This window comes from Diabrotica virgifera, chromosome 5 (assembly GCF_917563875.1).
Source record: "Diabrotica virgifera virgifera chromosome 5, PGI_DIABVI_V3a".
Classification (NCBI taxonomy): Eukaryota; Metazoa; Arthropoda; class Insecta; order Coleoptera; family Chrysomelidae; genus Diabrotica; species Diabrotica virgifera.
In genome coordinates, this window is record NC_065447.1 from 56498701 (window position 1) to 56570789 (window position 72089).

Genomic DNA, 72089 nt, shown 5'->3' on the forward strand with positions numbered 1-72089 from the left:
GATAGATAGATAGATAGATAGATAGATAGATAGATAGATAGATAGATAGATAGATAGATAGATAGATAGATAGATAGATAGATAGATAGATAGATAGATAGATAGATAGATAGATAGATAGATAGATAGATAGATAGATAGATAGATAGATAGATAGATAGATAGATAGATAGATAGATAGATAGATAGATAGATAGATAGATAGATAGATAGATAGATAGATAGATAGATAGATAGATAGATAGATAGATAGATAGATAGATAGATAGATAGATAGATAGATAGATAGATAGATAGATAGATAGATAGATAGATAGATAGATAGATAGATAGATAGATAGATAGATAGATAGATAGATAGATAGATAGATAGATAGATAGATAGATAGATAGATAGATAGATAGATAGATAGATAGATAGATAGATAGATAGATAGATAGATAGATAGATAGATAGATAGATAGATAGATAGATAGATAGATAGATAGATAGATAGATAGATAGATAGATAGATAGATAGATAGATAGATAGATAGATAGATAGATAGATAGATAGATAGATAGATAGATAGATAGATAGATAGATAGATAGATAGATAGATAGATAGATAGATAGATAGATAGATAGATAGATAGATAGATAGATAGATAGATAGATAGATAGATAGATAGATAGATAGATAGATAGATAGATAGATAGATAGATAGATAGATAGATAGATAGATAGATAGATAGATAGATAGATAGATAGATAGATAGATAGATAGATAGATAGATAGATAGATAGATAGATAGATAGATAGATAGATAGATAGATAGATAGATAGATAGATAGATAGATAGATAGATAGATAGATAGATAGATAGATAGATAGATAGATAGATAGATAGATAGATAGATAGATAGATAGATAGATAGATAGATAGATAGATAGATAGATAGATAGATAGATAGATAGATAGATAGATAGATAGATAGATAGATAGATAGATAGATAGATAGATAGATAGATAGATAGATAGATAGATAGATAGATAGATAGATAGATAGATAGATAGATAGATAGATAGATAGATAGATAGATAGATAGATAGATAGATAGATAGATAGATAGATAGATAGATAGATAGATAGATAGATAGATAGATAGATAGATAGATAGATAGATAGATAGATAGATAGATAGATAGATAGATAGATAGATAGATAGATAGATAGATAGATAGATAGATAGATAGATAGATAGATAGATAGATAGATAGATAGATAGATAGATAGATAGATAGATAGATAGATAGATAGATAGATAGATAGATAGATAGATAGATAGATAGATAGATAGATAGATAGATAGATAGATAGATAGATAGATAGATAGATAGATAGATAGATAGATAGATAGATAGATAGATAGATAGATAGATAGATAGATAGATAGATAGATAGATAGATAGATAGATAGATAGATAGATAGATAGATAGATAGATAGATAGATAGATAGATAGATAGATAGATAGATAGATAGATAGATAGATAGATAGATAGATAGATAGATAGATAGATAGATAGATAGATAGATAGATAGATAGATAGATAGATAGATAGATAGATAGATAGATAGATAGATAGATAGATAGATAGATAGATAGATAGATAGATAGATAGATAGATAGATAGATAGATAGATAGATAGATAGATAGATAGATAGATAGATAGATAGATAGATAGATAGATAGATAGATAGATAGATAGATAGATAGATAGATAGATAGATAGATAGATAGATAGATAGATAGATAGATAGATAGATAGATAGATAGATAGATAGATAGATAGATAGATAGATAGATAGATAGATAGATAGATAGATAGATAGATAGATGGATAGGGCATTTGGCTGTTGGTGGTCCTATTACGTCCTTATACCTTATTTTCGGATCAAAATTTGACCGATAAAATCTTAAATCGTTTAGCAAAAAGGAAAAATATTTAAATTTTTGTCAAATAAATATTGCAGTGTCATACTTTTAGATAATGTTGATTTTAGATTTATACTATTTTATGTTCATAGCACAAATTTGTTCCACATATATTTTTATTGATATTTGTTAATTAACATATACATGCAGAGGGGGACGTTATTACTGATTGAAAATAAATTAGGAGTATGTTTTTAATGAGATAATTTTTATATTGTTTTATAAATCAAAATAATTTCATAATTGGAAAAAATGTTATTGTTTAATAGGCACATACGAGTATATTATCCTATTTACAATAATTCCTAATAAAATATCTCGGCAGGTTATGACTTTGTTTGCTACAGTTGACAATCAGGTTAATTTTCCTAGTTAAATTATTATTTTTATATATAATGTAAATATAATAGGCGAGCCTTCTACAGCTGTCACCGCTTCTCGCATCCTAATTTCCAGCGTTTTCTGTCGAAGCAATCTTCAGTTTTTAGGTCTCTGGCGGTCATTGCATCTTCGACATCTTCTCTCCAGGATCGTCTTGGTCTACCATGTTTTTTTTCTAGTGGGTGGAGCAAATTTTTTAAATTTTTTCGGCCACCTATTTTCAGCCATTCTCTGAAGGTGTCTATACCAGTTGAGTTTTTTGGCTTCGACTGTGTCTATTATAGCTAGATCAATTTCCATTTCTCTCCTAATATCTTCGTTTCTCGCCCTATCAAGTCTAGTTATCCGGTAACATCGTATCCAATAGTTCATTTCCATGGCCTTAGTTTTTAATTAGTTTCTTTGGTTTATTTCCCAGTTCGGTGCTGTACAAGTTTTATACACTTATTATACTTTAAAAATGTATACCATTTTTATTCAGTTGCAATGCGAAGGCAAAACAATCTTACTTTTCAATTAGAATACGGAGTGCAGTCCAGTCCCTTGAATCGCGATTTTCCGCTCTTATTGGAGCCTTCATCGGAAGGAACGTAGGCACTGCTCTCCGTATTCTAGGCGTATTACTCCGTAGAGTAACTAGGTGCATTTTTCCGTTGGAACTTTACCAGCTGCAGACGGGGGATGTGAATTGCATAGTGTAGAATTCCTTCCCTCTCGTCTTCACTGCAGCATTCATTTGACTTGCAAATTGTAGAAGTCTTGGAGGTGTCACCAGAAAAGTGTACCAATAAGTTTTCAATTTAAAAATCTTTTAGTAATATTTTTAATATTTTCAATATTAATAATTTACTATTAGGATTGAAAACTACTTCGTCTTATTATTCTTTCTATTATTGCTTTATACATTCTTCTTTTATTTAATTCTGTTAGTTTATTATTCCACAATAATCCGTGTAGCTGTCTGTCATTTTCTTCTTCTATATCTGTGATCTCTTCTTCAATTTTATTTTTTATTATTTTTCCGTAGAGTCTTGAGAGTGAGCTTATGACACTGAGCCCAATATAGTTTGAACAATTTTTTCTATCTCCTTTTTTATATATGTTGCTAATATGTGGTTTTGTCCACTCCGATCGTAAGTCATGACCTTTATAGAATAAGGTGAAAACATACGCCAGTAATTCTCGTATTACTTGTGGGATGTGTTTTAGTATGGGTATAAGTATAGTATATAAGTATTTAATATATAAGTAAATAATCTTTTTTGAATGCAAAAACAGGGTACCTAACTAAATAAAATAGAAAATGCTAGAATTAACGCGTATAGCTGTAGCCCGCTCAATCCTAACCCAAAGACTCAGACCCTGATCATACGAAAGCTTTTCTTTCTTACATTAAATGTGTTACTGACAAAATCGACAAAATTTGTTAGAAGACAACAATATGACCAAAAATGGTAACATTGCTCCTATAGTGATCCTTTCCCAGGTTAACATACTCCTTTTCTAACTTGGCGACACTGTACTGAAGATGTGCTAATAATTAGTCCAAAATACGTATATACGCCCTCCATCATTTTACATATTCCCTTTCATATTCACATTCACTTTGCGAGTCTTTGTCAATAATGTTCCTTACAATGTATTTAGAAAACTGATAAACTGCGAAGTAAGAGAACTTTTGAAACGAAGGACATAGTCATTTCTTTTAACGCACAGAAACTCAGATGGATGAGGCATATAGAAAGGAAAAATCCAGAAGTAGTTATCAAGAAAATCACCAAATGAAGACGAGTATCAGGTAGACCACGAGGAAGAGCGAAAACGAGATGAAAGAACCAGATAATCGCGGACCTTAAGAAGATGGGTGCTAGAGAATGGACAACCGTAAGCAAAAACAGGAACGAATGAGAAAATATTGTAGAAGACGTTAAGTCACACGACAAGTTGTAAAACCAAAATGTTAACGAGGACTGATTTCCCGCGACAAGTGAATCGGAAGAGCCCAAAGAGGGTGGCAATCACTCCGCTAGGAGTTTAGATACCATGATGGTATATTATAACGTTCTTTACCTCATTGACCATCTAATATGTACCGATTTGTATAACAATAAGTAACAATTTGATTGTTTTAGATTATTTAAGGCAGAAGTCGTTACTAATTTTGTGATTATGCCAAAGCTTTTGATTGTGTAAATCACGACATTTTGATAAACAAAACTAGATATCTATGGAATTCGAGGTACCTATTTCTTCGAACTGGTTTTAATATTACTTGGATAATAGGAAACAACTGGTTATAGCAAATGATACAGACTCTAGTCTCAAAAATATTGTATGTGGGGTACCACAAGGTTCAGTATTGGGTCCTTTACTTTTCCTTATCTTTATTAATGACATCGCTAGCTTAAAAATCGAGGGAAAGTTTTTCTTTTTGCTGATGATACCAGTATCACTTGGAGTAACTCAAATATCGCAACTCTTCATGCTACTATGACTTCTGATCTACTCACAATAAAATCCTGGTCTGATTCAAATTTACTCTCTTTTAACGTAGATAAAACAGTAGCACTATCCTATAAAGGAGATCTTCAACTCTTACCTCTTCATAACAGCCAGATCAGTATAGTTGATTCTGTAAAGTTTCTTGGTATTTTTTAGATAGCAACCTTAAATGGTTCCTTCATATTGATTTGTTAAGCAAAAAACTGTCGTCAGCTTGCTTTGCAACAAGATCTGTTTCGAAGAAAATGAATTTAGCCTTTTCCAAAATAACATATTTTTCTTTGTTCGAGTCCCATCTTCGATATGGTCTCCCTTTTTGGGGTTCTGGTACGGCTGCCAAATCCGATGTTATTTTTAAATTACAAAAAAGAGCAATAAGATATCTGTTTGGCCTCAGAAGAACAACACATTGCAGATACTACTTCAAAGATGACATAATTCTAACACTACCTTCTTTATATATTATAGAAACTGTTTGCTTAATTCGTAAACATCTACATGTCTTTCTAGCAAGTCCTAGACATGACTGTTCCACCAGAAATTCTACCTTTGGCATCTATTTACCGATCCCGTCCAGTGAGTTAGTAAAGGAATCTATATTACATTCTGCAAAAAAACTTTACAACCATCTTCCTCTACAGCTTAAATCTGCAACATCTTTCCCCAAGTTCCGTAAAATGACTAAAGCCTATTTATCTGAAAGACCATATTATTCAATAGCAGAGTTTCTTAACCAATAACTAAGAAAGTGCAGTATTCTTATTTATACGTAGAATCTTAATCTATATTTAAGTGTCATATGCAGCAGCTTAACGTATCTTATTGTAACAAAATAATTATTGACCGACTCTCGTATACCAGCTCCCGTCTCCGCACAGACAGAACATTCGCATTGCAACTGAATAAAAATGGTAAACATTTTTATTTTATAGTCGTATTACTCCGTAGAGTAACTAGGTGCATTTTTCCGTTGGAACTTTACCAGCTGCAGACGGAGGATGTGAATTGCATAGTGTAGAATTCCTTCCCTCTCGTCTTCACTGCAGCATCCATTTGACTTGCAAATTATAGAAGTCTTGGAGGTGTCACCAGGAAAGTGTACCAATAAGTTTTCAATTTAAAAATCTTTTAGTAATATTTTTGATATTTTAAATATTAATAATTTACTATTAGGATTGAAAACTACTTCGTATTTCAATGCCAGATGGCGCTAGCCACCTACTATCATCACTTTAGTTGCAATGGGTGGGAAATACTCTCGATACGAATCAGTTAAAATATGGAGAACAGTGCCTACGTTCTTTCCGATGAAGGCTCCAATAAGAGCCGAAAATCGCGATTCAAGGGACTGGACTGCACTCCGTATTCTAATTGAAAAGTAAGATTGTTTTGCCTTCGCATTGCAACTGAATAAAAATGGTAAACATTTTTATTTTAACATTATCGATGTTTCGAGATACGCCGATGCAGCGCCGATAAGGACGTGCAAGTGGTCGGGTCTCATGGACATAGCTAGAGATATACAGAACGTTCCGGAATGACGGCTAGAGTACATAAATTGGGACGGGCTTTGTAAATAGTTTAGTTGATAATATAAATTCGATCTGTAACTTGTATAAATAAATGTATAAACGAACCGAGAGTATTATTTTAACAGTAATAACAGTAATCACGCTACATTATTAAATTTCTTAAGGTAGATTATGCAATTTACAATTTTTTTTAAATATTGCAATAGATTGTTACTGTTTTTTGTTTCTCTTTATATATTTTTCTCTTTATTTATATCATTTTAGGTAATTATATTTGTTATTTTTAATTGTTCTTATTTATGACTCTTGTAAGCTTTGTCTATAAAATTGTTAAATGTTTCATGACAATTAAGTATATTTCTATCCTATTCTATTCTAATTTGCCCTTCAAAGTACCTTTTCTCTAGGGACAACGACAACGGTAAATTATTTTAATTCATTCAACGAAAACATACAATTTAATGTTGCAATGAAGAAATACAATAGTCTACCATTTATAGATACGAAAGTAATCCGCAAATCTAATAATCACATTATACTTAAATAGTATCAAAATCTTTTTATGAAAAATGTTAATAAATTGTACTTACTCTTCATTTATCAATTTCGTAAATTTGTAAGGTTCCTTTATAAGTTGCCATAACGAATCATTCGCTTCTTTAAAGTCAAACCTAAAGACATTACAATAGTTTATTAGTCATAAAAATACAAACCAAATTTGTGTTTCAAAAAAATATCCAGACAGAAAGAGTCGTTTAAATATATAAGAAAAAGGCTATTTGCCACCAGTGATGCCTTTGGTAAACAATAACGACATCACAGACAAAAAAGTAACGATTCCTTTAGTTTCAAGCAACCCTTAGTGATAGTGGTTACTCATTAGTGTTAATATTGGAATTAGTCACAGGTTATTATTTGGACTGTAGCGTTGTATAAAAGAAAAAAAACCTTCTCTTGATAACTGGTCCTCATAAGACACCTAACTTTACAAATAGCTCCACCTGCCACATCCAGGGCTTCACGTACCACATCCAGGGCAACATTACAATAAACAAAATCAGAGGAAAAAACTTTAGAGCCCAAAACATCCTCAAAACCTCCTGCTCATTTTTCGGCAACCTAGTCATCACACACCCCAAATGAAAACTATAATTCTTACTATCATAATTCGTAGGTCGTCAGAATACTTCTAATACATAATGCGAAATGAATCCGTATATGCCCTACTACAAGCCATTCTGCAAGGAAAAATATTTGGAAAGTGAAGTCCAGGAAGAAGAAGAAAATCCTGGTTAATAACATCAGAGCCTGGCTCAACACAACATCTGTCATTGCAGATTTATGCACTGCTGCAGATAAGACCAAAATTTCCATGATGATCTCCAACATTCGTCCTGTATAGGTATTTTACATAAGAAGAATATCGAGAGTGAGTATTGAAATTACTCTAAAAAGTAACAGTTTCATTGTGAAAGGAAGTATCTAGGATTGTCATTAAAAAGCAACTAAAATTAGAATAAACATGCATGAAGTAGGGTTATAAGGGGATGAAATTTAAGAAGATGAGGAGTTTATCTGATTATTTCATTCATAGGAGATTCTGACCACTAGAAAGCTACAGAAATCTGAATTAAATCGATAATTTTTGATAATCTCCCGTCGTTAAGTACAGCGTGTCTACTTAAGTTGAAAACATATGGGAAACTTTTTTATTATTAATTTTACGAAAAAAAGTTATTCTTCATAAAAAGTTCTGCATGCTCTAAAACCTGAGGTTCAATCATCAGATATCAAACTTTATCAATATTATACGAGGTATGTCAAAAAATATGAATTTCATTCAAGGGTAAAGTAACTTTATTTCTCTGAATATCGAAAATTCTTATTATGAAAAGTTGTTAGGAATTAAAAACTAAGATCAAATATGCAATTACATGCTTCCAATTAAAAAAAAATTTACAAATTTTTCTCAAATTTATGAACACCCAACATCTTTTTGATTTATTTCAAATATGATAACTCTTTTATTATTCATTTTACGAAAAAAAGTTATTCTTCATAAAAAGCTCAGCATAGTCTAAAATCTAAGATACAACTATGATATATCAACTTTTATTAATTTTATACGAGGTGTGTCAAAAAATATGAATTTCGCTCAAGAGTATAGTACCATTATATTTCACAATATTTCAATTAGAAGGATGTACTTGCATATTGAAACATAGGCTTTAATTCTAAATAACTTTTTATAATAAAAATTTTCAATATTGTGAAAAATAAAGGTACTTTACTCCTGAGTAAAATTCATATTTTTTGACATACCTCGTATAAAATTAATAAAATGTGATATCTGATGGTTGAATCTTGGGTCTTAGGACATACACAACTTTTTATAAAGAATAACTTTTTTTCGTAAAAGTAATAATAAAAGAGTTATCATATGTGTAATAAATAAAAACGAAGTTAAGATCGATAAATTTGAGAATAATTTGGAAAATATTTTTTTTAATTAGAAGCATGTAATTGCATATTTAATCTTAGTTTTTAATTCCAAAAAACTTTTCATAATAAGAATTTTCGATATTGAGAGAAATAAAGGTACTTTACTCTTGAACGAAATTCACATTTTTTGACATACCTCGTATAATATTGATAAAATTTGATATCTGATGATTGAATAATACGTTCTAGAGTAAGCAGAACTTTTTATGAAGAATAACTTTTTTTGTAAAATTAATAATAAAAAAGTTTCCCATATGATTCCAACTTAAGTAGACACGCTGTATATTACATCAGATGCCCTTCGTTGCTACGAAAAAATACATTCAGTGACATAAATGACAATTAATGTTTTAAAAATTATAAAAGTGATGACTTTCAATCGTCAAATATTTATAAAAACTGTGTGTTTAATGGTACTTACATAAATAAATTACAATAAAATTTTGGTTTTGAACAGTTTTATTCATGAAATAATCGCAACAAATTGCACTCGACCTCTGAAATTAATATAGAATTTTTGCTCTCGTGACACTTTGACATAATTTCACTCGCCTTCGGCTAGAGATGGCGGTTTTTGACAAAACACCGGTTTTCGGTTATACCGGTTTATTTGCTTACGGTTTAACCTGGCGGTTATAACCGGGCAAAAAAACCGATTTTTGGAAAAACCGGTTTTCGTTTTTTTTAATCCAATAGGTTACAAAGTTACATTTACAATACACTTTAGTTTGCGATACTCCATTCGACTCAAGAACATGTATTACTTTTAACACGTTTGTATATTTGTAGAAAAGGTACATTTTAACTCATTTAACACTTCCTGTATGAGTGTATCGTTTTGAAAACGTAGCGAAATTCTTGGAGATTCGTATTCGTAATCAGTAATTCGATATTCATAGTAAGAGCATTATTTTTGGTAATCAGAAAAAGTCATTCACCCACTTTCAATGTCAAGAGTTAAGTGTGAAAAATAGATGATGTTTGCGTCTAATTCAACCAGATCACTTCTTATGTAAATATGATTACAAATACTTTTTCAAGGAAATATTATAATAAAAGTTAATAATTGTTTCTGGCTGATGTGAGATTGCACTTTCAGTTTGCTTCTGTATTTTATAAAATAAAATATAATTTGAATTATGGTTTCGTTTGGAATAATTACTTGGGAATAATAATTATGATTAGGATCCGAAATAATACCTAACCTAATCCTAATCACCGTAAAAACCTAATAACCGGTTTTTACTTTAAAAATAAAAAACCGGTTATAACCGGGACAAAAAAACAACCGGTAAAACCGGTTATTGCGAAGTAAAAAAACCGGTTTTAGGTTTAAACCGGTAGGTTTTTCCCATCCCTACCTTCGGCTGGTGAAATTAAAACTGTCAAAGTGTCACTCGGGAAAAATTCAATAATTTCAGAGCTCTTGTGCAATTACTACTGATAATTTTATTTGACTAAAAAGGAAATTTTTTAAACCTGCTATAAGACCGGCTATAATGTGTTATACTAAATACTGGACAGCTAAAAATAAAAAATAATATCAATAACATGTGGCAGAAATAAGAAGAAATGGGCAGAAATGATAAAGAAGAATAAAATTAGAAAAAAATAATATAGGTGTGGTAGCAAATGATACCAAAATAAGAGAAATTAGGTTAACATAGTTAGGTTACATTTAAAACCTAACTAATAATTATTCAATACAATCACAGTTCAGATAAAAGTTCATGATAAAGTATATAAGTCAAAAGGACACCTAAAGGTAGACATTTGGGCCAGGTATTGTTTTTATTATTTACTTTAATGTAAGAGTAGTACTTTATTCTTGTTTTCTATTTCTAATGTTTTTATCTGGAATTATCTGGATTTCAGACAATAATGATCAAACAACAGAAATATTGGCAAGGATAGAAATAGCAAGAAATGATTTTGTAAAAATGAAAACAATTTGTGACAAGAAAACAAGAGCTTTGAGATGTTACGTGTCCTCTATACTTGCAATATGGACTTGAAAGCTGGACATTGAAGCAAGAACACATAAATAAGCTACAGTCATTTGAAATATTGTATTACAGAAGGATGCATTAAATAGAATGGACACAGAAGAAAACGAACACGGAAGTATTGCGACAAATGGGTAGAGTTGCACAAGTTTGACTTGAATGTTTGAACTTGACTTGAGTTTGACTTAATTTCAAGTTAAACTCAAGTCAATCCTTCTGGCAAATAATTGAAGTCAAGTCAAACTGGTAAATGGTTACAGGTTTGAAAATTCAAACTGTTTGTCAGACTAGTTTGAAAGAGTTTGAAAATTAATTTATTTAGTAGATATAATTTTCTTCGAGATAAAAATGTTAGTAATTTTTCAGGAACGCAACTCATAAATATTGGCAATATCATTTTAAAGTCTTCTACTTTAAAATGTATAATATATGTCTGAATTGTTGATATAAATGAGTCAGATTAAATAAATTATTAGAAGAATTTTTTACTAAGCAACAACATTTTTGTTTAGTTTATTAATGTTTTGGATTTTGAAAACGACACCCTATTTGGCCGTCGAAAGTGTTTGAAATGTGGTGCCTACGTCGAATACATAGAATATCATGGATGGACAGAGTCAGAAATGAGGAAGTACTAAGAAGAGCGGGTTTACAGGATAGGGAACTTTTTAATTATGTTAAAAGTAAGAAGACTACATACTTGCGGCACATATTACGAGGATAACGATACACTTTTCAGTATCTGATACTCGACGGAAGGATAGAGGGTGAGAGAGGACTGGGACTTAAAAATATGTCATGGCTGCGTAATCGCCAATGGACAGGAATCCACAGCTATGAAATGCTTCGCAATGCTGCTAAAACCAGAATTATGTAATCCTGACTATCTAAGGTTTTACCTGACAAGACAATGTACGGTGGACGCCTACGCAAAAATGCACAGCAGAAATATGAATTTATAATTGCCAGACATTTTTGCACGTTTTATTTATCTCAAACTATTAGTTGATAATGACAGATTTAAATAAAATACAATAAATCTTATCGTCAAAATTTTCAACAAAATAAAAAATACCTGGATAAATTATTTTTGTTTTAAATTAAATAATTATAGAATACAGACAGGACAAAATGAAATTGAAGTCGTATCAAAATTTATACTTATATTTAAGAAAATGAGATATCTTTATTACTTTCTCATTTTTTCCCTTGCAGAACACACATTGCATTTTCTAAACTATTATTGTATTAACATTTCACTACCAAGAAACACGTCTTAAATCCATCTTAAAAACATGTGCAGGCAATATGCATTCGCGCATTTGTCGAAACTTGGGTAAAAATGGGTACCTGCCAGTACTAAAAGGTTCTTTGATATTTTACATTATTTGTGGCTTTATTGTTGTAACTCTAATAAAAAAATCCTACTATTCTTTAATCTATTATGAAAACGAATTGGCAGAACGATGGTCCAGAAATACCTACACTTTGGTAGTTTTATATTTGATAGATGTATAATAAAACTATTACCATTAAGAGTACAAAGTACCTGGTATTGAGTATTGATAGTTAAAGGAATCGTTACAAATAGTCAAAAATAACGAAAATTAACGTCACTGCTAAATAAATTTTATTTATACGCTTTTAAATCCATCTGGCTGGTGACTAAAACCGAATTAATGTCTGGTAGTGCACTTATTTTTGTACAATATATATAAATAATATAATATTAAAATTACAGACCTACTAAAATACTTAATTGTTTAATTAAATTTTACCATTAAATATATTTTTCATAATTCATTTTTTACTTTCTTCAGTTGAAATTTTGAACAAGTACTTAAGACATGCATAGGAGTCACCTGTTGCAAGAAAGCGGAATCTTAGCAGCATTCTTTATTTAGCAGTAATTGCTTTTTTGAAATTTGTATCATTTTTAGAAATGATACAAATTAAATAGAAAGTCCAATCAAATTCAATAAAATCTCAAAATCTTCCTTAGACATTCTACAGAAATTTGTAACTTCGCCTAAATTGTCAGTCATTAAATCACTTAACAAGGCATCACCTCCTCCATTTTTTCCCTTTTGTAACAAACTCGAAAATTACACTCTCTTCTTCCTTTTTTTTGCGGAAAGTTCTGCAATAACTATAAAACTAGCAGCGCCAACGATTATATCTTCATCTGTATCCGACATTGGTTCGCCTCAATGTAAATGGTCCTACCACAGCATAGTAAATATAAGATACACAGCATAGTAAATATAAGTATAATATATTAGATTAGTATATTTAGATTTTATTATGCTGTGTATAATTAGATTTTATTACGCTGTGGTCCTACTTTGTAGCGAACGAATAACCAAGCGAACACCTACGAATTCGTTCCTTCGTTCGTTCGTTCGTGTTCGCTTTGATTTAAATGCACTTTCAGATGTTTTAAAGAACTAGTTCCACTGTGTCATTTTTATAATGTGCACTTTACAATTTTCATTGTTTTGGAATTGCCTGCCGGAACATTAAATAAATCAGTATATTACCTACATATTTATTTTTCTTGATTTTTTTCTCTTAATTTTTGCAGTGGGGATATTTTCAAAATCGGACTCACTTTTCAGCACACCTTTCAAAATAACGTATTACAATAAACAAGCAAAGCATATGTTTTTAAATATGAATATAACCTACTAATTTGTGGAGTCTTTAGCAGAGTACAGGTTCAGATCTGTCCAAATAAGTCAAAACAAAAGGCGGTATGCTCTCAATTAGAATTAAAAATAAACACGTTGCACGATATGATATTCAAACTTCAAACTGTTTGAAGAAGTTTGATTTCAAGTCAAACCTAAAGATATCGAAATCAAGTCAAGTCAAACTTTTTTACAAAAAAAGTTTGGTTTTCAAGTCAAGTCAAGTTTGTTAAGTAAAATCAAACTAGTTCGACTTGATGCATCTCTACAAATGGGCAAGGAATAAGAAATAATAAACACAATAAAAATAAGAAAGTACAATATCTGAGGTATGTAATGAGGAGACAGCGATATGAAATAATAAGGCTGATAAGACAGGGAAAGGTAAGAGGAGGAAGGAGTAGAGGAAGAAGAAGAATGTCACGGTTGGAAAATTTAAGGGACTGGTTTAAATGCAGTTCTATAGAGCTCTTCAGAGCAGCTGTAGATAGAGTAAAACTAGTGATGATGATATCCAACCTCTGATTGGGAGACAACACTTAAAGAAGAAGAATGTACGGAAAATTTGGCAACTACACCTCTACAATTGATAAGGTTTGATGTTACAATAGGGAACTTGCATATTTTTTTTGTTACATAATAATGTTCAGTTTTGTATAAAAGTGAGATTTCCAAAATTTCACGCTTCAAAAACTCATAATAACTTAGAAGTACAAATTTAAAGTCTTCTGTATTTTAAAATAGTTCAAACGACCCGTGACGTCACATAGTTTAACTATATGGTTCCGTTTGTGGTTATATTTAAGTATATTCTTCTGCTTCTTCTTTAGTTTATTGGCCTCCACCTACTTGGGTATTTGGCCAGCTCGTCGTCGCGGAATAAAGGAAAAATATTTATATTCTAATGACATTTATCGTATGTCATTGTAATAATATATATCAGTTTGTTGAGATTGGAGTTTGATATAGTTATTGAAGGAAAGGAAAGAAGGTTTACTATGGAAAATAAAACCATTTTGTAAAAGTACAAATTTTCTATAAATAGTTCAAACGATCAAAAACACTTGTAACGTCACATAACTGCATTTTCTACTGACGTTTATAATGTCTAATTTAAAATTATATACCATTTTGTTTACTTTGTTGGTTCAGAATGTAAACATATAGCCCGATGACGTCACGACGCGTTTTGGGCTGGCTGATATAATTTGAATTTTTAATCGTCTTTAGGGGCCAAACGAAAAACAAACAAAACTTTTTTATCTTTGATACATGTTTTAAATTATGTTCTGTTGTGATTTATAACATTTTTTTCCAATTTAAAATTTTATGCAAGTTCCTTATTGTAGTAACAGTATTTCTAAAATTAATTTTGTGGGTAAAAATAGACTATATATTGGTCCGTATTTTTATGTCTTCTTCTTCCTCCTCCTCCTTCTACCTCCGATTGAGAGACGGCACTTAAGGAAAACTGTTTTACTTATTTACATTGAATATTAATTTGTAGTCCAAGCTGTGGGTGAAAATAGGTCGATTTCAGGATATAATTCAGGAATTTTTTAAACCTTTCAGGTGTTGTAAAGGACGATGCCAGGAATAACTTATACTAAAATGTAACCAAAAATTTTGTGCGGTTTTTTATTTATGACGATTTTCATGTGTTAAATTTGCAATTTTTAAAGATTTTTAATTTTGCAGCTTAGGATATTCATTTTAAAGAAAAAGTTTTAAATAAAAAATTGTAGTACATTAATAAACCTACAATTTGAGCTATTGCAAGTTTAATTTCGTTAATACGTTATTGCAAAACAGCCTGCGAAATATCCAAAATGGCCGTTTTTTGCAATTGCGTTGTTTATTGTAAAAATAACTTTTATGTATTTTTTAAGACTTTGAAATAAAGATCTTTCAATACTAAACATAAAAAAATTTTAGAGCCCGATTTGTGAACTTGTTGCTTAGATACTATAATTTGTTTATCCCAAGAGGTCAAATGTCCAAGTCTATAACTTTTTGAAAAAAAAAATCGTACAGAGTTAATCCAAGATCGACTCTCCTTCTAAAGACTTATGTTTTCGTATTCTGATGTAAATAAATGCGTATAACATTTTTCAACCTCTTATTTCGGGTTTGAAAATAAGGGGGCAAATTTCGTTATAAACATTTAGAACTGAAGCCGCTCCTATACATCCTATGAGTTTCTAACTTGCAGATTATTGTTGCTGAGGCCAAAATAAAGATCCAAAACCAAATAAAAATATTCTACGACCAACTGAAGCCGAGATAACTGTTTTTGTTTTCTTAAATCGTAGTGACTTTATTTATAACAATTAAGAAATTATTTCACAGTCATTGACTAAAGAAAGACTGAAATTATCTTAAAATAAAAATTATTTTTACCGAAAGTTACATTTAATTATTAAAAATGATTTTAAAAATGTGTGCAGATTTATTTTTCGTTTCGACTGTGATTTATTGTGTCGGTTGCCCTTAGCAACGTCTAGCAACTTATAATACATTGAATCACCGTTTTCGCTTTAAATTTTAAAGCATCGCTTGGATTGACATGAAATTTGGCAAACACATAGATAATATGTCAAAGAATAAAAATGATACTAAGCCTCTGTGTGCTTTTGTCCTAGGGGTGAGTTTCACCCCTTATAAGGGGTGAAAAAATATATGTTCAAAATAAGTTCGGAAATGGATAAAACGTCTAATTCTAAGCAACTTTTGTTCTATAGCATTTTTTCACCAAGTTAATACCTTTCGAGTTATTTTCGAGTAAATACCTTCATTTTTCAACAACAAAAAAACACGTTTTTAGGCGGTTTTTGACAAATAACTCAGAAAGTAAGTATTTTATTGAAAAAAAGAGTTTTAACAAAAATATAGCATATTAAAAATTGAAAAAAAAAATGGCGTACGCGTGAAATCTCTAGACCCAGTAGAAACAAAGTTGTAGCTAATGAAAAAGAAATTCATATTCGTCAAATTTCAAAGTGAATTATTTCAACGTGAAATAACCGAAAAATCATGCACTTTTTGGAGCAACGTCATTATAACTTTTTTAAAGTGTTTAAAAAAATATGTATATCTGTTTTAAAAAAAGTTTATAGCATCAAAAGTAAGCAAGGTACGCTGAAAATAAAGTTGATCTCTTTTTTTTGGTCAAAAACCTCAGGAAAGTCACCCCCTAATTAGCATCAAAAATGAAATTAATCAATTTTACTTCAATGTTGTTTTACTCGTGTATGTGTCGTTTATGTCTGTAAGTTTCATCGGTTCAAAGTGCTTATTTTTGAAGGGGCAGTAGTTAAAAGGACTTGAACTAGTCAATAATCACGAGTGTATGCAAATTTAGAACAGCCATATCTTAACAAATTTTTGCCTTCCCAAAAAAATCAAAAAATCCAAAATATTCATAGCAAAAACTAATTTTTTTACTCTTTGTGATTTTTGGTAACATTAATAAATTTTAAGTTATTTAGAAAAAAACATTTTTTTTTAATTAAAAATTAAAACAGATTTACTCTAAAACCATTTTTTTTAATAAACCCTTTGAACCGATGATACTTACAGATCATAATAATACAAGAGCAAAGTATGTAACTTGTGAAGCGGTAATGATTAATTTGATTTAAGATGCTAATTGGGGTTGACTTTCGAGTTTTTTGACCAAAAAAAAAGAGATCAACTTTATTTTCAAAGTAACTTGCTTACTTTTGATGCTATAACCATTTTTTTAAAACAGATATACATATTTTTTTAAATACTTTGAAAACTGATTTTTCTCCAAAAAGTGCATGATTTTTGAGTATTTCACGTTGAAATAATTCACTTTGAAATTTGAGGGATATGAACCAATATTTCATTAGCTAGAACTTTGTTTATACTGGGTCTAGAGATTTCATGCATACATCATTTTTTTCAATTTTTAATTTGCTATATTTTTGTTAAAACCCATTTTTTCAATAAAACACTAATTTTTTGAGTTATTTGTCAAAAACCGCCTAAAAACGTGTTTTTTTTTTGTTGAAAAATTAAGGTATTTACTCGAAAATAACTCGAAACTTATTAACTTGGTGAAAAAATGCTATAGAACGAAAAGTGCTTAGAATTAGACGTTTTATTCATTTCCGAACTTATTTTGAACATATATTTTCCTCACCCCCAGGACAAAAGCACACAGAGGCCCAATATCATTTTTGTTCTTTAACATGTTATCTATGTGTTTGCCAAATTTCATGTCAATCGAAGCGGTGTTTTAAAATTTAAAGCAAAAACCGTGATACAATGTATTATAAGTTGCTAGCCGTTGTTAAGGGCAACCGACACAATAAATCAGTCGTAACGAAAAATGAATCTCCATTACACTTTATAAATCATTTTTAATAATTAAATGTAATTTTCGTTTAAAATAATTTTTATTTTAAGATGATATAAGTCTTTCTTTAGTCAATGACTGTGAAATAATTTCTTAATTGTTATAAATAAAGTCACTACGATTTAAGAAAACAAAAACAATTATCTCGGCTTCAGTTGGTCGTAGAAAATTTTCATTTAGTTTTGAATCCTTATTTTGTCTTCAGCAACAATAACCTGCAAGTTAAAAACTCATAGGATCTACAGAGCGCGGCTTCAGTTCGAACTGTTTATAACGAAATTTGCCCCCTTATTTTCAAACCCGAAATAATAAGTGGAAAAATGTTATACGCATTTATTTACATCAGAATATGAAAACATAAGTCTTTAGAAGGAGAGTGGATCTTGGATTAACTCTGTACGATTTTTTTTTTCAAAAAGTTATAGCCTTAGACATTTGACCACTTGGGATAAACAAATTATAATATCTAAACAACAAGTTCACCAATCGGGCAATACAAATTTTTTTTATGCTTAGTATTGAAAGATCTTCATTTTAAAGCCTTAAAAAAATACATAAAAGTTATTTTTACACTAAATAAGGCAATTGCAAAAAACGGCCATTTTGGACATTTCGGAGGCTGTTTTGCAATTACGTATTAACGAAATTAAACTTGAAATAGCTCAAATTATAGGTTTTTTAATTTACTACAATTTCTCATTTAAAAGTTTTTCTCTAAAATGAATATCCTAAGCTGCAAAATTAAAAATCTTTAAAAATTGTAAATTTAACAAATTAAAATCGTCATAAATAAAAAACCGTACAAAATTTTTGGTTACATTTTAGTATAAGTTATTCCTGGCATCGTTCTTTACAACACCTGATAGGTTTCAAAAATTCCTGAATTATATCACGTTTTTTTACCCACAGCCTGGGGTATTGTTCTGTTATAGAAACCACTCCTACAATTATTGTGTGATTTATTTGATTTAAAATGAATTCAAGATTTTTTTTGTCATAGGGCTTTTCATCGATTGTCATTTGTTTCGAGCTACTGTCATGTGTCACATAATATTAATATATCTACGTCATACGTCTTTGGTTTGTATCAATGGTATATACCAATAACGTATAACGTAGATATATTATTAATATGTGACACATGACAGAAGCTCGAAACAAATGACTGTGAATGAAAAACCCTATATGGTAGCAATGTCAGCTTAGTCGTCTGACGTAGTAATGACGTGCAACGGTATTTATACTGTCCCAACCATATGCATGGAAACAAAGCGAATTATTATGATGATAATTGGTAAGGTGTCGAAATACAAATTAGACGTGTTAATAAAATAAGGGAGCCCAAGCAGGGATTTTTGCAGTTACTCGAGCGCGTCAGATTATCATATGGAGAGAAATCTGGTACCCTACAGATGTACCTCTTTCATATATTGACTCTTAACACAGGGAAGTTCGTTAAGGGGGGACCGAAAAAAAATCTATCATTAAAAATACTCGAAATTGTCAGATTAAGATAAGTTAAGTACATGCAAAAAGTGTATATTTCAAAAATCTGATGATTTGAGCGGGGCGTAAGGAAATGGGCGAGCCAAAAAGTTTCACAAAAGAAAAGCGAATATTTCGTGAAATGAACGTCAGATCGAAAAACTAAAAAATACGTCTTCAAAATTTTTCAAAAATCTATCGAATGGTACTAAACATGAGGGGAGCGGGGTAAATTTAAATATGTAATCAAAAATGAATAACCATTTTCAATTTCGTTGCAACACGAAACTACAGCCGCATCATTATTCCAGTTCAATCAGATAGTGCATCAAGCACCTCTACCGGTTTCGAAACATATTAGTCTCTCATCCGGAGGCACATATACTGCTCTCTCTGACCCAACTAGGACAAACCCCGGCGTGCAGTCAGGGATTTCAACGAACAAAATAGCAGGGATGCCCTGCTATTTCGTGCTCTGATTGGAGTACGAAGGGAACCATTCTCGTTGGAACTTTACCGCGCTGAGCAGATGGGACGTGAATTATAAATTGTAAAATTCCCTCATCTTTCTGTCTCAGCATCCGTTATGGCTTGCAAAGTGTAGAAGTCTCGGAGGTGTTACCAGAGAAGGTTCCCATTGTTTTCAGTCTGGTAGGATGTGGAGTAACAGTTTTTGATGTTGTTTTATGTGCTATTACATAGATTGAAAACTTAGTCTTTTAAAATTTTAAATACAAACCCCGCGATAATTCGCAAAATGAACATGAGATCGAAAAATTGCAAAATACACTTTCAAAATGTTTTTGAAAGATCTATCGAATGGATCCAAACACGACTTCCCACGGAGGTGGAGTGGGGGATTACTTTAAAATCTTAAATGGGACCACCAAATTTTTATTCTTTTTTTTTAAACTTTATTCGAGACATTTTTTCGAATTATGGATAGATAGCGTTATAATCGGAAAAAACGATTGTTGGAAATGGAAAATTAAATTACAAATGGAAAGCGCCCACTAAAATGGAAAATTTTACTTAACTTTTTTTGATTTTAGGACCTAATAATCACTACCCAATAGGTCCCCATAACGCTCGAGTGACTGCAAATTTAGCATACTTTGATCCCCTACCATAATGGTTATGCTGAACATTTAAGTTAACGATCCAAAAATAGTACATTGTTTACCGGGTAGGAAAAGCTTAACATTCCTGGACGACTGTGAAGATTGCTAAGTCGAGGCGCAAGCCGAGACTTAGCAACACAGAGTCCAGGAATGTGGCTTTTCCTACGAGGTAAACATACTATTTTTCCGCAAATCGTTTAAAATTCGACAGATATTGATTGATTTAAAAAAAACGCGATAATTTTATTCCCAAATAAATGGTGCTTTGAAATTCCTAATAAAATTACTTGGGTTACTATGGAAACGTATTGAGGTTGAATTGTCAAACTTGACGCTTATAAATTTAACACTAACAACTGTACGGAAATATCATTTCCTTACAGTAAGGAAATGACATTTCCTTACAGTAAGGAAGTCCTGACTTTTTCTTCAAGAAATTTTGACAGGAATGTCAAAATTTCCTGGCGATTTGCGGAAAAGTATATTTTTATTTTATAAATAAAACAACAAGCAAACAGACTTTACTTTATCATTTTCATAAAATGATGTCATAGGATTATACAGAATTAAAATTTTAAAGAATTTAATATAAAAAAAATTGAAGCACATATACCTAACACAAAAAAACTTACGTTGAAATTGAAATATTTCTCTCCTCGCCGAAAGACACACTTGCAAATACTGCTAGCAGCAAAAAACATTGCTCAACCAAATTCATTTTATATATTATAATAAAAAATTAATCAAATGGAATTGTTGTATTCGTATTGATTCTAGTTTATAGCGTCATAAATCATAGATTAATTTAATACCTTTAATAAATTTGAGGTGTCATATTTTTTCGGTGGGTATGTTTAATAAACTATTAAAAACATGAGTATAGACATGTAAATTAATCCCAGAGAACGGCAGTTCTCGCCAGAGGCGCACAACCCCCTACATGCGACACTATACATATAGGGTGGAAGGCACTTATGGAATAAAATTATTTCTTTCCTTGTTTAAACAATTATAAAAAATGCTGAGACCGGTCGATTTTTAAATAAAAATGTGCACTTTTTAAACATAAATCTAAATCAAGTATATTCAAATGGGAAATAAGCCAGAATTTTACCTAAAAATGATTTTATTAACGTTTCGACGCCCAAGTCGGGTGTCGTTGTCAAAATACAAAATAATACTAAATAAACAAAAATGTTGTTGCTTAGTAAAAAATTCTTCTATAATTTATTTAATCTGACTCCTTTATATCGGCAATTCAGACACGTATTATACATTTTAAAGTAGACGACTTTAAAATGATATTGCCAAAATTGATGAGTTGCGTTCCTGGGATGACTTTACTAAAAGATAGTTCATTCGATTACATGAAATCAATCCCAACTCAAGAATATCCGCCACAAAAAATCATAGCATGTGATCTGTCTTTAAAAAGACAACCAAATGCAACGGTGGCACTGAAATTCTCGTATTAGAGATTCCATAGTAAATCACGACGGAAAACCAGGAAAAACCTCGTGATACTATCCCGACATCGTAAGTATTTGGGTTTACATTTAGTTTACTCTCAAAACTAATACCAAATTCTGACTTGATATTTTAAATTTTAAATAATACTAAAATACTAAATATGTACTAACTCGATATGTTACTGATTTACTAATTGTGGTATTTTCTTTCTATTGACTTCCTCCTTTAATATGGGTAACCACATCCTACTGCATTCTACCGAGGAATTTGCGACACAATTGGTTTCATTTAGCATAATTAGAGCCGCTTCTTTGATTTTTCTCTTTTTACTATCTGCTTCTTTTAGGACTATACTTGAATCTCTCCACTGAACTCTATGTTCATTATCCCATGCGTGTTGACATATTTGAGATCTATCAAATTCTTTATTTTTTATAAAAGAATGATGTTCATTTACTCTAACGTCTAATGGTCTTGACGTTTCACCTATATAAAATTGTTCGCATTCACAAGGTATATTATAAATACAATTCTTTGTTCTTTCTTGTTCACTGTTAGGTTTAGTTTTAGATAGAATAGATCTCAAAGTGTTTGTTGTTTTGAATGTTGTTGATATGTTGAATTTATTTCCTATTGTTTTAAGTTTCTCGGATAGTCCTTTTACATATTATGGTATTGATATTTTCCTCGTATTATTTCTTGTGAATGTTGTAGGATCCCGTTCTAAGTTTATAAATAAGGAATTTTCAAAATTGGATCGAATGGAACAGAATAACTTAGAACGGGATCCTACAACATTCACAAGAAATAATACGAGGAAAATATCAATACCATATGTAAAAGGACTATCCGAGAAACTTAAAACAATAGGAAATAAATTCAACATATCAACAACATTCAAAACAACAAACACTTTGAGATCTATTCTATCTAAAACTAAACCTAACAGTGAACAAGAAAGAACAAAGAATTGTATTTATAAAATACCTTGTGAATGCGAAAAATTTTATATAGGTGAAACGTCAAGACCATTAGACGTTAGAGTAAATGAACATCAGTCTTATATAAAAAATAGAGAATTTGATAGATCTCAAATATGTCAACACGCATGGGATAATGAACATAGAGTTCAGTGAAGAGATTCAAGTATAGTCCTAAAAGAAGCAGATAGTAAAAAGAGAAAAATCAAAGAAGCGGCTCTAATTATGCTAAATGAAACCAATTGTGTCGCAAATTCCTCGGTAGAATGCAGTAGGATGTGGTTACCCATATTAAAGGAGGAAGTCAATAGAAAGAAAATACCACAATTAGTAAATCAGTAACATATCGAGTTAGTACATATTTAGTATTTTAGTATTATTTAAAATTTAAAATATCAAGTCAGAATTTGGTATTAGTTTTGAGAGTAAACTAAATGTAAACCCAAATACTTACGATGTCGGGATAGTATCACGAGGTTTTTCCTGGTTTTCCGTCGTGATTTACTATGGAATCTCTAATACGAGAATTTCAGTGCCACCGTTGCATTTGGTTGTCTTTTTAAAGACAGATCACATGCTATGATTTTTTGTGGCGGATATTCTTGAGTTGGGATTGATTTCATGTAATCGAATGAACTATCTTTTAGTAAAGTCGTCCCAGGAACGCAACTCATCAATATTGGCAATATCATTTTAAAGTCGTCTACTTTAAAATGTATAATACGTGTCTGAATTGCCGATATAAATGAGTCAGATTAAATAAATTATAGAAGAATTTTTTACTAAGCAACAACATTTTTGTTTATTTAGTATTATTTTGTATTTTGACAACGACACCCGACTTGGGCGTCGAAATGTTAATAACATCATTTTTAGGTAAAATTGTGGCTTATTTCTCATTTGAATATATTTGATTATAAAAATGCCACAAGAAAATAGCTTCAGAACAACATAAATCTAAATGTACAGGCTGATCGTTGCAAGTCTAACAGCTTTAATATATGCACAGCTGCATAAGCTTTATTTTTAATGGAACACCCTGTATATTCTTATATTTTTAAAAGCTACCCTACATAATATAGTTAGTTGATCAGGTTCTTAAGCATCTTTTAGAAATATACAGGGTGTTCCATTAAAAATAAAGCATATTATGGACTCTGCTAGACTTGCAAGGATCACCGTGTATATTTAAATTTATGTTTAAAAAGTGCACATTTTTATTTAAAATCGACGGGTCTCGGCGTTTTCCATAATTTTTTGAAACAAGGACAGAAATTATTTTATTCCATAAGTGCCATCCACACTATAATAATAATAATAATAATATCGTATGGCATTTTTGCCGGGGAGATCCTTTCGGACAGTTCCGGCGCCATTTACATCTTTAACCCTGTTTCAAGTAACTAGTGCCGATGTACACTAGCCCAGGGGGACCGATGGCTTAACGTGCTCTCCGAGGCACAGTGAGACGGCTCGTGTCATTATTGGAAATGAAAATGGATTGTCTTTAGCAGGGCTCGAATCCACGTGCACTGGCGTATGAGGCCAGCGATTATGCCGTTACTCCACGGCCGCTCGTACTTCGGCCCTTCCACACGGCCCTTCCACACTGTATGTAATATACCCGAAGTTTTCGATTCTGGCAACTTGACTGAATTAAAAAATGGGCCAAATCCCATCTTAAAGTTTAGGAACAGACCCGTCCATCCATATATCAACCATCTATTTTGGTCCAAGAGTGTGGGTTTTACGCTCCTCCCCGTTTTTGGTCTGTTTTTCGTTCTCGTCCCCAAAACTTCAAAAATTTTCGAAAATCTTAGTCCGATCTCTGTTAATAGTATTGATCATTACCTTTCCAACGAATGTCTAATTTTAAAAATCCGTTATATCATTCACAAGTTACCGAGCTCATAAATTTGACTCGATTTCTATTTAACCTTCGGATGACCAAGGGGGGTAAATTGTGACCCCAATGTATGTTTTTATTTAATAAATTCAAAAATATTTTCAATTTTTAACTCAATATTTTTTTATTTAATTTTAACCCATTAACGCCCAAGTTTTATTTTATTTAAAAATCTTTACTTTTAGGGTTAATTTGATGAAAATGTTAATAATTTAATCCAAAAAAACAAGTTTTTCGATTTCCTGTTTTTTTTAATTTATATGGTGTTACCATATGGTAACGCTGGGCGCTTAAGGAATTTATAGGATCGTTGAAACCAAAATTTTTAATTTTTTTTAAATATTTTTTTGAGAATATTTTCATCGTCTGGTGTGGTATCCTATAAAACAATTAACACAAAAACTAACGTTGCATTTTTTACACATTGTTCGCCCAGATGTTGTACATCTGCCTCCAGCACATCGCCTTCTACTGCTTGATGTAACAAATGGTCGAAGCGATCAAAACGAAGATCTGGCAAGTTCTGTCTATGTAGACTAGGTCTTCCTGTATATAAGGGACAACTTCCATATCTTGCGAGAAGAACTTGGGCCAATTCTCTCCTAAACGATAAAGGATATATTTTTTTATTTTTTTTTATATAAATGCAATGAATTATGGACTGCAACATCCAACAACCATGTTACAATTTGCCAGTACCATTTTTTACTGCAAATTGCTACTCGGTAGGTTGAAACACCTTGATCCATCCAGTCGGTACCCACCATATTTTGTTGTATTCAGCAATATAGTGAGGCCGACTTACTTGAATGTGGCCTTTCTCTTAATGAGAAAATCTTTTTACCGTGCCCAATGCTGAACCATCCCAACTCGTAGATGCTATTGTAACAACAGAGTTATCTTTCCATCGCACCAGTAACACTATCGCTTCTGCTAACAAAAATCCACGACTGAAAAAAAATAAGATTATGACTCCGTAAGCGCCCACCGCAACCATATGGTAACGGCGTACTTTGACTGTTCCTACTGAATTTCTTCTTTTTTTTTAATATGCAAATATAGTTACTAGAAGGCTATCAAAAATTGCTTACGCAAAACGGACGTCCACCTTTTTTTATGAATTTAAACCACACTGTCATAGGATTATCTCTGGACGGTTGAGAAAAGGCTAAAATACGAATCCGTTACGTTTTATAGGTGCCTGAAGTATTCCTAGAAACGATAGTTCTTAAAATATGTGGCTGACTAATTCCATGGGCATACCGCAGAATTGTTAAAAATCATGTGTTTTACGTTACCATATGATAACGCTGGGCGCTAATGGGTTAATATCATTTTAGATATCCTCATATTTTGTAATTAAATAAATTCCCTATATTTTACGGAAAAATTTTTTCTTCTGAATTTAGGGCCAAAAACGACCTCCTTGGTCTTCCATGTTCCAATTTTATATTAAGTAAATATCGTCTATTCGGTGATATTGTTTGTAAGTAACATTTCAAAAAGTTGTTTGTTAAACCTGTGGCAACGTAAATTAGTATATATTTTAAATTTCTTTAGTTCTATGTTCAGAATGATGATTCCTGTTTTGGTTCAGTTGTGATTAAAATATTATATTTTCCTAATGTTTATTTATTATTTATTGATACAATAATAATGTTAAAATTACGAATACATTATTTTATTTCTTAAAACAACTTAATTTTTTGTCGATTATCATTTTTGACTTGGGGTCATTTTTTACCCCCGTTGGTCATCCGTCTAATAAAGAAAGGTTGGTCATCGGAAGGCTAAAAAGGGGAAATGCTAATAATGTATGTGTCTGGAAAAGTTACACCGATCTGAATTTTTTTTCTATCTTTCAAGAGGGGATCACTATCCATTCATAACTGGTGTAGATTGTGACTTTTTAGGACTCATAAAAATATTGGATAGCACTGCTTTTATTTTATTTGATTTAGAGGCGGTTGTTCGAACGCTAATCAAAAATGATCATTATCAAATATTTAATTACTGTCACAACTGTCAATGTCAACTTTGATTGGATTGCTGAAAACATAATTATTGATTACAATTATGAAATTATAAATCAATTATGTTAATAATTGTTATGTTAATTGATTAACTAATCTCATAATTAAAATAAATTATGTTTCAGTAACCCAACCAAAGTTGACATTGACAGTTGTGACAGTAATTAAATATTTGATAGTGATAACTGTTGATTAGCGTTCGAACAACCGGCCCTTAGCTTTCAAATGGTTCCTAAGTGGTCGGACACACACACGGCTCACTATAGAAAAGTAAACCTTTATTCGCCTTACAATCTCATGAATTTACTGGCTCTAAAAACAAAATATCAATTTTTAATATTCTTTTAGATTTTCTCAAGTCTTGTAAATTAAATCTTTAGCTTAGGATTAGCTTTGAGTAACCTTCAATTTTTTTCCTGGTTATAATATCCCTTGCCTCCGTAGTCCACCTACTCTATGGTTACCCTAATCGATCCCTGGGTGTGAAAAGTGTTTTTCCTTTTCCTATCATTGGTCGTATTTTTGGGTTCGTCATAATTTCGGTGCGTTTTACGATTAGTTAATTTTTAGTTTAGGATATGTTGCTGGCTAAATGGCCATAGCTTTCAAGGGCTAAAAAAACCGCAAAACACTGAAAATTTTTGTTTTCAATACTTCGACAAGATTTATTATAAGTTAATATCATCACACCTGTTTCGGCAGTGACGTATTTTACTATAGTTTTCACTTTAAAACTTTAAAGGGATGGGTACGTATTTTCGGCTGCAATGCTATTCAAATGGGGATTCATTTTTTTCGAATCCTGAGAAAGATAATAAGTATTTTTGAAAAATTTAAACGCAGAATGAAAGATTACGTTATTAGCGAGGGCCGAAAGTCCCTAAGAATTTCTATAATGTTTATTTTAATAAGTTACAGGGGTGAAAACCTAAGAGAAAATTTCGTGTGATTTTTAATTTCAAATATCTCATTCAAAATAAACTTTTTATTTATTCTAAGGGACTTTCGGCCCTCGGTAATAATTTAGTCTTTCATTCTGAGTTTAAATTTTTCAAAAATATTTATTGGTTTTTTCATGATTTGAAAAAAATAAACACAATGTCCGTGATAATATTTTCCAAATCTATCTTTGTCTTACAACGCACTTAGTCGAATAGAACATTGTCAGCATATTTTGTCAGTCAGACAGTGACGATCAGTGACAATTTTAAATATTTGACATGGCATCGGGAATATGTTGAGTTGTTGATTAAATAATATTGATATATAGTGTCTTTGATAAATAATTGATTTAAGAAGTGAACTTAAGAGCACACAGTAGCGATCAACAGATAGCAGCAAACGCGGTATAAGATTGCGAAAGTTCTGCGCACTTTCAAAAGTGAGGCAACAGTGCGTCGGTAATTCGACACTGACAGTGACGTTTAGACTATCAAAGACAATAATTTTTATACACATAGGCGCGAAATGTTGCCAAGTCAGTGACGTTCGATTTCTTGTTATAAAAAAATCGATTTTTAGTAGTTCCAATGTGACACAAAATCTAGACACGGGATAAAAAAGTTTATTTGAAGAAAGTGTATTTTTTTGTCCCTCTTAATGGCGGTACAGGCTCTTTTTTTCAATATTTTATTTAGTTATAGAGTAATTTCCACATACTACTATTTTTCTGAAATTGGGCTCTGTATTGCCATTCTTTATTATATTACAAATATGTGTGCCAAATACCTCGATAAAATATTCAAAATTAGTGCCGCAATCTTATCGCTACTATTTGCTCTTAATAAAAAGTTACTTATTGAGTATTATTTGTGGAAGATCCAAGCAGAGAATTCATCAGGATAATATATTCTGTGATCCAAGTATTTTGTTGTTAAAGATGTTCAAAATTTTAAGCGTTCCTTAGTAACAATATATTATTAAAAAATCACTTTAAATGTTCCTCTTTTCTCGATTGAGTATTAGTTTTTGTTGTACATATAAATTATTACAATCTCTGAATATATAGTTAGTGAAAAAATTATCACATTTATTAACTGAATTAATAATTTGCAATTATACAAATAACGGTTATCCGAGAACATTCAAAAGCCATCTCTTTAAGTTAATTATGACAATTTCAAGTAGAATGACATTCTAGTAATGTTTACATATCCATACCAGTGTGAATTTTACTACACGTAATTTGCCGTGTAAAGACAGAAAAAGTAGGGATAGCCGTAAAATATTTGCGAGTTATGTACCGATGGCCTTAACGTCTCTAACTGAATAAGTTGAGGAGTGGTGAGCTGTTTGTCTCAAATTGATATTAAAACTTGCATCGGCCAAACTGGCAGAACGTTTGACAAACGCATAGCAGAACACAAAAGGGCTTTTCAATAATATAAAAACAGATTCTACCTACGCACTTCCACTTCACCTTCTAGATCCTAAGCATTCTTTTAATGAACAGTTTCAAATTCTTCATATTCAAAATAAGGTCTATCTGTCTTAGAATATATATGCAAATGAATAAATTAAAAAAACAGATACAAATCTGAATGAACAAGTTGAATCAAACAGCTCCCTGCTCTTCAACCTATTTAGTAAAGGACTTTAAATTGCAGACACATCACTTCACTAATTCAGTAAACTACATCACTTGAGATAGGCACTCTGCCGAAAGTGATATATTGTCATTATAGACGGAGAGGCAGCGCTGAAAAATCTCTTTGAATTTACTAAAGCTAAATTTTTCACAGTTAATTACTGTGATTGTGTAGAGAAACATACTGCGGTCGGTCAAGCGAAACGTAGAACAGGGGTTACTAAGAGGATATCAAAGTTGCTCTCCTAGGAAGGTAATTAAATCCATTTACTAAGGCTGAAAATCAGTACACACATTCTAAATTGAATATAAATAAAAGTTATTATAGTCGGTCAGCTGTATGACAGGCAGAGCCGGTAGGTCGGCCCCAATGAATGGACAGGGTTATTCACTATATTTTGACCCCCTTGTAAACTGCTTTATTTACAGAATTAGAAAAAAAAATGTAAAATACAAAAGTTATTTGATTTTTTGACATATATATATATATATATATATATATATATATATATATATATATATATATATATATATATTGTACTAGTGACGTCAGCCCTCTGGACGTGATGAATCGACTATTTTTTAAATGAGAATAGGGGTCGTGTAATAGCTCATTTGAAAGGTTATTCAATTCTCTATACAGTACTATAAACATTAAGATCGTTATTTATACAGGGTGTCCAACAATTTTTTTGAATTATTAATTAAACAATAATTAATTTAATTAAAACACTTTTTTGGACACCCTGTATAATTTATCATGTTAATGTTTATATATAGGGAATTGAATAACCTTTCAAATGAGCTACTCCTATTCCCATTTAAAAAATAGTCGATTACGTCATCACGCCCAAATGGATGACGTCACTAGTACGATATATATGTCAAAAGATCATAATTTAAAAATCGAATAACTTTTGTATTTTACTTTTTTTTCCAATTCTGTAAATAAAGCAGTTTACACGGGGGTCAACATATAGTGAATAACCCTGTACATTCACTGGGGCCGACCGAACGGCTCTGTCCCGTCATACAGCTGACCGACTATAATAACTTTTATTTATGTTTAATTTAGAATGTGTGTACTGATTTTCAGCCTTAGTAAATGGATTTAATTACCTTCATAGGAAAGCAACTTTGATACCCTCTCAGTAACCCCTGTTCTACGTTTCGCTTGACCGACCGCAGTATGTTTCTCTACACAATCACAGTAGTCAACTGTGAAAAATCTAGCTTTAGTAAATTCAAAGAGATTTTTCAGCGCTGCCTCTTGGACTATTAACTTATATTAAATGTTGTGGAAGTATTGAAAACAAAAGATTTTAGTTTTTTAGTTCTGGACTAGTTAGAGGTTTATGCAATAAATCTAGGGAAGATTTAAAAATATCCCATTTTTATTTCTATCTCTCATTTAATTAACAAAAAAGTAACATATTACAAAAGTATAACAAAATCTCTATATATGTACCAACCGACATATATAAAAAATTGATTTATAAGTGTAATAAGTGGACTTTAGCAGATTTAATGCCTTGTCTCATGAAATCGAAAACTCCATAGACAACCTTATTATAACTCTGCAGTGTAGTACTGTTTGTGTATTCTTTTAAAGTGTCCATAGTACCCAGCCTTAGAATCTGTAAGTATAATATAATCTATTAGTAATTTATAGTTAACATACATTTTTTGAATTTTTTAAATATACACGGTTTTCCGTATCTATAGACCATCGACTTGGAATCAGTCTTTCCTGATATTTCGTGTACCCCTGTGGTAGATTAACGATTTACATCAACAGAGATAACACATGAAGATTATCATAACATGTTCGATAGTGATGTTGAAGAAGTAACTATTCGTTACAAAGTACTCGTTACTTACGAATACCGAAAGTAACAATTACTATACAGAGAGGCAAATCGTTACTTTGATCTCTGAATACTTCTTTACTTCGTACCAATCGTACCAGAGCGAGTAACGACTATGGTATCTACTTTGATTACTTTGATTACTCTGATTACTTCGTTACTTCGTATCAATCGTATTAGAGCGAGTAACGACGGTTGTATCTACTTTGATTAGTTTGATTACTCTAATTACTTCGTTACTTCGTACCAATTATATCAGAGCGAGTAACGACTATTATATCCACAACTTAACTACTGAGAAATACGATTTTCGATATGATTACCGGTACTCAAATACAAAAGTAATCAGAGTAATCATAGTATCGAATACTGTAAATGATTACTTTATACAAAAGTAACGATTTGTAACAAATACTCGAAAGTAACTATACTCAACATCACTAATGTTCGATAGCACATGTTCTAAAAGCACCCTAAGTTGGAGGAAAAGAGTCACGACCTTCGTGCATATACTACCTGGAGGCAGGCTTCATGATCTGATGAAGAAATAAGTATCGCAACAGATAGTCAATGATCTAATGCTATTTAAATGCATTAATTTTTTTCGAATCCTGAGAAAACTAATATGTATTTTTAAAAAATTTAATCGCAGAATGAAAGATTACATTATTACCGAGGGCCGTATGTCCTTGAAAACTTCTATAAGGTTTATTTTAATAGGTTACAGAGGTGAAAAAATACAAAAATTTTGTGTAATTTTTAATTTCAAATAGTTCATTCAAAAGAAACTTTTTATTTATTATAAGTGACTTTCGGCCCTCGGTAATAATGTAGATAATCTTTCATTTTGCTTTTAAATTTTTCAAATAATAAAAATATTTATTATTTTTTTCAAGATTCGAAAAAAAAATGAATGCGTTTAAATATCATTGGACCAAAACCGGTATTGGCCTACCCCTTATATACGCTTTTGAATCGGTTTATTTTTGTAGTTGTTTTGTAGTTAATACTATCTAAAGCCAAATGGAATAAAGTCTTTATATCGGTAACCGGCGACTTTAAGAAAAAATTCTGGTGACGTCGTCCATCTAGGAGTGATGAGGTAATCGATGATTTTTTAAAATGAGAATAGGGATCTTGGGCTAGCTTATAACTTATTTGAAAGGTTATTCAATTCTCTATTCAGTGATATAAACATTAACATAATTATTTGTACAGGGTGTCCAGAATTTTTTTTAATTAAAATATTTTACACAAAAAGAAGAATGCATCTTATTTATTTCATTTAAAATACATTTAACAGCTGCCAAAAAACAGCAAAATATTAGTAATGAAAATGTAATAGAAATGTACTGGTTACATATTTTTAAAATCATTTTTAAACAAAATTCATGTAAGTCTCATTTTCCGCCCACGCCGTACTTAAGACCGTAATTTGCTTTTCTTTTTATTACAACTATAAGATAGCTTCGATGTTCGTCTTTCATTTCCAATTTGTAAAATTTAATTTGGTCAATTATTAGTTAAAATATTTAACTGAAACGCGCGCTGCGTCAAACGCCAGTATACAGTGCGCCAATGTTTGTGAGAGGGGTGACATGAGCGTTATAAATAAAAAATTATAGAAGCTGTAGATTTAATTTTAGAAAAATCTTTATAATAACGTTTTATTGTGTAAAATTTTCAGAATTTTTCAATGGTCAAGACAGGTTTTTTCTAAAATTTATATTTTTGTAACTAATTTTTTGTTTCGCAGCCCATTTGTTTAATACAAAGTGAAACACCCACTTTTGTAGTAGAACTTTTTGATATCTTGATTATTAAATATTTCTTAATAAAATTGCAAAAAGTTTTATCTTGTTTGATTTTTTCCGTAAGAAAAAACTCCATTGACTCCCCTAATTTCATATTTCGTGGAGAAATGTATTTTGAAAATTGTGGCTTAAGGGCATAGGCGCAAAATTTTGTCTGTCAAATGTTCAAAATATTTTAAATATATTAATTTTTTTCGAATCCTGAGAAAACTAATAAATATTTTTGATAAGTTTAAACGCAGAATGAAAGGTTATAATATTACTGACGGCCGAAAGTTCCTGAAAACTTCTGTTTATTTTAATAAGTTACAGAGGTGAAATAAAAGAGAAAATTTAGTGTGATTTTTAATTTCAAATATTTCATTCGAAAGAAACTTTGTATTTATTCTAAGGGACTTTTAAATTTCTCAAAAATACTTATTAGTTTTCTCAGTATTCGAAAAAATGAATACATTTAAAACACATTGAAAATTTTGACCTGTAATATTAGTTTTATTACTTTAAAGTGATAATTCGGGATAAAGAATTAAACAAAAATATTCGTATAGATATTATATATACAGGTTGTCCAGAAACTCTACCGACAAATGAAGACAGGAGATTCCTAAGATAATTTTAAGATAATGTAACCCAATTCACCTAGTCCGAAAGAAAGCAGAGCTCTTTGAAGATGGCGTCATATAATTAGTTTTTCTTAAATACCTTCAGAACGCTTCTAATTAGAAAAACGAAAATTGGTATGCGTATTTACTTTCCAGAAATGAATCTATTCCATCTATTGCGAATTTCTAGTATCGGTCCTGGGCGTCCGTTTTGGGTAGGTTAACGGTTATTTTATCGCATAACTTTTTTGTCTTTAATTGCATTCTTTACTTTGAATTATTAAATTGTGAGGTATTCTAGTACTAAAAGGTACTCTTACTTTAAGTCGATAAGATACACCGTTTTCTAGAAAAATCGATTTGAAAACTTTTCGTTCATTGAATTTAAAAAAAAAGATTAAAAAAACTATTTAGAAAGATGAAAACTGGTACATTTATTTATATTCCAGAGATTAATCGATTTCATGGCGAATTTCTAGTACCGGTCATAGGCGTCCGTTTTGTGTAGGTCAACAGTTATTTTATAGCATAACTTTATTGTCTTTAATTTTTAAGTATTTTTGACACTAGATTTAGTCTGGGCTGATTATCGGAGAATAGGCCATTTTTAGGAAAAGTTATTTACCAGCAATTTTATTGCTGGAATCGAAGCTTATGATTATATATATTAATAATATAGGTATGCAAAGTCCGCAAATAGTGTGCTACTTTTTTTATAAACAAAATGGCGCCAGAAAATGGTGTCTTTTTCAATTATTGCTCTATAACTCCGAAGATTTTAACTTTACAACAAAAACACTTAAATAAAAATTCACCCGCAATTAAATTCTGCATAGAAATATGTTTTTCTCGATCTGCTACGATGAAAATTTTCATCGGAAAATGCGGGTTTTCCCAACAAAATCTTTAATTTTCAAATAAAGTTTTAGATAAGTAATTATCTACCAATAATTATATATAATATTATATACCAATAGTTTGGTGATTTAACCTTCGGATGACCAAGCGGGGGAAATTGTGACCCCAGCGTATGTTCTTCTTTAATAAATTCAAAAGTATTTTCAATTTTTAACTTATTATTTTTTTAATTGTCTTTAATATCATTCTAGATATCCTCATATTTTGAAATAAAAAAAATTACCTACATTTTACGAATAAAAAATATATTCTGAAGTTGATCTTTAGTAAAATACCGTCTGTAATGTGTAATTCCAAGTAGTTTTACGCTAATGACGTCGACTTTGCAAAGTGACAAGACACTTACTCAACATACACACTACACATGACACTAATACTCATGTTGTGACTGGCTGAATGACATAAAGTCCATGCCATAAAAAAAATAAAAAAATAAAAAAAAGACTTCATTTTTTGTTAATTGTCATTTTTTGACATTGTTGACCTGGGGTCTTTTTCCCCCCTTGGTCATCCGTGTAACAAAAAAAGGTTGGTTATCGGAAGGTTAAAAGCCTTCTTGGTTTAGATTATAGTTCCAGAAGCTGGTGAACATTGAACGGACATTTTAGCAACAATTCAAATGCTAATTAATAATTTACGGTCGCAATAATAACCAAAATAATAATGATACACTGATCAAACTTTGAAATCTTATAAAGATTAGATGCCCATTTAATATTTTGTCGACAAAATATACACTTTTTATTTTTTTGCATAATCTTTAAATGTTAAAAGAATATTTATAAGTAAATTAACGTTTCTCATAAAGTTTTTACTAAATTATAATTTTAAAAAATAGTTTAAATTCGTATTTGAAATATCTTGAAAATGAATGCATTAAAACTTTTTTGCAACCATTTGCAAAAAATTTATGAAACAGCAAAATAAACATACGATTACTATGTTGTTTATATTTTTTTTTAATTCTTTCAAATCGTAAAAGTGAGTTTAAAGTACAAGCTAATTATTTACAAAAAATATCGATTATTAGTTTAATGGTTATATTTTAATTAAAGATTATAAATATATTTTTTGTAATTTACACGCGCGAAAGTAGACTAATACAGTACTGTAGCTAAAATTTTCACTCGATGCGACGACCGTCGCGCGAGCTACACTTAACAAATAAAATTATATCATCTAGTATGTATGCTGCGTGTCAGTGGCTTCGAGTGAACCTTTTAGCTCCGGCTCTGTATCAAGCCTACTTTAGCGCTAAAAATTACAAAAAAGTATTTTTAATCTTTGATTAAAATATAACCATTGAACTAATACTTGATATTCTTTGTGAGTATTTAGATTGTACCACAGACTCACTTTTAAGCTTTGAAACAGTTAAAACAAATTATAAACAACGGAGAAATCGTATATTTATTTTGCTGTTTCATAACTTTTTGCATATGGTTGGAAAATTTTTTTAAAGCATTCATTTTCAAAACCTTTGAAATACGCACTTTAAAGTATTTTTTAAAATTAGAATATAATAAACAATTTCTGAGAAATGTTAATTTGTTTATAACTATTTTTTTTACATTTAAAGATTATTCAAAAAAATGAAAAATGTATATTTTGTCGACAAAATATTAAAAAGGCATCACATCTTTATAACCTTTCTAAGTTTAATCAATGTCTCATGATTATTTTGGTTGTTATTGCGACTGTAAATTGTTAATTAACAATTGAATTGTTGCTAAAATATTCGTTTAATTTTCACCGGCTTCTGCAGTTATAATCTATACCAAGAAATCTTTTATTTTACCAAGTTATTTAATTATTGATAAATAATTACTTGCCCAAAAAATTTATTTGAAAATTTGAGATATTGTTGGGAAAACCCACATTTTCCGAGGAAAATTTTAATCGGAGCAAATCGGGAAAAACATGCCTTTATGTAGAATTAAATTGGGGTGACCTTTTATTTGAGTGTTTTGGTGTTAAGTTAAAATCTTTGGAGTTAGAGACCAATAATTGAAAAAAAAACACGATTTGGGGGCGCCATTTTGTTAATAAAAAAAGTAGCACACTATCTGCGGACTTTGCATACCTATATTATTATTAATATATAGGATCATAATATTCGATTCCAGCAATAAAATTGCTGGTAAATAACCTTTCTTTGCACTTTACTAATTAGACCAGCGTATTATAAATATTTTTTTTCAAAATTTAAAGATTATGCAAAAAAAAACGAAAAATTTATATTTTGTCGATAAAATATTAAATAAGCTATTAAATATTAAATCTCATCTTTATAATCTTTATAAGTTATGATGTATCATGATTATTTTGGTTATTATTGCGATCGTAAATTGTTAATTAACAATTGAATTGTTGCTAAAATATTCGTTTAGCTTTCACCTACTTCTGGAATTACAATGTATACAAAGAAAGCTTTGATGTCACTAAGTTATTCAATTATTAATTAATAATTACTTACCTAAAACTTTATTTGAATACTAGGGTTTTTGTTGGGAAAACCCGCATTTTCCGAGGAAAATTTTCGTGAGAACAAATCGGGAAAAACATATCTCTATGCAGAATTTAATTGCGGTGAATTTTTACTTGGGTGTTTTTTTTTTGTAAAGTTAAAATCTTCGGAGTTATAGAGCAATAATTGAAAAAAATACGATTTGTCGGCGCCATTTTGTTTATAAAAAAAGTAGCTCACTATCTGCGGACTTTGCATACCTATATTATTAATATATAGGATCTTATACATAATTCCATTCCAGCAATAAAATTGCTGGTAAATAACTTTTGCATGAATTTTGCTAATTAGCCCAGATTAATTATTAAATTATGAGATAGTTGAGTACTAAAAGTTACTCTTGCTTTAAGTTGGTAAAATACATCGTTTTTTTTTTTCAAATTCCCAAAACTGCAAACTTTCAAATCGATTTTTCTAGAAAACGGTGTGTCCTACCGACTTAAAGTAAGAGTATATTTTAGTACTAGAATACCTCACAATTTAATAATCCAGTATCAAAAATGCTTAAAAGTTGAAGACAAAAAAGTTATGCGATAAAATAACTGTTGCCCTGCCCAAAACGGACGCTTATGACCGGTATTAGAAATTCGTATTAGATGGAATCGATTCATTTCTGGAAAGTAAATACGTATACAAATTTTCGTTGTTCTAAATAGAAGCGTTCTGGAGGTATTTAAGAAAAACTTATTACATGGCGCCATCTTCAAAGAGCTCTAGCTCCCTTAGGAAGCATTTTTGGACTAGGTGAATTGGGTTAAATTGTCTTAAAATTATTTGAGGAACCTCCTGTCTTCGTTTGTCGGTAGAGTTTCTGGACACCCTCTTTATTGTAATATCACATCATGTAACCTACACACACCCAAACTTATACGGAATCATCTGATATTTCTTACTATTCCGTGCGAATTTAAAAAAAACTAAGACACGAAGTCAAACAATATTTATTTTACAGCAATTTAATAACAAATATATAACAATTAAATAAAACAATAAATTATTTAACAAACAAATTTAAAGTAGTTGTTTTAAAGTCAATAGCATACAAAATTTCAATGTAAAACGAATAATGTTTAACTTGTTTTTTTTTTATTTTGTGGTAGTCAATGTTATCACCTCTAGTACTTATGCAAGCTTCAGTTTGTGTGAGCCCGCTCCTAATATAATCAAATTATCAACATTTTGTTGTGGTAGGTTGCTCCATCCTTTAAAGGCAGCTTGTACTAGCCGTGCGGTGTTTTGTGGATTTTCCCGGCGAGTTCTAATTTTTCTTTTAGCATATCTAACAAAACTCTATAGGATTAACTCCTAACAAGGGATACCTTCTGCTTCAATGATGTCTGTAGTCACTCTAATGGTATGTGGAAGTCCATTATCATGCAATAAAATTAAATGTTCTCCTGTTTCACCTCTCCAGAGCCTGACTACAGGTTATCAATATACCGGTGAACAGTTAAAGTTGATTGGATGAAAATTAAAGGAGTTCTTTTACGGATTACAATTCCTCTTCAGAACATTACACTTCCCCTTGTATATTTGTGAACAGATCTAACAGTTTTTTTTCTTGCTTGTCTTCCTTGACCTCTAAGTACACGATTTTATGGGTCATCTGATTTTCCATCTGATTACATTAAATCCTGACTGTTTTGAAAATAGCACATTTTGTCAAATCCCAATGTTCCAGTTTTGGTGGTGAAGATACCAATTTAGGCGATCAATCTTGTGCTGCCTGGATAACTCGGGAACCCATAACTGTCTCCTGCTGTATACTTCTTGGTACGAACTCTTCTCCTTATCGTTTCAACTGAAACAGTTACACCTGTAGCTTCCAAAAGCTGCCTTTGGAGCTACAGGTGAGAAATGGTTGGGTGCCTTCCAGCTGATTGGACAATTAAACGATCGTGGAGAGCCGTTATTACCTTTGACTACTTTCCCTTGCTTAATTTGCCATTTGACTACCATTGCTAGGAGCTAAATTTTGGAAAATTAATATTCATTTCATTCTTTAATATTCATTTGTACCTCATCCTCTTACATCCTCATTACTTCACACCAGCTTTAATTTTCCAAAATTTAGCTCCTACATCACATATACAACCACATCCATCAGAATTGAGTCTCATTCCAGCCACCTGTCTTCTTAGCCTCATCTCATAGCTTATAGATTAGATAACTATTATTTCATAACAACACACTACACATCTTCCATGGTCCAATATCACAACATACTCTGTCAGACTTCTCATACCGTCCTACTCCCCCCATTTTTTACAACCATTTCATTTTTAACCAATTTGATGTCAGGTCTCTGGAGGACTCAGTTTCATCAAGTTACTTTAGTCTTATTTTAAGATAAAAATCAGATAAAAACAAAACAGTATTTTTACAATTATCATATCACTTTTTCTATCATTATACAATTTATGTGTGGTCGACTACCAAGAAAGTTATCAGTCATTAAACAATTATCATTTCATCAATACTCTTAAAATCGTACACATATGTACACATTACATACTATTTTGTGTTCCTAGTATAAGGCCTTTACCATTATTTGTCTAATCGTATTGACAATTTTATACCACTACTACAACACCTATTGGTATTGTTGACTGCATAACTTCCTGTAACGTAAACATTTCATTTCCCTATTTTGAATACTTAATTAATGCATTATTTTTAGAAAAAAAAATCTTTCATATTTTGGGAACATCTTTTATTTTTACTATTTGTAAATTTGATACTGTTTTTTATCTTAAAACATTTAAATTAATCTTTAATGTTGTGGCTGAAGTAATGTTACAACTAGGTTACATTGACAGTTCTTGATGTCATTTTGGGTTGCTCTTGAATTCACTTGTCAGTTGGCCACTGAAATCCAATATGTGAGGTTTTCTCCAAAAAAAGTTCCAACCACGTGGGGAGAGTCCTGTGTTGCCCTGGGTAACATCCAGGTTTATCTATATCATTCAATGAATTTTATATAAATATGTAAAATATCCTTATTATTTACATTTAAAGGGTTTTTACCCGATACATTTTGGTGGCTCAGGCATGCAAATTTTGTAAGTATGACCTCTTGTTCTTGAAAACCTCTGTCAATTTTAACTTTTATCTCATTTAATTAGGTTATACTTAATTTTAGGGCTTTTAAACACTGATGATGGATTCCTTAATCCGAAAACGTTTTGTATTGTGACCCTTATTTAGGGTATTTTAATATATACCTTTTACAAGAAACTTGGTATTTTTACATATTTCTTGTTTAAAATTTTGTTTAGTAGAGGTAATTAGGATTTATAGTTTTCGAAATATGATTTGTCAAAGTTTGCCACTCACAGCAATTTTGGGTAATTTTCCTAGTTATTTCGCAAATATTGTTCTGTAACTTTTTTCTACGTAACTTTAGGTATATGGAATGGTACACGTAGTAGGAATAGAAATCAATTACCTTTAAAATGGTCTACTGTATATCGTTGTACGACTTTTTTTAAAGATATTATGGTTTTTCAAGATTTTATACTTTTAACGATTTTTTATAATATAATGTAAAAATAAAATAATATTATTATATAATATATTATATATTATATAATATTATATTATATATTATGGTATATTATATAATACCTAATATAAAAAAAAGTATTATTTTTTACATTTTTTACGATTATTTTTCAAATTTCTCATTATAACTTTTTTTTTCTTGCATATGAATATACTATATATTACTCAATAAAGAGGGCTTACTTTCTGTTCCTTAAAATAATGTATCATCTATATTTAAATATATAATGGAAACCGAGTGATTCTTTGATATTTTTTACCTGTGTTATTTAAAATTATTTCTTTTACAAACATTACATAAACATTTGTCTTAGAAAACTTCACTTTAGTTAAAATTATTTAAACGTTGACATTTAAAAAATTTTCAAAATCAAAGTCTATCTCTTCGTTAGCATTAGCTTCAATATTTTTCTCTGACACTTCAGTTATCTTAGAGTTCCCACAATTAGTACCCATGCACATGCACCCTTTGCAGAATATTGAACAACTAATTCCTATCTTCCTACAACCGCAGTTTTTTGTACATCCTTTGATACATTTACATGCTATTTTTTCAAGCACAGGTGCAGGAGCTTTGACAGTAAATATTGGAATTAATCCATATGTTGAAGTTTGCCCGGCCGAGTCAAGTGGATCCAAAGTACCTATTACATACCTATAAAAAATAAGATTCAATCATAACACACAATAACATAAAAAAGTTATAATGAGGAATTTAAAAAATAATCTTAAAATCAAAAATCGTTGCAAGTACTTATTACATTTTGAAAAAGCATATCTTATTCAAAAATAATCCTAGAATTTTTTATAATACACCATTTTAAAGTAAACGGAATAAGCTTACTTTTTTATTATATAATATATACCTAAATGCAGAAAAAAAAATATAATGGAAAATTTTAAAAATAATCGTAAAAAATATAAAAACTCGTTAAAAGTATAAAGTCTTGAAAAAGATAACCTCTTTAAAAGAAGTCGTACAACATTATACAGTAGAACATTTTAAAGGTAATTGATCTCTATTGCTCTTACACGTACCATTGCATATGCCTAAAGTTGCGTAGAAAAAAGTTACAGAACAATATTTGCGAAATAACAAGGAAAATTACCCAAAATTTCTGTGAGTGGCGAATTTTGAAAAATCGTATTTCGAAAACTGTAAATCCTAATGACCTTAACTAAACACTATTTTAAAGAAAAAATGTGTAAGTTTTTTTTCTGTGAAGCAATATCTATACCTATATCCTCGTGGACAAAAGTTATGGGACAAAAACCAAATTTCTTTCCTTTGGGTTTCTTTGTGCTTTTTCTTTTGAATATATTTTTGTAAAAAAAAAGTATCTTTGACTTTAAAAAGTTATATTTAGATAGGAAATTTAACCAGGAACAATTTTTCTGTAGACGTGTTTGTACCAAAAGTGCATAGAACTCACCCTAATGTAACATGTGCCCAGGGACTAATTCACCCATTTCTCAAAAACCCTTTAAACGGTAGCACTCCGCGTTTTTTTCATATATGGAGATTCATTGACCATATGAAATAATAAAACCCCATTAACGTTGTAGTTCCTTTCTATAGTACATAATCAATAGCCTATGAGTTGGGTGTGTGTATTTTGACTTACCTCAAAGATGTCTCGTCCGCTTGGTATAAGTATATCATAAACAGCTTCCAATTTGCTGATGAAGCCCTTGATAAATATTTTTAGAAAACCAGATATTCCTTGTCCAGATTTCAGATTTTCTACACCTTTTAACAGTGAATTTATTAAAGGATTCCTTATACCAAAACTAAAATAAATATTGTTCTGAAGCTATTTCCTTGTGGCATTTTTATGATTAATTATTTATATGGGAAATAAGCCACAATTAAAATGAAAAAAAAAAATGTATTAACGTTTCGACGCCCAAATCGGGTGCCGTTGTCAAAATACAAAATATTACTAAATAAACAAAAATGTTGTTGCTAAGCAAAAAAATTCTTCTAATAATTTATTGAATCTGACTCATTTATATTGGCAATTTAGACATATATTATACATTTTAAAGTAGAAGACTTTAAAATGATATTGCGAATATTTATGAGTTGCGTTCCTGGGACGACTTACTGAAAGATAATTCATTCGATTACATGAAATCAACCCCAACTCAAGAATATCCGTCACAAAAAAATTATAGCATGTGATCTGTCTTTAAAAAGACAACCAAATGCAACGACAGTAAAATTCTCGCGTTAGAGACTTCATAGTAAATCACAAGGGAAAACCAGGAAAATACCTTGTGATACTATCCCGACATCGTAAGTATTTGGTCTTAAATTTAATTTACTCTCAAAAAATAATACCAAATTCTGACTTGTAACATGTTTAAATTATAAATAATATTAATAATACTAGATATATAAGTAATACTAAAATATAAAATATGTACCAGCTCGATGTTATTGACTTACTAATCTTGGTATTTTCTTTCTGTTGACTTCCTCTTTCAGTATGGGCAACCACATCCTACTGCATTCTACCGAGGAATTTGCGACACAATTGGTTTCATTTAGCAGAATTAGAGCCGCTTCTTTGATTTTTCTCTTTTTACTATCTGATTCTTTCAGGACTATACTTGAATCTCTCCACTGAACTCTATGTTCATTATCCCATGCGTGTTGACATATTTGAGATCTATCAAATTATCTATTTTTAATATAAGATTGATGTTCACTTATTCTAACGTCTAATGGTCTTGATGTCTCACCTAAATAAAATTGTTCGCATTCACAAGGTATTTTATAAATGCAATTATTTGTTCTTTCTTGATCATTGTTAGGTTTAGTTTTAGATAGAATAGATCTCAATGTGTTTGTTGTTTTGAATGTTGTTGAAATGTTGAATTTATTTCCTATTGTTTTAAGTTTCTCGGATAGTCCTTTTATATATGGTATTGATATTTTTCTCGTATTATTTCTTGTGAATGTTGTAGGATCCCGTTCTAAGTTGTTCTGTTCCATTCGATCCAATCTTGACAATTCCTTATTTATAAACGATAAAGGATAATCATTTTTTAATAAAACAGATGTTAACAATTGTTTTTCTGCTAAAAAGGAATTTTCGTTAGAACAAGTAATTTTGGCTCTATCATATAAGGATTTAATGATTCCCTTTTTAACGTTGATGTTGTGATTTGACTTGTAATTGAGGTATCTGTTGGTGTGTGTTGATTTTCTATACACTTGAGTCTCATATCCAATATCCTTCTTTAAAATCAACACATCGAGGAAAGGTAGGCTGTTATTGTATTCCTTTTCCATTGTAAATTTTATTGTCTCTTCTTGATCGTTTATAATATTCAGGAACGTATCCAACAATTCTGATTTATGAGGCCATATTGAAAACACATCATCTACATATCTCCACCATACTGTGGGTTTTAAATTTTGTTTAGAAATAATATTAGTTTCGAAATCCTCCATAAATATATTAGCCAATAGTGGAGATAAAGAAGAGCCCATTGCTAGACCAAAATTTTGTTTATAGAATTCATTGTTTAGTTGAAAATAGGTATTATTGGTACATAATGTATAATATATATACTTCTACTTTAAAATGTATAATATATATCTAAATTGCCAATATAAATGAGTCAGATTAAATAAATTATTAGAAGAATTTTTTTGCTTAGCAACAACATTTTTGTTTATTTAGTAATATTTTGTATTTTGACAACGGCACCCGATTTGGGCGTCGAAACGTTAATAAACTTATTTTTTTTTTTCATTTTAATTGTGGCTTATTTCCCACTAAAATAAATAGATTATTGTTGGATATTTCAAAATTTTTAATGTATTAATAACTAACACTTACTTGGATATAACTTTTTTAATCTTCCCGACAGGATCTCTTAATATATCTGAAAGGAAGCTTCTCACTCCATATCCCAGATGCTCTTTGCTTAAATAAAGAATATGTATATTATACAGGGTGTAACAAAAATAGAGGTAATAAATGAAATCACATTTTCTATGACCAAAAATAGTTCGATTGAACCTAACTTACCTTACTTAGTACAAATATGCACATAAAAAAAGTTACAGCCCTTTGAAGTAACAAAATTAAAATCGATTTTTTCCAATATATCGAAAAATATTATAGATTTTTAATTTAAATTAGATATGTAGCATTCTTATGGTAGGAACATATTAAAACAATATAGTAAAATTTGTGCACTCCATAAAAATTTTATGGGGGTTTTGTTCCCCAAACTTTTGAGTACGTTCAATTAAATTATTACTGTGGTATCATCAGCTAAACACAATGTTCTTAGAACTTTTTTGCCTCTTAGTATTTTTTCAATAAGCCAGTTTTTATCAAGATGCGGTTTCTCTTTTAAGAGTGAATGCGCAAATATTTCATGGCTGTCTTTACTTTTTCCTTCTTTACACGGCAAATCACGTGTAGAAAAATTCTAACTGGTATGGATATGTAAACATTACTTGACAATGGCATTGTCATCATTAACTAAAGAGATGGATTTTTAATATTCTTGGAAAACTGTTACTTGTATAATCGCTTAAATTATTAATTCAGTTAATTAATATGATAATTTTTTCACTAACTATGTATTCAGTGATTAAAATAATTTATTGACTATACAATAAAAACTAACACTTAATCGAGAAAAAAGGAAAAGTTATAAAGTGATTTTTTTAAGAATAGGTATATTGTTACCATGGAACGCTTGTTTAAATTTTGAACCTCTTTAAAAACAAAATACTTGGATCACAGAATATACCCTGGTGTATTGATAACAATGTTTTAGAGGCTATTACTTCGTTTTTCAATACCATTTATACCAGTGGACAACTTCCTAATGGCTGGTCTAATTCACTGTTTATAGCTCTACCTAAGAAGACAACAGCAAAAACCTGTGCTGATTATACAGGATGTTTCATTAATAATTGTCCATATAGTAACTGGTAAAACCTTAGCACAAAATATGAAGAGTTAACCTAAAACACTTAAATAAAATGTGGTTCCTTACTGAGTTACAGGGTTTTCTATCTCAAAATTTAAAAAATAATTTTTGCTCAGCATTTGAAAACTATTTGACGTATCCTTTTCATACTTAACAGAAAGTGCGACTACTATAAACCCTACTAAATTATGATAAACAAACGTTTTTAGCTACTACCAGAGGCGTACGACAGGGGATAGTGAATGGTTGACCCTTCTCAAATTCTACGCCACTAGGAATTACTAATTTAGTGCCATTTTTAGATTCTTCAATATTTTCTACGTAAATAATATACTCCTTGTTGGTAACGATAAAGTCATTAGTTTTCGAGATATTTGAAGTTAAATATGAAACGGCACAGTTAATTTGATTAATTTATGATATGATTCATATGATTAAAATTTAAAAATTATTTGTACCCAGTACTTTAAAACTATTTGGGGTATCCTTATCATACTTGACAGAAAGTGTAGGTACTGTACACCCTACTAAATTAAGATAGATAAACGTTTCTAGCTACTACCAGAGGCGTACGACAGGGGATAGTGGCTGGTTGACCCTTCCCAAATTCTACGCCACTGACGAAATTGCTATTTTAGTGTAATTTTTTGATTTTTGTAACGATTTTTGTAACGATAAAATTATTAACGATATATTAAAATTAAAGTAAACGTTGAAAAGCAGTGGTGACAAAAGGCATCCCTGCCGTATTCCTCTTTTAAAATTAAGAGCCTGTGATTCCACACCATCTACTAAATCTGATGTTGTTGGATTCCAATATAAATTTGCAATTATTCCAGCATCTCTGCCGTCCAAGCATATGTCTTTTAGAGCTTCGATCAATATATAGTGCTTAACACGATCAAATGCCTTTTGGAAGTCAATAAAACAACAGTATATGTCTACAGATATATCTCGACATCTTTGAGCAAGTACATACGTTCATTCCAAACAATGCCTCTCTCGTTCCAAACCCGTTACGGAAACCAAACTGTGTGTCATCCAGGTATTCCTCGCATTTATTGTAGATACGACCATGTATTACCTTCAGAAAAATTTTTAATACATGGTTTAACAAACTGATGGTTCTACAGGGTGTTTCATTATTAATTGTCCATATAGTAACTAAAGAAACCTTAGCACAAAATACGAAGATTTAACCTAAAACACTTTAATGAAATGTGGTTCTTTACAGAGTTGCAGGGTGTTTTATCTAAAAATTTTAAAAATTATTTTTGCTCAGCATTTTAAAACTATTCTACGTATGGTTTTCATACTTGGCAGGAAGTGTAGGTACTGTACAAACTACTAAATTATGTTAAACAAAGGTTTCTGTCTATTACCAGAGGCGTACGACGGGGGAAAATGAATGGTTGACCCTTCCCAAATTGCTATTTTAGTGTAATTTTTTGATTTTTGTAACGATTTTTAATAAATTTCGTCAGTGGCGTAGAATTTGGGAAGGGTCAACCATTCATGTTCCCCCGTAGTACGCCTCTGGTAATAGACAGAAACCTTTGTTTAACATAATTTAGTAGTTTGTACAGTACCTACACTTCTTGCCAAGTATGAAAAGCATACGTCGAATAGTTTTAAAATGCTGAGCAAAAATAATTTTTAAATTTTTAGATAAAACACCCTGTAACTCTGTAAAGAACCACATTTCATTAAAGTGTTTTAGGTTAAATCTTCGTATTTTGTGCTAAGGTTTCTCTAGTTACTATATGGACAATTAATGTTGTTCTGAAGTTATTTTCTTGTGGCATTTTTATAATCAAGTATATTCAAATGGGAAATAAGCCACAATTTTACCTAAAAATGATTTTATTAACGTTTCGACGCCCAAGTCGGGTGTCGTTGTCAAAATACAAAATGTCATTTTATTATAATGACATAATTATATATATATTAAATGTCATATATTAAAAAAAAATACATTTTGTATTTTGACAACGACACCCGACTTGGGCGTCGAAACGTTAATAAAATCATTTTTAGGTAAAATTGTGGCTTATTTCCCATTTGAATATACTTGATTATGGACAATTAATAATGAAACACCCTGTAGAACCATCAGTTTGTTAAACCATGTATTAAAAATTTTTCTGAAGGTAATACATGGTCGTATCTACAATAAATGCGAGGAATACCTGAATGACACACAGTTTGGTTTCCGTAACGGGTTTACGGGTTTGTAACGAGAGAGGCATTGTTTGGAATGAACGTATGTACTTGCTCAAAGATGTCGAGATATATCTGTAGACATATACTGTTGTTTTATTGACTTCCAAAAGGCATTTGATCGTGTTAAGCACTATATATTGATCGAAGCTCTAAAAGACATATGCTTGGACGGCAGAGATGCTGGAATAATTGCAAATTTATATTGGAATCCAACAACATCAGTTTTAGTAGATGGTGTGGAATCACAGGCTCTTAATTTTAAAAGAGGAGTACGGCAGGGATGCCTCTTGTCATCACTGCTTTTCAACGTTTACTCCGAAAGAACGTTGAGAAAAGCTCTTTCTGAAAAACAAGAAGGATTGTGAACGGTGAACTCATTAATAATTTGCGATATGCGGACGATACAGTACTCCTAGCTCTAGTCAAGAAGATCTGCAAACACTACTTGATAGTGTCGTTGAGAGTTGTAGGGAGGCAGGTCTGGATCTGAACATACGGAAAACCAAAATACTCGTAATAAGTAAACAGCAGCATATAAAACCGTTTATATATGTAAATAATACCAAACTTGAGAAAGTTGATAAAATCGTTTACCTTGGGCAGCAAATAAATTGTAACGCAGAAAGTCACGGCGAAATTAGATCTAGGATAGAGCAGGCTAGAGCCGCTTTTAGAAGGATGTCCAAGGTGTTATGTAACAGAGACCTAAAATTGGCATTGAGAATCCGCCTACTTCGCTGCTACGTGTTCTCGGTCTTACTTTATGGTGTCGAGTCCTGGACTGTAAATAAAATCGATCTAAACCGCCTTGAGGCTTTCTAAATGTGGTGCTATAGAAGAATTTTAAAAATTTCCTGGGTGGAGAAGACTCGAAACTCCACAATACTAAAACGTCTCAGCAAGACTACTGAGATCATAAAAAGCATCAAGCAGAGAAAGCTGGAGTACTTCGGACATGTAATGAGAGGTCCCAAATATAGGTTGCTACAAAATATTATGCAAGGAAAAATAGCAGGCAAACGCAGTCCAGGGCGAAGAAGAACCACATGGTTGAAAAACTTGCGAGATTGGTATGGTGTTGATACAAGCATGCTATTTAGGGTGGCAGTGAATAAAATTAAGATAGCTATGATGGTAACCAACGTTCTGAAAGGACATGGTACATAAAGAAGAAGAAGTCAGGAACTTTGAAAGTATTGGTTCAGTATCACAGAAAAGACGTGGCAGTGTCAGAACCGCTCGCACACCACAGAATATTGAAGCGGTGCCAAATTCACAGCGTGCGGAAAAGTAAAACGCGTGCGGAAAAGTAAAACGCGTGCGGAAAAGTAACACGCGTGTGGAAAAGTAAAACTTTCTAAACTAAAACGCGTGCGCGAAAGTAGACATTTTTGCACGCTCGTAGAAAAAATGAATTTTCACATTATTAACAGGTTTCTACAATCGTACTTAACCATACAAATATGTGGTGGATTCGACAAACGTTAAAAATATCTCGATAAACAGTGGCTTATCGAAAAAGTACTAAGACGTAAAAAAGTTTAAAAACATGTAATTAATGGTACCACAATAATAATTTAACTGGAACGTACACAAGAGTTTGGGGGGTTTAAAGGAACAAACCCCCATAAAATTTTTATGGGGTGCACTTTCATTATAATTTGTTTTTAATATGTTCCTGTAATAAATACGCTACGTGTCTATTTTCAATAAAAAATCTATAACAGTTTTCGATATCCATATTGGAAAAAATCGATTTTCATTTTGTAACTTCAAAGGGCTGTAACTTTTTTTATCTACTCTATGTCATATTATGTTTTTAGTTTGTGAAAACTGTCATTATAGAGAGCAGTGCGTGAAGGGTTTAAAGTGTGCGTGAAGTAACAATGTATTTTAAATGGGATTTACTTTTTCACACTGTTTTTGACACACTTTTATATAATCAAAAATATCCTTAACATTCGCGTTGTCATGGTGATGACATAATGAGCAATAAATTACAACAAAAATTTTGACGGTTTTGTGGTTTGAAAGAAATTAGAATTTTTAAATGTCAAAGTTCTAAAAATTGTAGAATAGAAATGAATTCCAGTGACGAAGGGTTACAGTTTTTTATTTATTTATCGTAGATAAAATATTGTATGAAACTGTGCGTGTAAGATATGGCTACTTTAATCCCCGGGGGCTACTTCAATCATAACTTTCCGCCTAAAATATAACTTACGCGATGTATAGCACTCGCTCCGTTGTCGCTCGTGCTCTAAACGTCGCGTGCGTTCGCAAAAAGCATACTTCACGAACTGTTTCATAAATAACTATTATGTGCACATTTTTTGAACTAAGGTAAGTTAGGTTTAATAGAACTATTTTTGGTAATAAATTGTGTGATTTAATTTATGACCTGGATTTTTGTTAAATTCTGTATAATATACAGGATGCTTCATCTTATTCGCCTAGGTCTCTATAGGGAAAACAACTTGATATTAAAAAAATTCTTTACAGAAATATAGAGAGCCGCTAACACTACAAACTAAAATAATGTGAATTATAAGGGTGCTTCAAAAAAGAGTGGTAGGTCTATATCAAAGTTATATTTTTTCTCATAGAACACCCTATCCTGATGACATTTTTGAATTGCCCTTAAATAATAAGCTATACTTTCATCAAGGTTCCCTATGCCTTAACACAGTGTGTTTTAATATATTTCTAATTTTATAAAGATGTAAGGTTTTAGCCAAAAATAAATATCTACGATTCTCAGAATCGTCGACAATTTTTTTCTTGGATCTTAATAATAGACTATTCAGCATATTTAAACAGGTGTTTTATGTAACAAAAATTTCTACAGGGTGGTCAACATATTAGATTGTTATATTAACAAATGCAAGCTGTAATAACGTACTTATTTTAAATGAAACATCCTGTATTTTTTAGTCTATTGTGTGGAAAATTTACTTAGCTTTCAAACTATGTTAGGGTTTCCATTACCTATCTTTGTACAGGGTTGTCAAAATATTAGATTGTTCTATTAACAAATTCAAACTGTAATAACTTCCTTATTTTAAATGAAACACCCTTTATTAGTCTATTGTGTGGAAAATTTACTTAGCTTTTCATCTCCAATAGAGTTTTCTATATCTATTTCGTAGATATTTATTTTTTCCAAAAAAGATACATTTTTATAATAATCGAAATAAACCAAAACACCCCCTATTTAGGTATAGAGCTATTGCTCTTATAAAAATGTAACTTATTTTTTAAGAAGTTCAAAACTGTCATCAGATATAGGGTGTTCTATAAAAAAAATATATAACTTTGATATATGTACCATTCTTTTTTGAAGCATCCTGTATAATTTACATTAGTTTTATATTGTAGTGTTAATGGCCCTGTACGTTTCTGTGAAGAAATTTTGTTTTAATATCAAGTCGTTTTCCGTACAGAGACCGAGGTGAATAAGATGAACCTTTCTGTATATACAGTTAATACATATACATATATAGTGAGGGGCAAAACTGTGGAACAAATTCCTGTATAAATAATAATGTTATTCTTTATATTCTTGAATAGAGAATGGAACCTTTCAAATGAGCTATCACACGACCCCTATACTCATTAAAACAAATATCGATTCCGTTATCACGCCCAGATTGGTTACGTCACTAGTATTATATATATATATATATATATATATATATATATATATATATATATATATATATATATATATATATATATATATATATATATATATATATATATATATATATATATATATATATATATGATATATATGTATATATATATATATATTGTTATATTTCTATTTGATATAAAAATTAAAATTTGATAATTATAAACAAAATTCACTTTAATATAAAATATTTTCAATTTTCTCAACCACGGGCATATAAATTTAAAACAACCTGTATACAACAAATTGTTATATGTAATTTTAAGAAGTGATTAGAATAAGCGTACGAAACTCGGAACAATGTGCTTAGAATAAACAAAGTGAATGACGCGTACCATTATCGTTTCTTCGCGGAAGGTTGATCATTAGCCTATGCTAAATAAAACTCAGTGAAATAGATGATAGTTCATTATCGTTTTTCGCGGAAGGTTTCGATCATTAGCCTATGCTAAATAAGACTCATTTGAAAGAGAGAATAGGTCATTAAAATTTGTAAATAGTTAGAAAGTATTTTAGAATGGGAATTAAATATTTTCTTTTGAAATCCATTAAGCATATTTAGAAAGATTAAAAATTGGTTTTGAGGAATATTACGAATGAGAGTTGGTGGTGGAAGATTGATTTGTGAATTTGGAAGGGATATTTAGAAAGTAGGGGAATGAATGACAAAGTGAGAGCAGAATGTTTTGAGCTGTCGAGAAGTGAAGTCGAGTAGTAGACGGTAGTGTTCGAGGAGTGAGAAAGCCGGTGTAGTTCCGTGAGTGTGGAGTATCTATCGTGGAACGAGAAGTAGGCCAGGTCGAGAGTAAAAGAACCTCCTTGAGCCCAGAGTGTCCCGGTAGCTGATAGCAGTTTCGAAAAAGGTAGAACACAGCATCACGACAAAAGCAGGAACGAGAGCTATTCGAGCTAGTTTTTCAAAGGAGAACATCACTGGAAGCCAGGACGAGGTTTGATCGCAGCCAAGGATAGCAGGAAAGGGTTTTGTGTGAGGACATTTTCAGTTCACCAGGAAAAGGTCAGTCTCATTTGTTTGGACATGAATGTATGGGTTTTTCGTATTAAATTCCACATAAAAAATTGAATAACATAATCAATAATATCAGAAAAGCTTCATCAAACTTAAATAGAGTTGTTCCTAATAACTCCTAATAGTTAAATGTTAATAAAAACTTTCAATTGAAAACCAAAAGGAAATAAGATTCCCATTTGTAAATGTTATGTTTAAGAATAATAAGAAATAGCAAATATTAAGCATTGGTTGCCTTTTAAATAAAATAAAAAATATTTTGATTATAATTGTAACCCATATGTGTATTTTTTTTTACTCTTTTCTTTTCTATCCCGATTAGGAACCATTAAGAAATATTTAGAAGCCACGGAAGTAAGTAATTAATTTATAATTCGCCCTGAGATTGAAAACATATTGATATGTGATCTGGTTAATTAATTGGATTAGTATTAATACATTGATTAAATTAAGTAACATATAAGAATATTATCTCATATCAATAATCAAGATCACATCAACTGTCGTCCAACGTGGAAAGCATTGTAAAGTATTTCTAGTGGCAAATTTGAAGGATAGAAAGAGTAAAGCCGGTATTTGAAAATTTATATGCCTGTGGTAAAAAGTGAGATACTTACATTTGATAACATAAAATTTTAGATCTCTTTAGGTACAAATTTTACATAACTGATTTAATATTTTATTTTTACGATATTTACATTTGATATATTTATTGACAATTTATAATATTTGGGTGAGAAAAAGTCGTCTTGGTAACATACTAGTAAAATTTCATATTTGGCGGGGACAGTACTTCTTGAAAACAAATGTCTGTGACAAGAAGCCAAAGCAAGGACAACAAAAAACAAAAAGAACATTCAGACCAAGAAGATATTTTAGACAAGACAATCATGGCATCAGAACAGCAAGAATTATCAGGAATAGATAAACTATTACAACTGATGCAACTCCAGTCACAAAAAATGGATGAAGCAAAAAGGACAATGGATAAAAATCAGGAGGAAACAAAACTAGCAATGGATGAAGCAAAAAGGACAATGGATAAAAATCAGGAAGAAACATCAAAGAAAATGGATAAAGTGGATCAAAAAATGGAGGAAACACAACAAAAAATGGAACAGAAAATGGATAAAGTGGAGAAAAAAATGGATGACAATCAACAGGAAACAAAACAAGCGATAGAAGAGAACAATAAGAAAATAGAGGAACGCATAGAAAAGTATGAAATGAAAATTAAAGATCACATGCAAAAACAAGAAATGAGAATGAAGGACCACATGAAAGAACAAGAAATGAAAATTCAAAATAAAATGAAGGAGTTAACGAATTGCCAGAAAAAAGAAATGGAAAGTTTGGAAAACAAGTTGCAAAACGCTATTCAAGCAGACATAGAAGAAGTGGAAAGAAAGATTGCGGAAATCAATACGCAACAAAATGTCGGAGAAAGAAGAGAAATGGTTATACATAGCACAGATGACGTGAAGATAAGGTTTGGCGGGGATGTAAGAAGATTACACCCAGTGCCGTTCATTAATAGCCTGAAAAAGAAAATACAACACATCGGAAATTTCGATACAGCAAAAGAAACTATCAGAAACCATCTCAAATATGAAGCAAGCCTATGGTTCGATAGTAAAGAAGAAGAATTCGGCAATTGGCAACAATTTGAACAAAAATTTTTGAATTATTTCTGGGGAAAGGTCCAACAATTGGAAATTAACAAGGAATTGCAAAATGGGAAATACAATGATAGGATGGGTGTATCAGAAAGGACATATGCTTTGCAAATTTACAATAATGCAAAACATTTACAATATAATTACTCATCGGAACAATTAGTCGAACTGATTGCAAGACATTTCGAGGAAACGCTGGAAGACCATATCACATTGCAAAATTACAAAGACATAGATAGTTTATGCCAATTCCTACAAATAAGAGAATCACGTCTAAGAGAAAGAAAATCAAGAAGGTCGCGAGAAGATTACAGGCCCCGAGAAACACAAGATTACAGAGATAGAAATCAAAATAGGAGGGACTATACAAGACGAGATTTTAATCCCAGAAGGGAAAACGAAAATAGAGAAAACGGAAGAGGAAATTATGAACAAAGAAATAGGCAATGGAATGAGGACAGAAATCGAGAATACCAGAATAGAAACACCACACGCTCAAATCAAGAAAACAGAAATAATGGTAGACAAAATGAACAGGGATATCGAGAAAACCGAAACAGATCCGACAGACCAAGAGAAAATAGAAGAGAAGTGAATAATACCCAGACAGATGAATATGACGGAGAGAGACATTATGACGAAAATATAAACAACGATGAGCAACCGGCGTCTTTTCACGACGGCGCTCACTAAAAACCAAAAATCAAACAGGAATCTTTTGTCACCCCAAGGAGTTTATTAAATTGGCAGGAAACAACGAAAAGAAAAATGGAGTTAATTTAAAATTTGTGGATGGATTTATCACCGAGAAACCAATTAAAATTATGATAGACACTGGATCTGAAATAACATTGGTCAACAGAAAACTAATAGAAGAAGTTAACTTAACAAATTTAATTTATAAAATACCTAGGGTAAATTTAGTGGGCGCAAACAAACGGACATTGGCAACTATAAATGAAGGCATACGAGTAATGGTACGACTGGGCAAGAATATGTATGCACTACAATGTGTAATAATGCCAAACATGTCACATGACATGATAGTAGGAGTGGACGAATTGGCAGAAAAACATGTAGTGATAGATTTTAAAAATAATACGATGAAACTAACAGAAGAAAAAGAAAAAGAACAGGACAAGGAACATGAGAAACAAAATACGGACGAATCAGGTAAAGAACAAACAGTGGAAATGAATTTGGCAGCGAAGCAAGGACAAAGAAGAAAAAGGAGAAAAGGTCAGAAAAAGATAAAAGAAAATGAAACCTGTGGCTCCTCAAAAGAAGAGTTGAGCCCAGAAGAAGAAAATTTGAGAGTATCAGAAACAAAGGAAACCTGGGATTCCTCAAAAGAAGAGACGGGCTCAGGAGAAGAAGAAATAAAGCTAAAAAATGAAAGTGAAAAGAATATGATTGAAACAGTGGTATTTGAAGAGGAGGTATATGCAAACGAGGATGCAGAATGCACGGTAAACATGTGTGAAGAATCTGAGAAAAAAGACAGAAAATTGATATGTGGAGAAGGGAAAGAAAAAGAATTGCGGTTGATGTTAAGAAACTACGAAAATTTGATCAATGAGGAGAACAGAGTGGCTAAAAAGTACGAACATTCATTTGAGGTGAAAAACTTGGGAAATTTTCGATCAAAGACTTACCCGATTCCATACAAGTATCGACAAGAGGTGAAAGAAGAAATAAATAAAATGTTGGAAGATCAAATCATCGAAAGATGTGATTCACCGTATGTTAACCCGATTGTGATAGTAAAGAAAAGCAGTGGAGAATTGAGATTATGTTTAGATGCCAGGAATATCAACCAGCACACTGTATCACAATATGAATCACCTCTAAACATCGAGGCCATTTTTGGAAGAATCACCGGGTCAAACATATTTTCGAAAATTGACTTAAAACACAGTTTTTGGTTGATACCGTTAGCTGAAAAGTGTAGAAACTACACCGCTTTTTCTATTGATGGTATTGTCTACCGGTTTAAGGTAGTGCCGTTTGGATTGCAGAGTGCTTGTGCTGCACTCGTCCGAGCTCTACATACCATTTTGAATCGCCACGAAGATTTCATAGTTCATTATATCGATGATTTATTAATTTTTTCACAAGATACTCAGAGTCATCTGAAACACATAGAAATAATTCTGGAAGAATTGGACACAGCGGGATTGAAATTAAACATTGAAAAATGTCAATTTTTTCAAAAAGAAGTCATTTATTTGGGTTTTCAATTGGACACCAAAACAGTAAGATTATCCGAAGACAGAGTCAAGCTCATAGATGAATACCCAAGACCAACGAATTTGAAAACATTGAGAGGTTTTCTTGGCACGATTAATTATTTTAAAAAACTGATTCCCGATTTGAGCCAAAAGGAAATCCCTCTGATAAAGTTGCTTAAAAAAGGAATAAAATGGAATTGGAAAGAAGAACAGGAGGAAGCTTTCGAAACATTAAAACGAGAATTCGCAAAAGGAACGAAAATATACCACCCCATTTACAATTTACCTTTTATACTCCGAACTGATGCGTCCATACAAAAATTTGCAGGAGTTCTGTCTCAAATACAAAACGACCAAGAAGTGCCGATATGTTTTATATCGCGAGTGACTAAAACACATGAGAGAAAATATAGTGTTACAGAATTGGAGTTTGCCAGTGTACTATATTGCGTGAACAAATTGAGGTTTTACTTATTGGGAGCAAAATTCACAATCGAAACAGACCATGCAGCTTTAGTACATATCATGAAGAATAGATTAGTAAATAATAGAATACATAGAGGTATTCTATTATTACAGGAGTATGATTTTGAGTTCCGATATATAAAAGGAAAAGACAACATAATAGCCGACGCTCTAACACGGGATGAGGACACGGGAAAAAAGGAAACAATTACTCTACAGGTGGGACTAAATAGATTAATACAAGAAGAAGGGATATATTCGTTAAATGAGATAAGGACAAACCAAGAAGACCTAGAGGAAAGAGAGAAAAGAAGAGCGGAAGTAGAAAATGACATATATTTTAAGAGAATAGACGGAAAGGAACTATATTTAGTGACACAGACATTGGCCGAAAAGATAATAAAGAAATTACATGAGGACAATGGGCATATCGGTAGCAGAAAAGTTTGGCTCGTTTTTAGGAAAAATTACATCAGCCGACAGGATTACCGCATTGCAAAGGAAATTACCCAGAAGTGCGATGTATGTCAAAAATATAAGAGTCGGAATTTCAAAAACGAAAATGTTGCCAAAAATATTGAAGCCCGAAACAAACTAGACATTGTAGCAATAGATATGTTAAGCGATCTAATTATGACCACTAAAAGGAACAAACATATTCTGGTAATGGTGGATGTGTTTTCAAAATACGTAAAATTATATAGTTGCCGCACCACAAAGGGGGAGGAAATATTAAGAAAAATCGACAATTTTATAGCCATAGTAGGAACACCAAAAAAGATCCTACTGGACAATGCAACGTATTTCCGAAATGATCGTTTCAAGGGACAACTTCGAGAACGAGGAATAGAGACAAATTTTGTCAGCATCAGGCATCCACAGAGTAATCCTTCGCATTGCAACAGATGGTCAACATCGCCACTGGGACAGGAAAATGGCGGAAATAGAAAGGTATCTAAATACAATTCCGAGCACAGTAACAAAAGAGACCCCAGAATACATCATGAAGGGTGTATTGCCGATAAGGCCATGGGAAGACCAAGAGCCAAAAGAATATCAACAGGTGATTGAAACCGTACAGAGAAGATTACGGCGAAGCAACGAAAAATATATCCAAAGACAGGAACAAAATAGAAAAAGAAGACCAGTGACTTTCCAAAAGGGTGAAAAAGTACTCGTGAGGGCATTACGAGTACTTCGTGAATAATGAAAATGGGATAAATAGTTATGAGTTGAGGCACAGGAACTCGGAAAAGATCCGAGGAATTTATAATATTCACGATGTATACAAATATCACGAATAAAAGACAGAATTACATGAAGTAGATAGTAAGTTAGGGTATAAGACATAGATTAAAGTAAGAAAATATACAGGGAGTTGGTTTTGCCTCGAGAAAATTTATTTAAAAATGCAGATAAATTTTATCGAATACAAGGCGGGGATTTGTTATATTTCTATTTGATATAAAAATTAAAATTTGATAATTATAAACAAAATTCACTTTAATATAAAATATTTTCAATTTTCTCAACCACGGGCATATAAATTTAAAACAACCTGTATACAACAAATTGTTATATGTAATTTTAAGAAGGGATTAGAATAAGCGTACGAAACTCGGAACAATGTGCTTAGAATAAACAAAGTGAATGACGCGTACCATTATCGTTTCTTCGCGGAAGGTCGATCATTAGCCTATGCTAAATAAAACTCAGTGAAATAGATGATAGTTCATTATCGTTTTTCGCGGAAGGTTTCGATCATTAGCCTATGCTAAATAAGACTCATTTGAAAGAGAGAATAGGTCATTAAAATTTGTAAATAGTTAGAAAGTATTTTAGAATGGGAATTAAATATTTTCTTTTGAAATCCATTAAGCATATTTAGAAAGATTAAAAATTGGTTTTGAGGAATATTACGAATGAGAGTTGGTGGTGGAAGATTGATTTGTGAATTTGGAAGGGATATTTAGAAAGTAGGGGAATGAATGACAAAGTGAGAGCAGAATGTTTTGAGCTGTCGAGAAGTGAAGTCGAGTAGTAGACGGTAGTGTTCGAGGAGTGAGAAAGCCGGTGTAGTTCCGTGAGTGTGGAGTATCTATCGTGGAACGAGAAGTAGGCCAGGTCGAGAGTAAAAGAACCTCCTTGAGCCCAGAGTGTCCCGGTAGCTGATAGCAGTTTCGAAAAAGGTAGAACACAGCATCACGACAAAAGCAGGAACGAGAGCTATTCGAGCTAGTTTTTCAAAGGAGAACATCACTGGAAGCCAGGACGAGGTTTGATCGCAGCCAAGGATAGCAGGAAAGGGTTTTGTGTGAGGACATTTTCAGTTCACCAGGAAAAGGTCAGTCTCATTTGTTTGGACATGAATGTATGGGTTTTTCGTATTAAATTCCACATAAAAAATTGAATAACATAATCAATAATATCAGAAAAGCTTCATCAAACTTAAATAGAGTTGTTCCTAATAACTCCTAATAGTTAAATGTTAATAAAAACTTTCAATTGAAAACCAAAAGGAAATAAGATTCCCATTTGTAAATGTTATGTTTAAGAATAATAAGAAATAGCAAATATTAAGCATTGGTTGCCTTTTAAATAAAATAAAAAATATTTTGATTATAATTGTAACCCATATGTGTATTTTTTTTACTCTTTTATTTTCTATCCCGATTAGGAACCATTAAGAAATATTTAGAAGCCACGGAAGTAAGTAATTAATTTATAATTCGCCCTGAGATTGAAAACATATTGATATGTGATCTGGTTAATTAATTGGATTAGTATTAATACATTGATTAAATTAAGTAACATATAAGAATATTATCTCATATCAATAATCAAGATCACATCAATATATATATATATATATATATATATATATATATATATATATATATATATATATATATATATATATATGCCCAAAAATTAAAATTTAAAAATACAAATCGACATTTTTCGGGATTTATCCCCAAAATCCTCCATTTTAGAGAAAATGATTTTATTCCATAATTTAGCCCATCTCTGTATATTAATGAATAATAAACATGAATATTTTTAACAAAACTCTTAGAAAACATTTCTGTTTTAATTTATGATAATAAAAAGGAATTATTATGAAATTCAAACTACTAACCGAATCTTATATGATGTCGTCGATAAAATTGAATACGAGAACACTACAATACAGAATAACCTTACGATGGTACTCATCTTACTAATTACTGTATGTACTTCTTTCTGATAAAAATTTTTTACTTATTAATATTTGTACTAAAATGAAATGGCGTAATTAACTGCAATAAAATAATATTTTTCTTTTAAATATTAATATAATAGTACATAATACAAATAATTCAATATAATTATTGTTATTAATGATAGTGGGCGAGTAATAAGTAATCGAGTGCAGAACAATGATGTAATTTTTACGAAATGGGTACTTAAATTTTGCCACAATCACGAAATAATAATTAAGTACGCATATGATTCAATTAACGCGTCCCAAGAATACAGTGTTTGTCATAGTATTACTAAATACCTAATAGTTTAAAGTCCCGGTGCTAGGGTATAAGATGCCCGCCTGCAAAAGTAGCATAGGCGCCTTTCGTATTTTGTTAAGTAGTAATTTGTATAACACCAGCAGACAAAAAACTCATTTTGGCGCCCCCCAAACAGGAGCGCCCGCCTGCGTTGCATCCCTTGCAGACCCGTTATCGCCGGCCCTGTAAGCTCCCACTGCAGAATCACTGAAGAATCAGTTGCTAAATAAAGATTACTAGAGAAAATACATTTATTTATAAACATAAAATTATTGAGCACCAAGTCATTGGACCGAGCTCAGTGGGGCTTGGTACAATGACTTGGGGCCAAAGCAAGCAATTTTAGTACCGCGGATAAGTAAATAGAAGATAAAGGCATAGAGCGCATCACGCTGGCCTAGTTTTTTGCATTCGATTAGGGTACCACAATGGAATCTTATTACCCAGGATTCCATTGTGAAGAGCATTTGGCTACGATAGTTTTGCCCCCATCGCGCATCAGCGTGCTATGGGGGGGAAAGGGATGGCCTGGGGCATTGAGCGAGGTGGGGTGATCCCTGTTTTAAACTCGGGTCAAAACACCTCGCCCCAATGAATTGTTACACCCGAATGTACTTTTTCGATAGGGTGGACATCTCCCACAGGTCGGGTTGAATCAAATTGCTTGCTTGCTTGCTTGCATTTATTTATTTATCGTATGGCAATTACAACACATTTAGAACAAAATTACAAACACTAGTAATATAGGTATATGACAAACTTTAAATAGTTACAAACAAACATCAAGTGTATTAATATAATCAATTGACTCTGAAGTTGCAAACAGGAAGTCTTCAGGGCTACCATTGTAGGATCTTGAGGGACACTCTTCAATAATGTGGTTAATGGTTTGGTTCTCCCCACAGTCACATTGAGGAGATGGGTTCTTTCCCCATTTATGTAGCATGTATTATTTAGAGTGGACCATGTTTTACGTGGAAGATCAAAACCTGGTGGCTTGTGGGTAATGCAGGGCATGTTATTTTGCCATGCGTTCCATTCTTGGGACCATGTATTCATGATTTTGAACTCCTCATGTATCATTCTTGCCGTTTTTATTGGTGGTTTTCTAGAGCGGAGCTATCTGGACTGAAGTGTGTGTATTTATATCAGGATAAACTAGTTTGGCATAGGACAAACTGGTCTGGCCTACGCGCGATAGGACAAACTAGTTTGGCCTAGGCCATACTAGTTTATCCTAACGCGCTTAGGACAAACTAGTTTGGCCTAGGCCAAACTAGTTTGTCCTGAGATCGGATTTGGCCGGTAACATATATTCTGATTAATTTTTAAAAAGGTTCAAGCAATCAAAACTTTTGTATAAAGGTTTTCACATAAAAATAGTAATAGGGCAATTAATTAAAGCTGAAAGGAGAATGTATTAGATATTTTAATGCCACTCATCCTGTTTTGAGGAAGTAGGGTTATCACGATGTACACATCATGGAAGAGCTGATTAGACTCATCAATCACTAAATGATAAATTCATCAAAGGGCTTGGCACACGTCCAGCAGTTTAAGAGAGCGGATGGAAGAGTGTTAAGATCCGACGTTTAAAGAAAGTAGAGTTGGTATGAGTACTCTACGAAGTTGCTAAATGAAGGACGTCACATTAGAGACAAAGAATGCAGAACTCCAAATAAGAATGTAATGCTGGGTATAGCGAGAGATGAAGTTGTAGAAGCGTTAAGTAGGATAAAGAATGGTAAGGCTAAAGGTCCTGATAGAACGCCTATGGAGGTTTGGAAGGCTCTAGGCTAGAAAGGATAAGTAGGATTTAAGAGGAAGCAAGAACATACAAGATAAGAGAATATCCTGGAATGCAAGATCTATAGAGGTAATTAGTTAATGTTAGAGTTAAAAAGAGACGTCGATAGGAGAAGATTCCTTCCTGGTATTAACTCAGTTTGGATTTATATCAGGAAGGAAAACAACTGATGCCTTGTTTGCTTTGAGACAGTCGATAAAGAAATGAGGCGAGAAAAAAAGGGATCTGTATCTATTTAGTAATTAGTATTTTTGTTCAGTATTTATAAATCTTAAGAATGGAGAGGTGTTTAGGCAATACGTAAAGTATCCTTAACAATAGTAACCTATACTTATTGTACGGTTATAGAGTATATTCCCATAGGTAAGCTGGTTAAGAGTAGATAACGATTTTTCATATGTAATTTAAAGTATTATCTGCATAAATGGCACAAAGAATATTTGCTACGAGAGGTATATGGTTCAAAATGCATACAGTATCACGACTAATAAATTATGTTCACATACATGTAGAGTACTTACAGTTTTATTCCTTGATGACGTGTCACATCAGAGCTCTGATTGAATTCCATAATCCATTTGGTTCATTTGTAAGGCACTCACTAATACGCTAAATAAATCATCGTCGATAATACTGAGCAGATTGAATTATCTGAGCGGTATAAAACGATAGCAAAAAAAGCCGGTAAAATGCGGCCTTTTTACGAATAGCGGGAGCGTCGATAGATTAGAGATGATTCTCGTTAGGAAGCTTTTGACGATCTGCCCCGGCGAGGGGTTCAAATGCGAGTCTCAACAATAACCTGGAGTTTCCAGAAAGGTTACATAAATACTACTTGAATTTTAAGTAATCAGTAGTACAGGGGCGTAACTAATTATTTTAGTGAGCCGTGTATAATATATCTATTGTACATATTGCCGGGGGCGACAGGCGAGAGAGATGGCCTATATCACCTCGAAGAGAGGGGATTGGCAAAGATGTGCACAACGATAAGAAATGTTTGAAGAAATTAGAGTTTATATACACAAGGGGTAACAACGATAAAATGGAGGAAAACGATAAGTTTTCCCCCTAGGGATAGATTTTAATCTTCCAGGGGAATCACAGCGATTTTCGTAATACCACGAAGAAAATCACCGTGAGTAGTGTGAATCTTGACAGTACGAACTAGACCATCCTTACCAGGCAATACATCTATTACCCTGGCAGTTGGCCATAAGAGTGGAGGAGTACCATCCTCCTTCAACAGAACCAAATCCCCGATCTTGACAGGGTCAGTAGGGTCGGTCCATTTATTTCTTTGCTGCAGGAGGCAAAGATAGTCTTTTTTCCACAATTTCCAAAATTGCTGTTGAATTTTACTAATACGCTGAAAAAGATTCAACCTATTTTCAGGTATCTCTGAAACACTTGGTTCAGGGGGCGCGGTTAAACTTCTTTGAACTAAGAAGTGAGCTGGAGATAGGAAAGCGAAGTCATTGGCGTCAGACGACATCCTAGTGATGGGTCTCGAATTTAGAATAGCCTCGATTTGGCATAATACTGTGTTAAACACTTCAAAGGTGAAGTGGGAATTTCCTATAATTCGATAGAGGTGATACTTCACACTCTTTATTCCTACCTCATGGAGGCCGAATTGATGGGGGTTGCGGGGAACACCCATCTTGAAAGTTATGGAGTTTTGAGTACAGAATTCCTTAATCTGTTCCGAATTATTTTGATTTAAGAAAAAATCATAGAATTCGCGCATTTCATTTTTTGCCCCATGGAAATTTGTGGCATTGTCGCTCCAAATAATACTGGGCGTGGATCTTCTGGCAATAAACCTTTTCAGAGTAAGAATATAGGCTTCTGCGCTTAATCCTGTGACGAGTTCGATATGAACACATTTAGTGCTCATGCAAATGAAATAGGCTACGTATGCTTTGTAAAGCGGTGCCTTCCTCAAATGTGAGGACTTAATTAAGAAGAACCCCCCATAGTCCACTGAGACGACTTGGAAGGGTCTAGTGGGGAGTACACGATCGGGATGCATATCTGCCATCTGTTGAACAGAATTGGGTGTCATGAATCGGAAACAGTTTACACACTTACGAATTAAGCGTTTAATCTGTCTTAATCCGTCAATTGGCCAGTACTTCATTTTGACATACGAAAGTACTGTTTGCGCGCCTGAATGTAATAACTTATGATGAGCTTGAGTCAAGATTAGTTCTACAACTCGACATTTAGAAGGAAGTAGAATGGGGTGTTTTTGATTATACGATATGGGGGCGTGTCGGAGACGTCCTCCCACACGAATCAGCCCATCATTATGTTGTAGGAAGGGGTTGAGTTTACGAATGGCTTTATTGGTCACGAGTTTAGCATTTTTCAATTCAAGAATCTCTTTTTTAAAGTAGATACTTTGGATATACCTGATGATCGCGTGATCAGCGATCTCCATTTCGGGTGGCGTCAATATATCCGTATCTCGTGGAGAGTTATTTATTTTCTTTTTAATATTACTGATGAATCTAAAAAGATAAGCGACAATTCTTTGAATTTTACGAAAAGAAGAAGATTTAGCGAATAGATTTTCAAAGGTGTCGTTGAGTTCGTGATTTGTTGCTATGTTTGAGACAACTAACTTCCTTAATTCAGGAAGATCATCCTGAAAATGAGGAATTTGATGAAGAGAAAAATCGATGGGATTGTCTCTAATAAAGCTAGGTCCGCATAACCAGTCTTCGGTGGTCTGGGGATTATCAAAGACATTTATCCCTCTGGAAGCGGGGTCAGCGATGTTTTCGTGACTTCTGACGAAATGGAAATCACAAGGAAAAGTTTCCAACAAGGAATTGACCTTTTGAATTCTGTTTTGTACAAAAATGTTCCAAATGTGTTTTTTAGAAAGTATCCAAGACAAGGCAATTGTAGAGTCAGCAAAGAGATGAGATGAAGATATACTCAAATTTTTCTTGAAGATGTGAAAAAGTCTATGAGCCAGAGTGACTCCCAACACTATTCCACAAAGTTCCAATTTGGGGATGGTGAGTTTATTTTTTAGCGGAGAAATTTTGTTTTTAGAAGCGATAAGCCGCGACGATACAGAAAAGTCTGAGTATGTCGCTTTGAGATACACACAAGTGCTGTATATTTTTTCCGATGCGTCGGTGAAAATAATTAATTGAACATCAACAACTTTCTTTTGTAAAAGTAAGCATCGAGGTACCTTGACCTCTTCTATAGTTTTGAATGTCGATAAGAGGTTTTGCCAATTTTTCATAATGATGGGTGAGTCAATGGGTTGATCCCAGTCCAATTTCTGGGACCATATTTCCTGTATCAAGAGCTTAGCGTTCACAAGGACAGGGGATAACCATCCTAGCGGGTCATACAAAGTAGCAATGTAGGAGAGAATAGTACGTTTAGTAACAACATTAGCCAATTTGAAGATAGGAGTTTTAAACGAAAAGTGGTCGCGTTCTGAATCCCAGAATATGCCTAAGACTTTATCAGATCCCGTGAAGTTAAGACTGACTTCAGAGACGGGATTTAAATTGTGTTGAGACAGAAATTCTGAAGAACTGCAGTTCCACTTGTGGAGGAGGAAACCATGGGTTTCTAGCAAAGAAGTTAATTGTTCGAAAAGACAACTTAATTCATGAAGACTGTCAGCACCGCTGATCAGGTCATCCATATAGATAGATTCTTGCAGAACACTAGTAGCAAGTTCGTGGGTATGTTTGTTGTTGTCAGCGATGTGCTTGATAACTCTTTGAGCGATAAATGGGCTACTTGGGAGCCCGAAGGGTAATCTTTGAAATTGATAGCACCGTAAAGGCTGCTGAATATTGTCCCTAAAGAGAAAATTTAACAGAAATGTTTCAGTGGGACAAATGGCGATTTGTAGGAACATAGCCTTGATGTCGCCTACTAGTGCGAATTTAAACTGACGAAACTTAGCGAGAATGTCAAAAAGTTCATGTTGGACGACATAACCTTTGTCTATGACGTCACTGAGGGAGATTCCCGTAGACGATTTATTGTTTGGATCGAAAACTATACGAGTGGAAGTAGTAGAGTTGGATTTGAAAACGGGAAAGTGAGGGAGAAAGTAATTAGGTTTACCTGAGTCATTTAGCATTTTTAACGGCACTTGAATTATTTGTCCGTTATTGAGATATTCCGATATAATGTCCTGATATTTTTCCAATAAATCAGGGTTGAGTTGAAAACGTTTCTCGAGACTGAGAAAACGTCTTTTTGCCGAGAGAAACGAATTTCCCATGTCTATATCTTCGATAGGGAGTTTGAGATTGAGTGTGGACTCATATCGTCCATTGGGGAGAACATTAACATGTTTTACAAAATTAATTTCAGCGGGGTGATCATTAATGAGATCGGTGTTCTGAGGAGCGGCTTCTTCCAGCTCCCAGAATTTTTGTAAATGATCGGATAGTTCCTCGTTGGACACTACCGGCTCATTTACGGCGGAAGGAGTGTTATGAGAACAACAAGTAACGAGAGAGTTTGAATAAAATTCCAAAGCCTTTTTAGTATTTTTCGACTTAAGAGCAAAGTCTGGAACTGACCCTGATATCGTGTACCCGAGTAGAGTGCGTTGAAGAACGGGAAGACCTTTTCCCAAACGAATTATTTCAGGTTGAATGATATCGTTATACAGGTCTGCACCGAGCAGGATACCAATTGGGGATGTTACATGGAACATCGGATCACCTAATGGTATCTCTGAGGGTATGTTTAGTTTGCTCGCCGAAATAGAAATTTGAGGAAGCGGATTTGTTATCTTTGGGAGTACAGAGCACGAGATGTCAAAAGGAACGTCGTTAGCGACAGCGAAAATTGTTGTATCTACAATAGATTGAGACGAGGATGAGGTGGAGTTAATTCCATTGATCCGTAATTTTCCATCTCTAGTGGTGAGTGACAGTTCCTTTACGAGGTCAGCACTAATAAATGAAACCTGTGAGGCCGAGTCTAAAAGTGCCTTTGCGAAGACCCTCTTGCCGCTAGGAGCGACAAGATAGACCTGGAGTGTGCTTAATAACACCAAATGATTATCAAGCGAGGCTGCAGATAGAGCCATTGAATGTGGAGTCGAATTTTGAAGATTAACTTCCGTTTCAGGAGCTCTAACATGTGAGGGCCCCTGTTGTGAATTACCCTGTGTATGGGAGTTATTTGAGATAGCGGTTTTATTATGATTATTTGAGTTGTGTTGGCCAACAGCCGCGGAAGGGTTACTATGACCCGTTTTGTCGAAATGGAGCAACGTGTGATGACGAGATTTACAAACTATGCAAGAGAATTTGGATTTACACTGATCGAGCATGTGAGACCCAAGACAATTAATACAAAATTTATTTTGTTTGACAAAACTAAAACGTTCTTTAGAATTCAACTGCTTGAACTGAGGACAAGAGTAGATCGAGTGAGAGTCGTTGCAATAGGAACATTTCTTAGGACCTAAGCGAGGCGAAAGGTTACTGGTAGAAGTGTCTGAGGCTAGGTGTAAAGAGTGTCTGGAAGTAGTAGTCGATTTTGGTTTTGATTGAGATTGAATATTCTCAAGATGAACAACGCGTGTCTCGATTTCCCCTAGAAAATGGACAAAATCAGGGGTAGCTTGGCTACCACCGGATTGGAACTCAAGAGCCCTAATGGTAGGTGCGTCGAGTTTCTGAGTAGCGATATGTATGAGAAGTAAATGCAAGAGATCTGAAGGGGGCCTATTCAAGTTCAATAGGGCCTTGAAATTATTTGACATGACCGTATGAAAATTTCTTAATTGTGAGTGATTTGCGTTTCCAGAAATAGGAGGCGCATCAAGAATTTGAGAGATGAGAGTTTTGATAAGCGATTTAGAGTTGGCGTACCTTTGTGTCAGGTTATCCCGGGCTATTTTGTAATTGTCACCTGTGAGTGGGATATGCTCGAGAAGCGTCAAAGGCTCGGAAGTTAGAAAACTTTTGAGGTAAATGAGTTTTTCCAGATCACTTAATGTAGTATCAGATCCTATTATTGTATCAAAGGTCTCAATGAATGAATTGTATTCAGTAACTAAGCCACTAAATGGTTTTAACTGAATACGAGGGAGGTTTACTGTTCGTTGCCTAGCCATAGACTGTGAGGTTAGAGAAGAATTAGGGTCAAATTGGAGGGAGGGGGTAGCAGTCACATTAGAACTTTCAATGACCTCTAACCTTTCTTCCAATAGAGAAATTGTATCCAAATATTTATCAAAAACCACAGAGGAATCAGTAGAGGGGGTAGGTTCCTCGGGGATCGTCTCCAGCACATTTTGAGCATCGCGGAAAAGTCCGTAAGAATGTTTGAGTTGTGAAATTATTTCACGAATTTTATATTTGTTTAGAGAATTAAGAGTTGTGGGAACCGAATCAGCCAACTTGGTTATATCAAGTTTTGCGGTGAGCCTCTGTCGGTTATATTTTGATCGGTCAGCCATGTTGCGAGAATGTGAGATTAGATAGATTATTTGCAAATGTCTAAACCTATAAATCGATGCGAAAATGAGAGAATATGTACAATATATTATATATTACACGTTTAATAGTGTGAGATTGGCTTAATAGTATCACCCTGTATGAGCGCAGATTAGTATATGAAATGCAAAACTATAAAATTTCAAAATATATGCAATTTTCCAAAATGGGTATTTTTCAGCAAGTGTGAGACACCCTTAACAAGTATTTAAATTAATTAAATTGAAGGAAAAAACAATTATTTATTTTCTATAGTTTTCTAGAAGTGTAAAATGAGCTTAAGCGAAGCTAAATGTAGCAAAAACTTACAATTTATGCAAGAAAACAAAATTATTTTTAATAATTTTTGTAACCTGTGAACCAGGCTTAATCGGATTCAAAATTATAAATTTAATTTAAATCAAAAGGTTGAACAAACAATGTTAAAATTATAACACCCGTACTATCAGCCAAGAAATGAGTACACTTTTTGTATACTATAAACAGAAAAATATATTTACGAAAATAAAATAATGTAATATATGCAAATATTTTTTCATACAAACAAAACGACTCCTTTATTTGAACAAAGCAAGTAGTTTCTGAAATTGCACGTGTAGACCGGGCTTAACAACCTACCAGCTATTGTAGAGACGTGCTGGGTTAAATACTGAGAATTTGAGTGCAGAAAGAGAGGAATATTTTATTTTTGTGCCGGGGCGGCGTGGCTTGGAAATTTCCAAATGCAACAGAAAGACACTATAAATGAAAAACCGTTATTCTCAGAATAGAGATTATCAAAATATGCAAATACGAAGGACCTTGAGGATTTAATTAATAAATAATTAATATGATACGGCTCGATGGAACAGAAATGTTTAGGCAATACGTAAAGTATCCTTAACAATAGTAACCTATACTTATTGTACGGTTATAGAGTATATTCCCATAGGTAAGCTGGTTAAGAGTAGATAACGATTTTTCATATGTAATTTAAAGTATTATCTGCATAAATGGCACAAAGAATATTTGCTACGAGAGGTATATGGTTCAAAATGCATACAGTATCACGACTAATAAATTATGTTCACATACATGTAGAGTACTTACAGTTTTATTCCTTGATGACGTGTCACATCAGAGCTCTGATTGAATTCCATAATCCATTTGGTTCATTTGTAAGGCACTCACTAATACGCTAAATAAATCATCGTCGATAATACTGAGCAGATTGAATTATCTGAGCGGTATAAAACGATAGCAAAAAAAGCCGGTAAAATGCGGCCTTTTTACGAATAGCGGGAGCGTCGATAGATTAGAGATGATTCTCGTTAGGAAGCTTTTGACGATCTGCCCCGGCGAGGGGTTCAAATGCGAGTCTCAACAATAACCTGGAGTTTCCAGAAAGGTTACATAAATACTACTTGAATTTTAAGTAATCAGTAGTACAGGGGCGTAACTAATTATTTTAGTGAGCCGTGTATAATATATCTATTGTACAAGAGGTATGAGAGAGAAATGGTTTCCTGACACGTACGTAAGACTCGTGAAGGTTGTGTATCAGAAAGAAGGGGCTTGTTCTTCACTGAGTCCCTACATGTTTAATCTTATTATGTATGTACCGACAGATAACAATTATCATATTGTGGTATTGTGGGAGAGCAAAGAAATGTTGGAGCATAAGTTGGAGGATTGGAGAAGGAATATTGAAGAGTTTTCATTTGTTTGGAGACATTTAATTGCTTGGGGAAATACTAGAATACAGGCTATTGTGTTTAACTGGAACTGAATGAGCTTCCAAGGGAATTCTGTGATCAAAAAATCAGAGAAGGGTTAAAGAAAAATATACAAGGGTGAGATGTGAGGTATACATTGGTGAAAGGCGGTAAAGTTTGACCCGTAAATAAGATTCAGAAAACGGAGATGGGTATAGCTGAAATGAAAAATAAACGGTGTATTTTGGATAAGACTAGAGGAGAAGTTGGAGGATTGGAGAGGGGCTATTGAAGCGGGAGAACTTAAGATGGGAGGTCGAAAAAGGAGTATATGTGGTTGAGAAGAACGAGAGTGGTTGGAAATATCAAATTGCTTATAGAAAATCTAAGACGAGCACACAAATTTAAATAGAGTGGTTCCTACATAGGTAACGGAAAATTAGAGAATAGATCGAGAAATTGCTACAGGATACAGGCTAGTTGGTATATCAGGGAAAGACTGAGATATACATGTAAGAAAGATACACAAAACTAAGATGGGGTCTACGTTTGTGTGCGGTGGTGGTGTGTAAAAAAGATTAAGGAAATAGGATGGGGGTAGTTTAATTGAAGATGTTACGGTGTATGTTGAGTAAGACTAGACGAGACAGAATCAGGAACAACATGATTAGGGAATGAGTCGGGGTGTCTACAGTCTCAAAAAATCTTCAATAACAAAGACTGGATTGGTTTGATATCAGCAGACATAGATATAAAAACTATGTGGGACGAAGAGATAAAATAGGAAGTTTTTTTGCTTTAGTTACTAGATATTTCACTTCTCTGTTTGTTCTTGCATATGTTCGTCTATCATCTGGGTTATTTATTCGCGCCCACTTTTCATATGCTTTTTTGTTGTTCTGTTCTACTGTTCTGTTGTACTGTTCTGTTGTCGATGTCATTGACCAGTAAAACAGTGAACATTATTCTGATTCCACCATTCCACAAAAGTATCATATTATTTCATTCATTTACTTTTAATTTCTCTGGAAATTACCAGAGAACGGCAGTTCTCGTCAGTGGCGCACAATACCCCTACATGCGACACTATATATATACAAAATTTTCGATTTTCTAAATCTGACTGAATTGAAAATTGGGCCAAATCCCATCTTATAGTAGTTTAGGAAAAGACTCGCCCATCCATATGTCAACTCTCCACTATTAGGGTCCAAGGGTGTGGATTTTACGGCCCTTCCCATTTTTTAAGTCCAATCTTTACGGCTTCTGATAGTACTGATCATTACCTTTCCAACTCATGCCTAATTTTTAAAATCGGTTACACCATTGAAAAGTTACAGAGCTCAGAAGTATGACTTAATTTTTATTTAAAAAGGGGGAAATGTTTGTGGATA

General features: G+C 32.2%; 2 protein-coding genes across 2 annotated transcripts in view; both read right to left on the reverse strand.

The window, feature by feature from the left end:
• LOC114339036 (uncharacterized) overlaps positions 1-21380 on the reverse strand; it is a 35480-nt gene extending 14100 nt beyond the window's left edge. The window contains exons 1-2 of the mRNA XM_028289665.2: positions 21220-21380; positions 6990-7070 (exon numbers count right to left, since the gene is read on the reverse strand). Coding sequence (XP_028145466.2) covers positions 6990-7070; positions 21220-21305 — 167 coding nt within the window. The 5' untranslated portion in view covers positions 21306-21380. The remainder of the gene's footprint in view (positions 1-6989; positions 7071-21219) is intronic.
• Positions 21381-30954: 9574 nt separating this feature from the next.
• On the reverse strand, positions 30955-60444 carry LOC114338990 (uncharacterized). Its single transcript, XM_050652542.1, has 4 exons — positions 60280-60444; positions 44711-44797; positions 42482-42647; positions 30955-31200 (listed from the first exon to the last, which is right to left on the reverse strand). Exons 1-4 carry the CDS (start codon positions 60354-60356, stop codon positions 31057-31059), a joined length of 474 nt encoding a protein of 157 aa, XP_050508499.1. The 5' UTR covers positions 60357-60444; the 3' UTR covers positions 30955-31056.
• Positions 60445-72089: the final 11645 nt, after the last annotated feature.

Coding starts and splice junctions, on each gene's coding strand:
- LOC114338990 (XM_050652542.1), bottom strand. CDS start 60,356: ATGAGTACCATCGTAAGGTTATTCTGTATTGTAGTGTTCTCGTATTCA. Junction 44,798..60,279: donor ACGACATCATATAAGATTCG/GTTAGTAGTTTG, acceptor TCTTTATTTAAG/CAAAGAGCATCTGGGATATG. Junction 42,648..44,710: donor ATTAAAAAAGTTATATCCAA/GTAAGTGTTAGT, acceptor TATTTATTTTAG/TTTTGGTATAAGGAATCCTT.